Genomic DNA, 72,089 nt, shown 5'->3' on the forward strand with positions numbered 1-72,089 from the left:
ACACTGTAAATGCACCATAGATATACTAAAAACGGCAGAAATACACCAAAAAACATAGATATTCTGAAAAACACCAGAAAAACACTATAAATACACCAAAAATACACTAAAATGTAAATATATTATAAAATTACTACAAATGCACCACAAATCAATTTGTTTTTTACAAAATCAATAGCAATAAATAAATCTATGAATAAGAGAAAGACAAAATAAATAATTATCTAAATAATAGAACAATTTTATAAATAAAAAATTATAGATTTACGATAATTTATTAACAAAATGTTTAAATCATTAAAAAAACTTAAAAAAATTACACAAATCTAAAAACGAGTCGAGAAATCCATAGCGCGAACGGAAGAGACGAACGGAAAAGACGAACGGAAAAATGACCGGAAACAACGAGAAATCCATCGGAAGTAGACAAACGGAAGCGCGAACGGAAAGGTGAACGTAAAAGTAACCGGAGGAGATAAACTGAAAATCAAACGAAAAAAGAAAAAGAAAAGAAGAGAAAACTTTGAAAGAGAAGAGAGAGAAAAAAAAAGAGTGGATGTGTAAAAGTTTCACCTAAAATGAGATAAGGCTTATATATATAGTGGGTACTTTTGTAAATAAGTTAGAAAAATAGGTAGCATAGGAAATAAAGAAAAGATGGCCAAAATGTTGTAAATAAGTTTCAAAAACAGGTATTTGGTGAGAATATTCCTTTAAAATATGGATTTTGAATTGTAAGATTTAAATTATTACAGCTTTTTGTGTTTGATTTTCCAAATTTTAAGTATAAAATTAATGTTAAATATAATGAAATAAATTGAATATTGTATTTCGAGTGTAAATGCAAATTTAAATTGTAAAAATTTATTTGAGCCAAACACATATCTTGTAGAAATTCAATTGAATTTCATAAAAATTGTAAAACTCGTTTCGTTTAAGTACCAAATATGGATGACATATCTAATTTTTTTTCGAGTGATAAAAGATCAATTTTAAAAAAATAAGCACAACTAAAACCAAAAATTTAAAATTATGATAAAATTAATGATATTAAAATTTTAAAATATAATAAATAAAAATTGAAAAAATAAAATGTTTTTGGATAATCAAATCTTAAATGAATGAACACTTAATAGATTATGAGATTTTTATAATCGAAATTCAATGAAGATTCATTTCTTTCCGGCAAAAAAAAATAGACCATTCATAATAGTGTCAATGATGAGTATGAAGATTCTGCGATTCTTGTTCACACATGAGAAATGTACTCTTGTTCCGCCATTGTAGATGGCCCTAGGGTAAAACTTATCTTTTGATATCCTTTACAATATAAAGTTGTTGTCTCTGTTAGGTTTTGTAGATTCACAATCACTTTATAATTTTAACGTTTCCAAAAAAATATCAATATCACCTTGAATTTTATAGTCTGTTCATCTTAAAATTTATATTTTATTAATTTTTCTTTTGTTATAATCATTCAATGCAATTTTACGCATCTTATAAAGACATCATGAGTCCGCTGCTGCAGACAATCACATGAAAACAATAGATTTCATATAAAATGCTTCATGATCAAGTAAAATATATATCTCACGAAAAAAAAATTAACACGCTGTTAGAATTCAACGTTAAAAAGAGTTAAAAAGGATTGGATTGGATTGAAAATTTTGAACTCCCATTTGAAAGAAAGATTCTGTTTCAGAGAATAGAACTTGGATGGTTGCAATCCACTGGTTTGGTAGATTAAAAAGCCTGACTTATTTTTCTAAAATAACTAAAATGGCCTAAGCCTTTCTATACAATTTCTTATTTATCCTATCTATACTATATATAAAAGCACGGATGGGGAGGGGACAAGCAAATTTACTGAATAATCATTTTCAGTTTACTACTAAATAAAAGTTTTATAGTCATTAACTAATTAGTTATTTAATTAATCGCTATTGTAATTAAAGTCCTAATTAGAATAGGTAGCTAAATTATCTCTAATTAAAAAATAACTAAATTGTCTCCAAATTAGTAGGAATACATATCTTTTAGTTTGATTGAATTACAAAATTAAAATACTATATTTGGTCAATAGTTAATTATCTAATTATGGTTATTACAAAACTAAAAAAAAATTAAGTATGGAAAAAAATTTAATAACTGAATATATTATATTTACTTTTACAAAAATTCTTAATTAATTTAATATTAATTATAAATAAAAAATTGATATAATTATAATAAATTTACTAATATGTTCATTGACGAGTTATATTACGAGCCACGTGCATAGCACGTAATGCGAAACTAGTATATATAAAAGCGCTAATATTTAATCTATACATATTTTTCATTTTATTTAGTGAGATTTCGGTTTCGAGTCTCAGTAGGATAATTTAGTTTGAGGCTAATTTAAACAATGACGAAGCTAACAATGGCAACTAGCCATATTTCCGACAAAAAGAAACAAAAAGAATAAATAATTTTTTTCAAATAAATTTTTATCATTTTTTAAATTTAAATCTTATGAAATAAATAATTTATTATTTTTATATTATTTAATATTTAAATTAATTTAATTTATTTATTTTATTGGGTGTTTTCCAATTCCACTAAGAAATCGTAACAGTGTGTGTTGAATTAAGGGCGTTCCAGGAAGCGGATTCCAATTTTTATGTGATCTTAACTTCGTAACGAGCGATTGTGGACTTAGTTAACCTTATAACAAGTACTTCAAATTATGCTAAGTAAACAAGAATAAAAATAATGAAAATAGATTGAATTCAACCGGTAAATGTGTTTACAAGATTGAAGAATAAGAAAAATACAAGTGTTTGGGAGTGTATTACCGTTGGGCAATGTTTTTTGTGAATTTGTTTGGACTGGCAAATGACAAAGTGTTCTTCTATTTATAAGAATATACTTTCAATCGAAACCTCTTTTAACTCGTTGCAATTGACTCATAACCTCTTGATGAAGTTTCCAATCACTTGAAACTTCCATAAACCATGTTCTACAACAAACTTTCATGTTGTAACTGTTTTCCACGTGTATGACTTCATGTATGACATCCAAAACTTCCAATAGCAGTTTTTCCAAGATCTAAATATGGTTATGAAACATTCTTGATCATTAATAAAGAGCTCATTTTTCTCTCAAAAAATAATATCAATCTAGAACAAAATAATTATTTTATGTTTGAAAAAAAGCTTGCTTATATACGTTTAGACTCTTGAACTTCATGAATATTTATAATTGATATTCGAGTTTGAATACAGATGACATTTGCGTAGCTTCAATTTGAACTTAACTTTAGTTTAGTTATTAAACTTTGAGTTTTTTCGAGTCAATTTTTAGAATTCAAATCCCCCTTTAGTCCCAACAATGATCCGTCATTGATGATAATATTGTAATAAACTACAAGAAGAGTTAAAACCATGTCTTATATTACGGAAGCGAAGCTATAACTTAATAAAGAGGCGAAGCTGCAGCTTAGTAAAAATTGTCGACCTTTATATTTTTTTTTTTGAATTAATACGTTATACAGATTAGTACATAATTATATATTTAACCATTTAGAGATTGCGCACTTTATTTTTACAAGTATATCTAACGCCATTTAGATTTATAATATATGAACAAATCGAGCCCTTTTATAATAAATTTTGGCTTTGCCCATGCTTCTTGCATAGGCATAGGAAAAGTTATTAGCACTTATAGGAGAAATTGGTTCCATGATCTTAGTAAAATGATTTTCAGTGTATTTATTTATGAATATTTTCATTGTATATACAATTTGATTTATAACTTATATCGGTTGTTCGTATTTTTTTAAAAGTTATAGTTAGTGAATGGTTTTTATTAATTTTATTATGTGCAAGAAATAAAATGTTTAAAAAGTTGAGAAAATGGATCACTATATCTAATTTGATAATGTATTTCACAATTGTGTTTAACATGAAGAGCATAATCGCAAGTACCGTTATTCACGTCTTCCCCAGAATAGTTAACGTTGGCCATTGGTGCTTTCATTTCCAATTCTTATTGTGATTTCTACACAAGTATTGCTATTGCTATCACAACTTATGCTGTTATGCATGCTGACAGTTATCTACAACAGTTACAGTAGTTATTAGTTTGTAATAAAAAGAAAATACGAGGAATCTGCTACAGCTGTTTACAGCTCATTTGACAGCTCACTCATACTCTCAAGCATGATCAAACATGCTTTCCTCATGTTCATAGTTTCAGCAAGACTAGCAGCAAGATTGCTAACACCAGAAGCTTTCTCTACCAGATTTGCTACCTCAGCAATCTTTGTGAGTTATTAGGAACCCCTCATCGAGCTTCTAGATAGAAATACACAAGTTGTATGTGTTTCTTAGTTAGCAATTTAGATTAGTATAAATAGGTCAATGTTTGAGCTCATGCTCTTGTAATCACAATTTGTAAAATTCTGAAATCAATAAACTTCTCTTCTCTTCTTCTTTAAGATATCTCTAGTTTTCTAATATGGTATCTAAGCGATTATGCTCTTAAATCTTCTTCTTCTTCCTCTGAATTTGTTCTTATATGTCTTCTTCCTTCTCTGAATCTGTATTTTATCAAATCTTTCTTCTTCTTTTGAAACTGTTCTTTATCATATCATATCCTTCTTCGATCTCTTTTCTTCTCAAAACTCATTTTCTCTCAAAAATGGGAACCACAACAACTTTTAAACCGGAAGAGGCAATGTCAAGTCCTTTTTTCTTATATCTAATGAGAATCCATCTTTGATCTTAGTTCAAATCTTTTGAATGGCAGCAACTAACACTTTTGGTGCAAATCAATGCCTATGGCTTTGATTTCAAAAAACAAATTTAAGTTTGTTATTGGAACTATTTTAATGCCTGATGAAAATAATAATCTGTATCTAGCTTGGGAGAGATGCAACACTATGATGATGTCATGGCTATACAGATCTTTGAATCCTACAATTGCAGATAGTGTTTCTTATTTAAATACAGCTCTAGACATATGGAATGATTTGAAGGATAGATTCTCACAAGGAGATTCATACAGGCTTGGTGACATTCAAGAGATCTATGTTTTTCAGCAGAATTCTCTTGGAGTTGCATAATACTACACACATCTTAAAACTATATGGGATGAACTTTTATGTATGAGACCCTTTCCTGTTTGCAATTGTATACCTAAATGCAATTGCAATGCTCTGGAAATGATTCGAAAGAATTATTTAAATTATTAAGTTATTATGTTTTTGAAATGGCTTAATGATCAATTTGCTGGAGTCAAGCAGCAAATACTAATGATGGAACCACTTCCTCCTATGAATAAAGTTTTCTCTATAGTGATACAGAATGAAAGACAATATTTATGTTATTTTAATCAAAGGAATGTTGTTGATTCAAATGTTATGCTTGCTAAAGGAAATATGCATCTTTCTTATGAGACAAATTTCTTTAATCTAGTTAGTTTTGAATGTGAGCATAATGTTTGTTATGCAAGAGGAAGGGGAGGAAATAACTACAGAGGTCTCTACAGAAGGCCTGGTAAAACTTTTGTGCAAGGCTTTAAGCCTAACTATACTCATATTATGGAAATACAGGGTACACTATTGAGATATGCTACAAAAAGCATGGTTATCCACCAGGTTTCAACTCAAGACCTAAAGTAGAATTAGCATATGCTAATCAAGTGGAATTTACAAACTTTAAATGAAATGATGAGATTCAAGGAGCTGGAGATCCTGGAAATCATGGATTTAAGAGTGATCAGTCCTTCACTGATCCATTTAAGAACACAGATTATTCTATTTATGCAGGATTAACTTTTCCTTTTACTTCAGATGAATGCAAGAAGATCATGGCATTTATTTAAAGTGATAGTAATGGAAGATCTCATGGGAACACATCACATGTAAACTCTCTTGCTTCCAGTTTCAAACCCATGCCTGATGATCAAGGTATCATTCATACTTGTCTTTTTACTGCTACATCTTATAAAGACATTTGGATATTAGATTCAGGAGCCACTGATCACAGAGTCTGCAATTTGAATTTTTTTCAAGACTTATAACAGTATTGATAAAGTACATGTGAAACTACCTAATGGTCATTTAGTTTCAGTGATACATGCAGGTAATATACAGTTAAGTGAGAAACTGATCCTATACAATGTGCTCCATGTGCCTGACTTCACTTTCAACCTAATCTCAGCTAGCAAGTTAACAGATAATAGAACTATGTGCTTAATATTCTACCATGATTCTTGTTCATTCAGGAGGTGACTACTTGGGAAATGATTGGCACAACTAGAAAACAGGGAGGATTATACATCATGAAGTAGGATTCACTTACTTATTCATATTGTAAAACTGCAAGTTAAAAACTCAATCACCTAATGTTTGACACTATAGAATGGGACATCTATCCAGTTATAGACTCAAATTTCTTAATAAGCTTGATTCATCTATTCAAGTTAGCAACTTAGAAGTTTGTGATGTTTGTCATTTTGCTAAACGAAGGAGATTACCTTTTCCTATAAGCAATACTTCAAGCAAAGCAATATTTGATCTTTTACATATTGACATTTGAGGTCTTGTATCTACAAATTCTTTGCAAGGATATAGATATTTTCTAACTGTAGTTGATGATTGTTCAATATTTATTTGGATATTTCTTATGAAGCATAAATCAGAAATAATGAATCATTTGCAGAATTATATCATTCATGTGCAGAATCAGTTTTCAAAAACTGTCAAGATATTGAGATCAAATAATGGACTTGAATTTGCATATCCAGAACTTTATTATAAGTTTGGAATTATACATCAAACTAGTTGGTTCGCACACCTCAACAGAATAGTATTGTTGAACGCAAGCATCAACATATCATGAATGTGGCAAGAGCATTAAAATTTGGGTTAATGTCAAAAAAAATCACGAACTTTACACGTTTTCTCATTTTAATCACGTAGTTCAAATTTTCTCATTTTCATGCACGAACTACCACTTTTTCTCAAATTCATGCACGGTGCTGAGGTGGCACTCATTCATTGGTGTAAAATGACATCCACTTCAGCTAATTATACCAATGGAATCGTGACACCTCAGCACCGTGCATGAATTTGAGAAAAATGGTAGTTCGTGTATGAAAATGAGAAAATTTAAACTGTGTGATTAAAATGAGAAAACGTGTAAAGTTGGTGAATTTTTATGACATTAACTCTTAAAATTTCAATCTGGCTTATCTATGAAATTTTGGGGACATTGTGTTCTGCATGTAGTTCATCTTATCAACAGAACACCATCGCCTATTGATAAAAAAAAAAATTCACTTTCCAGCTCCTATATGGGATAAAGCCAACTTATGATCACTTAAAGGTTTTTGGTTGCCTCAGTTTTGCTGTAGTATCTGATCAACATAAGAACAAATTTGATTCAAGGGCCACAAAATGCATTTTTATAGGGCATCCACCAAATACCAAAGGTTTTCTGCTATATAATCTTGCTACACATCTGGTCAGTATCTCAAGGGATGTGGTTTTTTATGAACGTATTTTCCCTATACTGCTAAAATTGATAAACTTCCTGCATTCAATGATTCCTCTGATCTTGATTTTGACTTTCTTCCTCCTCCAATAACCACTCGTCACACTTTTTCAGATAGCCATTCATCTTCTCCACCTACTTCTCCTTGGTCCACTTTATCTTCTAACAGGTTGTCTGTTCCTTCTTCTTTTCAAGAACAATACTTTCCTGCTTTAAGAAGATCTCAAAGAATTCCTCATCTCCCTGGACATTTCAAATATTTTAATCTTTCTTTACCAAGTTATAAAAACACTACCACTCCTCATACTTTATTTTCTTTTCTTAGTTATGACCACCTCTCACTTTCTCACAAATGTTTTCAACAAACATTTCTGCTGTTTCTAAACCTAAGAACTACAATGAGGCTATAAAACTACCTTGCTGGACAGAAGTTATGCAGCAAGAAATCAGTGCTCTTGAAGCTAATCAAACATAGATTCTCACTGATTTACCATAAAATAAATAGGCCATTGGATGCAAATAGGTTTATAAGGTTAAATATAAATCAAATGGAGAGGTGGAAAGATGTAAAGCCAGATTAGTGGCCAAAGGTTGCACTCAACAAGAAGGTCTTGACTACTTTGAAACTTTCTCACCAGTAGCCAAGATGACCACCATTTGTACCCTTCTCTCTTTAGAATCTATACATAAATGGGAACTTCATCATCTAGATATCAACAATGCTTTCTTGCATGGTGATTTGCATGAAAAGGTTTACATTCAACTTCCTCCTAGATTCAATGCTGATTCTGCAAAAGTCTGCAAATTGTAGAAATCCCTCTATTGCTTGAAACAAGCTACCAGACAATGGCATTCAAAGTTGACAAATGCTCTTGCTGCACAAGGATTCATAGTTGGTAACACAAATCCTTCTCTTTTTGTTAAAACTTCTCCTGATACTTTCATTGCATTGTTGATATATGTAGATGAAGTGATAATTGCTAGAAATTCTCCTGCTGCAATATCAGTATCAAAAGTTTTTTACATCAAACTTTTAGTATCAAGGACTTGGGCACCTTGAAATATTTCTTAGGCCTGGAAGTAGCTAAATCTACAGATGGAATCAATCTTTCCCAAATGAAGTATGCTTTAAATTATTTAGCAAAAACTGGTTTATACATAGTAAACCTGTGCCTACTCCAATTATTACATCAAAGAAGTTATTTAATGATGGTACTAATCTGCTACCTGATAAAACCAGATAAGAAAGCTTGTCGGTAAGCTTTTGTATCTTTGCATTACTAGACCAGATATCTCCTATGTAGCTTAGCAACTCTCTCAATTTCTGGATTGTCTTATAAATTCACATCTTCAAGCTATACATAGAGGTTTAAGATACATCAAAGGTGCTCCTGGTAAAGGTTTTTTTTATTCACATTCAGATGTCTCGACTGGGCTGCTTGCCCTAATAGAAGAAGATCCATTTCAGGCAATTGTGTCTTTTTGGGCAATTCACTTATTTCTTGGCGTTCTAAAAAGCAAACTACTGTATCCAAATCTAGTTCAGAAGCTGAATGCAGATCCCTTGCTGGTTTGACTTGTGAGCTTCAATGGCTTGTCTATCTTTTCCATGATCTTCATCAGCATATTCCTTTACCTTTCCAGGTTTATTGTGATAATAACTCCGCTATACAATTAGCACATAATCCAGTATATCAAGAAAGGAGTAAGCACATTGAAATAGACTACCACATTATTCGAGAGAAAATTTCTACCGGATTACTGCATCTACTTTCAATCAAGTCTGCTTTACAACTTGCTAATTGTTTCACTAAACCTCTACCACCAACAACTTTTGAAGTTGCTATTAACAAGCTTTGTCATCATAATGTATATCGTCCAACTTGAGGGGGGGGGATCACAACTTATGCTATTATGCATACTAACTGTTATCTACAACAATTACAGCAGTTATTAGTTTGTTACAAAAAGCAGTTACAAAGGAATCTACTACAGCTGTTTACATATCATTTGACAGCTCACTCATACTCTCAAGCATGATCAAGCATGCTTTCGTCATGTTCATAGTTACAACAAGAATAACGGCAAGATTGCTTACACCAGAAGCTTCCTCTACTAGATTTGCTACCTCAGCAATATGTGTGAGTTCTTAGGAACCAATCATAGAGCTTCTAGATAGAAATACGCAAGTTGGGTGTGTTTCTTAGTTAGCAATTTAGGTTAGTATAAATAGCTCAATGTTTGAGCTCATGCTCTTGTAATCACAGTTTGTAAAATTCTGAAATCAATAAACTTCTCTTCTCTTCTTCTCTAAGATATCTCTTGTTTTCTAATAATTGCTTCCACATGTTCTCTTATGCTATACGCTTAGTTTAATTTCATCATCTTCCTAGTTAATGGGGTAGTCAACCAGAGTCTTAAAACACGAGCAAAAGATGAAAGCAAATTATTCTGAGGTTCCACGCATATATTATAATTAACAGTTTGATATCCCGTATTTGAAAATTTTATTTAATGGTCAATCATTTTTTTATCTATTAATTATTAGGTCCTTTTGTTAATTTGGAGTATCAAATGGTTAACAAAATTGAAAGTGAGATAACAAATCGTTTGAAAGTGAGGTACTAAATCGTTAATAAAATAAAAAGTGAGAGACCAAATCGTTAAAAGATTGAAAGTGAGGTACTAAATCATTTGAAAGTAAGTGTCGAAATTAAAGGAGTGGCCTAATAGTTAATGGAAATTAAAATGAGAGACCATTAAATAGAATTTTAAAATAAAAGATATCAAACTGTTAATTATTATAACTAGAGGAGGGGTTTAGAGTAATTTGTTCAAAAAAAATGATATAGCCATATTTGTTCAAACGGTTTATCGTTTTGAGATGGTAGGAGTAAGTTAGTATACAAAATACTATTTAATTAAATAAGAGTATAATTTATTTATTTTAATATAGAAATTCACTCATTTTATCTAAATCAATTAAATTTTTTTAATGTTTATGCATATTCTAAATTGTCTATTAATTTGAAATGGAAAAAGTATTTAACTAAGTAATTAATAAACATACCAACATTAATTAGTGTATATCTTAGAAAAAAATAAAGGACATATAATAAACAAGAACAACTATAATTTAATTTAGAATAAGTGTGATAATTTTTATTAATTAAAATAATTTATTTAAAAAAAATTATTTAAATCTATCTTTAATTTAGAACGTATCCGCTAACAATTAGAGTAGGCTATCTTTGGGGAAAAAAAGTATAATTTTTATATAAATGTTTGATATTTTCTAACCTCTATATTAAACATGAAGCCAAAGTAATTGTTAAATATTTTCAATCCACAAGCTTTCAATATATTTGTGTGTAAATTTATTATGTTTTATTTTCATTTTTTTTGTTGAATAGGAGGTAATTATAGACTTTTTAGTTTGGTGGAACTTGGGCATCTCAGTTTGTGGTTGGGTTTTGATAAGCGGGTCCAGTTTTGGTATAAACCATTGCCGTTCATGAATGAATAGTGCTATTGATGGTTGTTTATTCGGACATCTTACTTTATCTTTTCACATAGCTATAAATAATTGCTTTGGCCTTTCTGTAAGGTACTCCATAACCTTTACATGCTAAAACAAATAAAGGGAAATTGAAGTATTTACCTAAAAAAATTACATTTTTCATCTCAACACAAAAAGTTACAAAAAAACATTTCACGTTTTTTTTTTCAAATTTATATATTTATTTTCGGTGTAAAAATAATTATGATTTTATTCCATTATTATATAGATATTTGTGATATTATTATTTCGGTATCATATAATTTTTTTGTAAGAATAATTTTCATATTTTATTATATTATTATCATAAATTACATAACATTATCGTAATGTAATTTATCATAACATTATCATAATATACTTTATTAAAAATATATCATACTATTATTTATCATAAACCTTATCTATACCATTATCATACTATTATTATAACCTTATCTACCTATAATCATAATAGTATCATTAATAGTATCATGATATACTTTATAATAACTGTTATGATAATTTTTTGGTTTAATATATCATTTGACTTCTAAACTATACACTTTCTATTCTCTGAGACTCTTTAATTAATTTTCTATTTTATTAGACCTCTTAACTTTATATTTTGTTCTATTTAACCTCTTAACTGTAATTTTTTTATCGATCTGACTTTTTTTGTCCAGCGTGATAAAAGTGCGTGTTTTCAAATGCTTTAAATCGCGTGAACGATAATTCAAATGCATAAATTATTGGGTTAATTGCTAATTCATACACGAACTTTACCCTAATTTGCAATTACAACATAAACTTTAAAACTTGGCAATGTTAGTAACCAACTTTACACTTTTGGCAAATCGATACACCAAACACGAAAAACACTAACGTGGACATTATAATATACCGCCATGTGTCGTTGCGTGATTGGTCGGTGTACCAATTTGCCAAAAAATTAAAGTTGGTTACTGACATTGCCAAGTTTCAAAGTTTATGTCGTAATTGCAAATTAGGATAAAGTTCGTGTATGTATTTGCAATTAACCCTAAATTATTCTATTTAACCCCTAACTACACTATTTTATTCTATTTAATCCCTGCATTTATTTTATTTTCCTACTGTACCTTCTAACTTTTAATTTTTACTCATTTAACCTTCTCGAAAAAACAATTATTTAATTTTTAACCATTTTATGTCTAGCATGAATGATTAGAAGCATATAAATTAATTTAAGTTTAATACATCATTTAACCTTTAAACTATACACTTTTATTATATAAGACTCTTTAATTAGTTTTGTATTTCATTAGACCTCTTAACTTTATATTTTGTTCTATTTAACCTCTCAACTGTAACTTTTTAGTTGATCTGACCTTTTTCATCCATCGTGATAAAAGCGCGTGTTTTCAAACTCTTTAAATCGCGTGAAGAATAATTAAAATGCATAAATTGTTCTATTTAACCCCTGAACTACACTATTTTATTCTATTTGATCCCTAAACTTATTTTATTTTCCTACTGCACCTTCTAATTTTTAATTTTTACTCAGTTAACCTTCTCGAAAATACAATTATTTATTTTTTAACCATTTTATGTCTAGCATGAATGATTAGAAGCATATAAATTAATTTATGTACGATCACATATAATATTTTTAAAATAAATTTAGTTTAAATTTTAATAATATTTTTATAAATTGTTAACGACAATAGAAATAAAAAAATTGAAAAATAAAATATATTGAAATTTAGTCAAATAATTACATAATATTTCTTATACATGTAAATATTTGTTTACATTTCAATAATGATAAATGAAATTTGTATATTTTTAACGATATTATAAAATAGATAAATTTACTATAATGTGATAATATTAAATAAAGACTTAATTATGTAAAAAATTATAATTTTTATGGTGTTTTACAAATTTCCAATTTTAAAATTTTTAATATATCAACTTTTAAGTTTTTGAAATTTAGAATTATTCAAATCTATTCTGAATTTTTGAAATTTGTGTTAAAATTGGAAACCATGCTAAATTTCATGATTTTTAAAGTATTTAAGCCTTAAATGATTTTTTCAAATAATATGTAAAGTACATCACTTTTTATTTTAAACCAAAAAATATATTAAGGTTTAATATATTTTTTGACCCCTAAACTTTATCATTTTATTCCCTATAACCTCTAAACTATTTTAGAGTTCCACTGGACCTCTTAATTATGGCTTTGTTTTATTTAACCCCATGTCAGCAATGCCATGTCAGCAATTTTATCCATGTCATCGCGCGTGGTGTCCACGTTTCGAATGAGGGGTTAAATAGAACAAAAAAAGAGAGTTAAGAGGTCCAATAGAACATGAAGTTAGTTTAGAGGTTGCACTTGCAGAGAATAAAATGTTATAGTTTAGAGATCAAATAATGTATTAAGCCAAAAAAATCATTGCGTAAGAAAAATGGCTATTATATAACCTAAATGAGTAAACCGCATTAACAAACGAGGAAATTACGTCTCATACCTTTTTATTGAAATTTTTGCCATAATATATTCAAATTTTTTGTTGTTATAAAAATATTTTTTATTTTATTTTTTGTAAAAATATGGCATCTACCAATAATATACCAGTGATCTACCAATAACCTATCCAAAGAGCGTACTTAAAAAAAAATTAATGTCACCATATATCACAACCTTTAGTGTTTTTCTTGATTTAGGCATAAACTATAAAACGTCTCAACTAATATCACCACCTTTCATGCGGTATATATAGTATAAATGTCTAAAATAATATTTTGGTCAGTTGTACGACCATAACCGATCATTTTAACAAAATATAAAGGCCTAATGGTAAAAAAAAACAAAATATTTACAACTTGTTGCAATTTTATCCAAATCTTTCAATTTTTGCGATAGTATCCAAATAGCATTTTTTTGGCAATAATAGACCAAATTGGTGGCTAAACCTGTTGTTTTCAATTAAGATATTATGCTATTATTAATTTTTGATGTATAATAATATAGTAAAAGTCCCAATAAATGGCAAAAAACTCAAAAAAATTCAAATAAAAAGTGCAATTTGGCTATTATTGCAACAAAATAATATAATTTGGATATTATTATAAAAATTAAAAGGTTTTGATAAAATTGTAACAAGTCGTAAAGTTTTGAGTTTTTTTTGCCATTAAACCAAATATAAAGAATTGACTAGAACTGGAGTGCTCCTTGATAGCTAATAACCTTGTCCATTCTGCTTCGCATAGGAAGGAGAAATTGCTTGTTCTAAAGCTTGATTTCCACAAAGGTTTTGACAGTATCAATTGGGATTATTTGATTTCTTTGTTGCGGTGTATGAATTTTCCTGAGAAATGGATAGAGTGGATGGTTAGTTGTTTTTCCTCGGCTAATACTTCAGTTCTAGTCAATGGCAGTCTGATTGATCCTTTTCCTCTCAAAAGAGGAGTTCGTCAGGGAGATATGATCTCCCCTTATCTGTTTGTTCTTGCAGTTGAAGGATTAAAACAGATTCTTGCCCGTTCTTGTAGTTTGGGACTCACTCAGGGTTATTGTTATTCGGCGGATCATGACCCTATCTCTCTTCTCCAGTTTGCGGATGACATAATTCTTTTCATTCATTTTGATATTGAAAAGCTTATGAATTTGACTCGTATCCTTCGTTGTTTTGAATTGATCTATGGTTTGACGATAAATTTTCACAGAAGCTCCATTTCGGGAGTTTACGTGAATGAGATTGATTTATCATTGGCAGCTCAGACGGTTGGATGTAAGGTTGATTCTTTCCCTTTGAAGTACCTTGGTCTTCCTCTTACAAATAGAAAGCTTTATGTCAGTTCTTGGGACAGTGTGGTTGAGCGATATAAGTCAAGATTGGCTCTTTGGAAGTGTTCTCTGCTTTCTCCTGCAGGAAGCTTAGTACTTATTAAGTCAGTTTTATTCAGCGTTCCAGTATATTACATGTTCATTTTTATCATGCCCATTCATATTCAGAAACAGTTAGAGTCTTATATGATGCGTTTTCTCGGAAAGCGAGATGGATTTGCTAGATCTCTATGTAAAGTTGCTTGTAAGGTTATTTGTCAGAACTTTGCTAATGGGGGTATGGGTATTTCTAATCTTTACCTTAGAAATCAAAGCCTTCTTTTAAAATGGATTTGGAATTTGAGAATTAATAATGGTAGCTCCTTATGGTTTAAGGTGGTGTCTAATTGTTCTTCGGTTGTTGATTGAATTTTTTAGTTCATGGGGATGTGAAAAAATTGTCATTTATTTGGAAGGGCATAACAAAATTTGCTGCAATGATATCAAGGTTTGGGGTATTTTTATCAATAATTTAAAATATTCCATTGATGATGGAGCAAGTATTTCGTTGTGGAATGACAATTGGCTTGGTAATGGTTCGTCATTACAGTTGTTTCACATCTTTATAAGCTATCAAACCAAAAAAATGCTACTATCCGTGATGTGTGGGATACGGGTTGGCGTTGGAGACGTCGTTTAAGAGGAGCAGAAAATTTGATTTTGGGTGAGCTTCAATCTCGTTTTAATGCTGTAAATACCACTTTCAGAATGAAAGACAGGGTTTATTGGAATTCTAATTCCAAATTATTTAGCTCAGCTTCTTTTATTCAATTATTTCATCAATCATTTGGCCCGGTTTCAGTTGTTGCGTCACTTACCGTTAGGAGACCTGCTGCTTCTTTTGTAAATCACCAACCTGAGGGTACTGCTTCTCATCGCTATTCTACTGCTGCACTTTGGTGATCAACGTCAGGGTTCAGATATTTCTAATCTCCAACCTGCTGCTGCTTCCTCTGAGCGACATCCTTCTACTTCTAGACCTGCTGCTGTTCCCTTAGCTCATCCCCGATCTGATATTGAGCTTCACCGGCCAGCCGCTGCTTCTCGTGCTTTTCTTCGTCTTGGTGCTGCGTCCACTGCTGGTTCTGGAGATCGCCAACCTGCTGATAATGGTGAACGGCGATCTGCTTCTTTGAGTCATCCCTCAGCTGTGCATCTCCCTTCTAATGCAATTCATGATATACGGCATGGTTCACGTAGCTGTTCTTAATGGTAGGGATATGAATGGGATTTATCCTTTGTTTGATTCAGCGTGGAAATCTTGTGCGCCTCCTAAAGTCAAATTCTTTATTTGGCTTGCGTTGCATGGTAGGTTACCTTCTCTGGATTTTTTAGCATTCCGTTCTATAGTCTCGGTTGCTAATTCTTTATGTTCGCTTTGTGGTGTGGTTGAGACTTAATATCATATCCTCATTCATTGTCTTTTTGCTCGGAGTATTTGATGTGGCGTACTCCAAAAACTTGATATTCTTTGGTCTTTTCCAATCTCTTTTGGTGATTTTGTGGTACAATGGTTGAATATTATTCCAAAAGGGCCGTATTGGAAGCTTTGGCAAGTTTTTTCGTTCTTAGTTTTATGGGAGATATGGAAATGCAGGAACATCAGAATCTTTCAGCATAAAGATTCAAGCAAAGAGACGGTGATTTTTAACTGTTTTGAAAAGGCATCTTTTATTTATAAATGTTGTAATAGGGATTTCAGTTACTCGGGGTTGGATTTTTTTAAAAATCCATTTTGTATTCTGTTTTCGGAAAGATGACTTTATTTTCTTTGGCGTTTCTCTGAGTCGTAGCCTTTAGTGTGCCACCTTGAGTGTGTCACTTCTTGTGCGAAAACTTATGAGTTAAGGTCTTTTGCCACTTCTCGTGGCCTTTAATATATATACTATTCATTAAAAAAAGATGTATACCGGTCTATAAAATGAAAAGTTAAGAAAGATTGTGCTAAAGGATGAACGCTTTTTTAATTTGTGTTTAAATAAAAAAATTATAAAAAGTTATGCTATATGATGATATTAATCCAACAAAATTAGAGCATGTTTATGTAAATATTTAACTGAAAATAAATAATTTTATACAAAAACCCTTAACAAAATTATAAAAAACAATATCTGCCACACTTATATTCTTCTGGTCGAATAATACGTCATTCTGACTTTTTTAAATAGCACAACCAATACAAATTCAATTTACAATGGAACCAGAAGGACTAAAGGAGAGATCGCTATCCATTGAAGAAAGAAATCTTAAAAACCACATGATTCAAATTGAATTTGCAAATTTTGGCAAAAATAATTATTGCAAGAAAATTTGATCTTGAGCCTCCGCACTTAATCACATAATGAGCTAGAAAATTTCAAGAAAGAAAAAGTTAATTCTCGATTAAGCCATAGAGGTCCAAGCTAGAGTTTGAGGTTTAAGATTTAGGGTCAAATATATTGGATGTTGCTGAATTTTAAAATTATTTTTTAAAAAATATTGAATGTTTTTAAGGTCAACAATTTTAATTTTATTTCAAAAGTTATTTCTGATCTAATTTTAATAATATAATTTCATCCAAAATACAATATTTAAAAAATATTGGGATAAAGTACAAAAATTACCCTAATATTTACCTAGGATCTCACTTTGCTCCTTTATGTTTTTCCGATCTCAATTTGGACCCTCATGTTTCATCCCTTAAAAAAAATACGAGCTAACGGAACATCCATTCCCGTTAAAATGTCTGATGTGGTATGTTTTTCCCGCCGCAAGACTCCGACGTGAAAATGTATGTCAATAAAAAGATACAGAAATGACCATAATATAAAATCGGAGTCTCACATAGGTATTTAATGTTTACGAATCTCAATTATGACTTTAATATTTTTCGAATCTCACTTATGACCTTAATATTAATTTTTCGAATTGAATGTCTTCATTAATTAATATTATGTGACATCAATTTAAGGATATATGAAAAATACAAATCTTGATTCAGTAAAAATTAATCATATAAAAAAGATCAAATGACATATTTTTTATACTGTTAATTTTTTACTAAGACAAAATTTTATTTACTTTACACAAATAAACAAGTAAAAATCATCTCGGAAAAAAATCGCTTACTGATATAAAATTATAATTTACTCATTAAAATAAAATAATTAAATTATGGTAATTAAAATAAAAATATACCACCACTAATTTAACTAAATTAGAATTTTGCTCATGCTTGTAAGTCTTTAAATTATTAATTCTTTGGTCATTTAATTTTTTCTTTATTAGTAATATTTTTTTTAAATACCGTACTTGTTTATTATAGCAAGTAAATTATAATTTTATTAATAAAAAAATTTGGTCAAGTTGATTTTCAGTTATATATTTGTATATATAAAAGAAAATTTTATTTAATAAAAACTACCAGTATGAAAAATTTAGCATCTAATTTTTTTAATATTACTATTTTTTTATTAAATTAATATTTTGCATATTCATAAGTTTTCAAATTGATGCCACGTTATAGATATTTATCATGTTAATGTTTTAGTTATACGCCACGTAGCTAGTATCTCTTTAGATAAAATATTTAAGATATAATATTTGCTAAAATGTTTAATATTTTTAAATTAGATACACATAAAAAATATAAGATCGAGACTGTCTTTTGAAATAAAAATTGAAATTTAATAATTTTTCAAAGTACATTAATATTTGATAATTTTTAAAAATGTTTTAAAAATTTAATTATTCAGAAAATATTTATTTTTAAAATATATCAATTTGTTTTTTCACAAATATTATTGTCTTTCCATATGTCAATTTTTTTTTTGAATTGGGACGTTAATAATGGTAAAATAATTGCAGGTAGGAGTGTGCATCGGTCGGTTCAGTGACCAAATCAAACCAAACTAAAACAACCGAAACTAAATTAGTAGAATTTTTCATAACCGAACCGTAACAAGATTATTTTGAAGCCAAACCATGACCAAACTGAAATAATATTTTCGGTTTAGTTTGTTATTTTGGTAAACCGAATAACCAAATTTTATTAAAATTAATTATTAAAAAATTTAAAATTGAATAAATTAGATTAACTTTAGTGCTAATTTCTAATTTAATATACAATTTTAGAGGCAATTAAATCTAAACTCTAAAAAATACCAAAATACCCCTATATTTTAAAAAATTTACGAAAGTAACATAATTTATTTATATTGTTCGGTCAATTTAGTTGGTTCGGTTAATTTAAAAATTTTATATCAAAAACCGAGCCGAACTCAAATAACCAATTTTTTAAAAATTTATAATTACAACCGAACCGAATTAATCAAAAACTGAATCAAAATAAAATTTCGGTTTAATTTAGTCGGTTAATTTAGTTTTATCCAAATACCGCACACCCCTAATTGCTGGAGTGGAGTGAATGTGAAGCCATACTATGTATGGTCATTTTTGATTGACAATGAGTGGGATAGTGGTTATCAATTCTGATTTGGCATCATTATCAGAAGACTCCAACGCTACTTTATGTCTTCTGCTTACCGGTTGAAGTGATTCTTTCAAAACCTTTTGGGAATTCCCTCATTCTCCTAAAAAATATTGTAATACAATTGTGTTAAAATAAGAAATTAATATTAATTTGAGTAATATGAATGTCAAAATTGGAGTAATTGACTTTTTTGTGGGTATCTTTTTTATTTTTTTAGATTTGTTTTATAAGAAGTGGGTATCTTCAGCTATATAGCCAGATGTACGCCTAATATTATTGTTAATTGAAATTTAAAATTATATTACTATAAGAATTGGCATGACGCTATGGAATCGTTCATCCGGAACTGAATGAAAGCGGCAAGCAGTCCAAATTCGTTTGCTCGCTCACGCTTATAGTAACATGGTAATCAATCTCGGAATAAAGTCGTCTCCTAATCATTCGAAAACCGCTTTTTATACAGACTGACATACCTCACTCTTTGTTTTGGATGTACATGACAGCTTATAAAATCTCAAATACTACAATCTTAAAGAAAGGAGAGGGAGAGGTTAATAGATTATTTGACGAATAGTAAAAATTGACTATATAACAGACAAAAAGTAGGTAAAGGTTTGAAAAATCGACCAAGCAAAATTATAGTTGTTCGGTTTAAAATTAAACCTACGTCATTACTTAATTAAATATCGAGATTTGTAATTCATTAAATTTTAACAAATTACAAAGATGATGTCCTAAAAACTCAACACCTAACTTTAAGATTCTTATAAAAGCTAAACCCTTAGTTTTTTTTTCCAAAGCTATGAACTAAATTGATAGGAACAAGTTTACAAATTGATGAAAGTCATATTAATAAAATTTAACCATATGAACTTTCGAAATGCAAACCAAAGGAAAAATCAAAACAAGCAAAAAATTAATCGAAAGAGCATAGTTTAAGCCGGAATCCGCTAAATCTAGCACTTGAATTTTTCAAGGAGCGGGGTTAGATCCATGAACTCGTCTGATTTCGCCTTTGAACTTGCTTGCTCCTTACCTTCATCCGCATCTTCAACAAGTCCCAACAAAGATATAACAAACAAACACCATACCTACATCAAAACTTCTTGGATCATCAAAGTTTGAAAATAAAGCTCCAACAAACACTAAAGACCTCTGAAATGATTCAAAAAATCCGACATGTAACAAGAAAAACCATCCTAAAAAATTAATTCAACCAAAAAAACGCTCCAAAAGGAGAGATTTATTGAATAAAGGGGTAAAAATATAAAAAAAGTAGAAAGATAAAAGTGGACGTTTTCCGGCCAAGAGGCCGGAAACTACCTCCTCAAGCACAAGGTATTGATAGGAATTTAGAAATGTGAAATCAATTGTTCACTTAACAAAAACAAGTAATTAATAAAAAAAAATTGATACACAATAAATGTAGAGAGTTTGCAGGAAAAAATATGTAATTAATTTGCTCAAAGTTATTCTAATTTGTCCTTTGGTATTTAAACATGTATTTATTGAGTTTTTAGTGATTTGACATCAGTCCGTTGGTTCAATCCAAAAATAATCTAATTGAAATTCTTCTTTATTTCAATTAATTGTTTTTCAGGATGCAGTTGATGATTGTTAATTTTTAAGTGACGATCGTCAACTTCGAATAGTCGTGAGAACAATTTGAAAATTGGTTAGTTGACAATTGTCAAAATAAAATAATTGTTTACCATTTGAGGCATGAGAGTACTGAATCAATAAAGACTCCCAAAGATTGGACAGATATCTCTGTAATGATGCTTTGATGAATCTTTTTCCTATGCATTATGTGCTACATCTACCCAGAATTAACTCAGACCATAATCCGATCTTCATTCAATTCGGCCCTCATCATACGGTGCAGAATTCTAATAAACCTTTTAGGTTCTTAGCAGCGTGGATTGGTAATAAGGGATTTGAGCAAATTATTCGAGATAACTGGAACTCCTCTAGTCCTATGTCAGTTACGATAGCTGATATCACTAATAAATTGAAGACGTGGAATTACTCAGACTTTGGTAATATTTTTCGCAGGAAAAAGATTCTTTTGGCTCGGATTAGAGGTATTCAAAGGGCTAGAGATACTTATAACAGTCAACGGCTTATTGATCTTGAGATTGAGCTGTAAAAGGAATAAGATGAGACTCTCTATCAAGAAGAAACCCTTTGGTTGCAGAAGTCTAGAAGTGATTGGGTGTTAGACGGTGACCGAAATACTGCTCTCTTTCACAAAAGGGTTGAGTCTCGCAGAAGGCGTAATAAAATTTAGGCGCTTAAAAACGATAATGGGAACATGATCGATGACCATGAAGAGTTGAAATCTATGGCCGTTCAGTATTTTGCTAACTTATTTACTGGTAGCACAGATCAGTATATCCCTTTTCCTTTCAAGGGTATGTTCCCTCAATTAGATATTGCTACCTCAACTCTTCTGGCCAAAGAAATTACGAACGATGAAGTGAGAATGGCTCTCTTTGATTTGCAACCCTTGAAATCTCCGGGAGTGGATGGCCTTCATGCGCTTTTTCTCCAGAATCAATGGTCTACTGTTGGGCCAAAGATTTGTGATTTTATTAAAGGTATCTTCAGTGGGCAGGAGTTTCCGAGAGAGATAAACAGGACTCTCATTACGCTGATTCCTAAGTGCGAGAATCCAGAGTCGATTAAGAGCTTCCGGCCGATTAGCTTGTGCAACGTTATCTATAAGATTATTACTAAGATTATAGCTAACCGTCTCAAGAAAGTTATGCCCCACATTATTGGTCCTATGCAAACTAGCTTTGTCGAAGGGAGACACATCACGGACAAAATTATTCTTGCCCAAGAAGCCTTACATTCGATGCGAAAGAAAAAAGGCAAAAAAAGTTTTATGGTCATTAAGATTGACCTTGAGAAAGCGTATGATCGCATCTCTTGGGATTTTCTTAGTGAAACTTTGGAAGATATTGGCTTTCCTACGTTCATGTCGAAGGTCATTATGAGCTGTGTTTCTACGGTCTCGATGAATATTTTGTGGAATAGCAGCCTCCTTGATGAATTTTATCCGACTTGTGGCATCCGTCAAGGCGACCCGATCTCTCCCTATCTCTTCGTGCTTTGTGTTGAACGGCTCTCCCATTTGATTAATAAAGCGTGTTCTAACAAGCAGTGGAAGCCTTTAAGTATGGGACGGCATTGTCCTGGGTTATCACATTTGTTTTTCGCCGATGATCTCCTCTTGTTCAGTGAAGCTTCTTATGAGCAGGTAGAGATTATTAACTCTATTCTCGATACGTTTCGTTCTTCGGCTGGGCAAAGGGTTAACAAGGACAAAACTAAGGTTCATTTCTCTACGAATGTCCCTAATGCCACGAAAAACGCTCTAGATCATAACTTGGGATTTCAAGCGACAGAAGATTTGGGAACTTATTTGGGGGTTCCGCTTATTCATGGTAGATATTCCAAGCGTCATTGTACTGGTGTGATGGAGAGTATAATGACCCGTTTGTCTAGCTGGAATGCTAGATCTTTATCCCTTGCGGGAAGGTCAACTCTTATCAAGTCGGTGATATCTTCTATTCCGATTTACACGATGCAAACAGCTTCCCTCCCAAGAGGTTCCTGTAACCTTATTGACAAAAGTTGTCGAAGATTTCTGTGGGGCTCTACCAGTGATAACAGGAAGATTAATCTTGTCAAATGGGATGTTGTGAATAGACCTAAGATGGAAGGTGGTTTAGGTCACAAGAATATCTTGGCGATGAATGAAGCTCTTCTTATGAAAATTGGATGGAACCTAGTTGCCAACCGAGATGTTTTTTTGGTGAATCTGCTGAGATGTAAATACAAATTGAGCGATAATATGGCTCCTGAGCTTTCTAATACCGGCGGTGCTTCTCATCTTTGGCGAAGTGTTGGAAAAGTTTGGAAGAAAATTCAAGAAGGGGTGAGATGGGCGCTTTGTGATGGCTCCATAATTCGGTTCTGGCTCGACCCTTGGTTAGGAGATAATAACATTCTTATTGATATTGCTGCATCTCAAGTCCCTATTGATATGCTAAATTACACTGTTAACTACTTTGTTAACAGTAATGGAGGTTGGGATTGGGAGAAATTTGCTCCGTTCATTCCGGCGAGGTGGGTAATGAAAATCGCTAATGTTATTCCTCCTCATCATAGTAACGGCGTGGATTTCTTATACTGGGGTTTATCTAGCTCAGGCCATTTTACGACAAAGTCTGCTTATTCTTTCTCTACTCAGGACAACATGGCTATTAATGGTGTTAACTGGACGGCAGTTTGGAAGTGGACGGGTCCGGAGAAGATTAGATATTTCTTGTGGTTTGCTAAGCTCAGCAAGATCCTTACCAATGAAGAGCGTGCAAAAAGACATATTTCTGCAGATAGTGGGTGTCCGAGATGCTTCAAAGATGTTGAAACGTGCTCCCATGCTTTAAGGGACTGCGAATTTTCCTCTTTAATTTGGAATAGGTTCTTAAATCCAGATAAAAAGGTAAGCTTCTTCTCAATGAATTATGATGTTTGGCTTGATAACAATCTGCAAGGGCATTTTAATGGGAATGGTAAAGAGAACTGGACGATAACGTTCGGTGTAATCCTTTGGAGCTGTTGGAAGTGGAGAAATAATTTTATTTTCGCTGATAACAGGGAGTCTTTTCATTCAGTAGTGAAGGGTGTTGATAGCATGGAGCAGTATATATCTCTTGCCAAGAATAGCAGAATTATGCAGATGAGAGGTGTGAATTGTTATAAAAAGTTGCCCATTCATTGGTATTGCCCGAATCCAGGATGGACAAAAATTAACACAGATGGCTCTTTTAATGCACAATCCCATATTGCTAAAGCAGGTGGTCTGGCCCGTAATGAATCCGGTGGTTGGATAGGAAGCTTCTCCATGTGTATTGGCAAAGATTCAGTGTTAGGGGCTGAATTTAGAGGGGTGTATTTTGGGTTGCTCCTTGGTTGGAACTTGGGTGTGAGGAAGGTAATTATGGAAGTGGATAATAAGCAGGTGGTGGATAAAATTAACTCTGCTTCTAGTGCAGCAGAATTCTCTAACATTCTTGCTGCGATTCGAGGTCTCTTGGCTCGTGATTGGACTGTTATCATTACTCATGTGTATAGAGAGGCAAACTTTGCTGCTGATCATCTAGCTTCTCTGGTGCCGGATAGTGTGGTTTGAGTATCGTGGCATTCTAAGCCCCCGGAAAGCCTTTATCACTGGCTTCTTCATGATGTTCAGGGAGTTTCGAATGATCGTAACGTCCTTTGTTAGCTTGCTCTAGGCTTTTGCCTCTTTCTTTGTACCAAAAAAAAAAATAAAGACTCCCAAACAATAATAAATTATAAACTTTTTGGAATTTACTTCATTGTTATCAAATAATATATATCGCTATTTCATACTAGTATAAGTTAATTAACAATTTCATTAGCAAACTAGAGTGTAACTATTGATATACTATTAAAGACGAGCAAATTTTTATGGAAAGAATAAGAATCAAGTTGAGCAAAGCAAAAAAATCATGTATATGTTCTCTAATCCTGATTAACTACTAACACTTACATAAAAACAAAAAATTATCTATATATATGTTCTTAACCTTAACTATGTAAAGTTTTTTTAATTATAATCAACAACTTGAATTGTTTTTCTAATCTTATAATCAAATACACCATATTGTAATCTATAAATAACATATAAATTAAAAAATCACGTTAAGAATAATATATAAGTATAAAAATTAAATAATTATATTCGACAATTTCAAATATAAATAATAAATTAGCAGATCATATCACACCTAAAATAAAATCAGATATATTAAGAGAATAATTTTAAATAAATAATATCAAATAGGTTCACGAACATGCCTATGTAAATTTTGGAAGTTACAAAAAATGAATTTAAAAATCATATGCAATTAAGAAATTCTATGTTTTGTCGTCTTTGTATGAGCATATATATTAGATTATTAATATTACTGATTTAATTTTTAATTTTTATATGTAAATAATATTAAATATAAATGACAATAAATGTTAAAAAAACACCCGTAACTAGTTAAAACAAAAAAAATGGAGATGCGGGGTATCGATCCCCGTACCTCTCGCATGCTAAGCGAGCGCTCTACCATCTGAGCTACATCCCCAATATGACTTTTGTCTTTCACAACTACTATAATACTAATCCTACATTTAAATTTTAGAAATTACCTCTGAAAATGGAGGCAACAGAATTAAATCTAAACCGAAACTAAACAAAAAAAATGATTAGATTGAGAAGAGTATGGTCACTGAAACAGTCTGGTAAATTTCAATTTTTTATATTCTACGCAATTTCCATTTCTGACATTACTTTCGTGGAACTGCTGTACGACAATAACAGCAAAACTGAAAAACCCTGCACGGCCACTATCTCCATCAACCGCTCCGATCGCTCACTTGTTCGTTTTTTTTTTTTCCGAAATTGTTTTTTGATAATTGAAGAGGCGGAGCGCTTGTGGGAGGAATTGAACCCACGACCTAGACAATTTATCTGTCAAATGCTTATACCATTTGACCTACAACTCGTTGGTCTTTTTATTTCAAATTTGTATGTTTATTTGTTATCATTGGCAAATATCAGAATTGTTGATAGAGTTTTTTTCCCTTTTTTTGAATGTTTTACAGAACATTCTCACAAATCCACTTCAGAGATGTGTTATGTCGCATGATACTGTGTCCTCTGAAGATCAACTTTATAATATTTGCATCATTCTTGGCAAGTTTTGATTGACTACTTAGTCATCTAAGAATAATCATTTGGAGATCCAAGATAATAATTCTATTGTTGATATTTCATAATTTAATCAGTTCATGCCAATTATGCATTCGGTAATTATTTAAAAGACTAGGACTGTATTAATGGTAGCTGAAAAGATAATTGTTGTTTGCCCTTTGATTGTTTCAGTTCTATACTTTTCTTAAACTGAGAACATTTGTCATATTAGTGTTTCATCATCGTTTTAATAGCGAATCGTATTTTGAACTGTTTGTTCTCTTTGTATGAATCTTTCCTCTTGCATTTGGAGCAGCTGTGGTGGGCTGCAGCTGAAGAAATAGAGAAGCTTAATCACATTGAGGTTTGCCCAAAAAAATGGATCTAACTCGTATAATCTCCGTAACAAGGACCTATTATGCATTTCATTCTTTCCGGAAGGGAAAAAAAGTACCAGTTTGCAGGTTTGTTGTTATTTCCAGGTAATATTTGTGCAAGTGAATTCTTTATTTTCAGCTAGCAATGTTTATACTCCATGTATTTAGTAATGTTATTCATCTGAAATAAAACATGCCTCAATGCTTAAGTATGTAAGTATCTACTATGTTGTACCGAAACGGGAAACAATCTCTTTTTTATATGATTATGATATAAATATAAAGTCTCGGAGTTCTAGAAGTGTTTCCGAAATCGTAAACAAAATGTCAAAACAACATAGAGTGTCTATTTATCTTTGTACTGATTGCCGTAGAGACTAAGGCAAGTATTTTGTTCCAGCCATGTTTCAATGGATACTTGTGAACTCTCCTTGTGTTGCATTTTTGCAGGCAATAAGTTTGTAGACATACTAGACAATCCTGGATCCGCTGATCTCAGTACCTATCTTGATTTTGCTTCTGTCAGGCACTCTGCTGAAGACGCTTCAGGTTTGTGTCCCCGTAATTCCTTTGGTTCTGGCCTCAAATAGTAATGCAAATGGAGAAATGATAAAGTAAGCCGATTGATGAATTTTACAATGTTTTCAGAAGATAATTCTGTGCATGGCCAGATGACCCTGTCCCAGTTTCTTGGTTCTCTCGGCATAAATTTTCGAGTGGAAGCATTGCTACAGAACTGTAAGGATGAACAAGCAGAGTCTCTAAGAACTGGATACTGGCGTCTCGTGGGTGATTGTAAAGCCCCATTTTAGGAGGGACCCGATGAACAGGCCCGGATCGGAATGGGTGCCCGGTATTTGGCAATGGCTATTATGAACAAGAAGCAAGGTGTTCCTTTGCCATCTTAGTAAGGTTGGAAATGTTTGATGTTGAGATAGTTTATTGTACCATCTCCGACATAGCGTTTGCGTTTCTTGCAAAACAAGATACATTCTTGGTTAAGGTGGTCCAAGGTTGTTTTTATTTTGCATATAAGTCATCTTCTATTTGTTTCTCATTAATCAAATAATGAGAGATGACTTCGAGATCCTCTCATATTTGAATGTAATATTATTTTTGATGATTTAAAAATTGGCAAACTGTCTCAATAACCATCAATTTTGAATTTTTATTAATTGCATCTCGACCTAGTAAAAATATCAATTTTAATCTATTTTGTAATTTCTACTTTCAATTGTACCCTATATTTTCAATTTTGGACGATTATGTTATTCTAGGGATGAAAACATTCAAAACACCTAAATACAAGGGTAATATTATATTCTTTTTACCTTGAAAAAATTTTAAAAAGTTTTTTTAAAATCAAATAAGTTCTAATGAGAAATGTATTAGATATATAATTGACTTTTAAATTTTTATTTAAAAAATTAAAGACCGTCATACTCATCCAGATATTAAAACTGCCTCGGATCCCGCTGATCCGCCTCTAACTCCGTCGCCGCCCTCCTCTAACCTGGCCGTTGTCTAGTTTGTCTTCTCCATGGAGAAGACGAAGCTGGTTCATCTTCACCATGGAGAAGACGAAACCACGTTTCGTCTTCTAAATATTTTTCATTTGCCACTGGTTTATCACCTTGACTTGCATTTGAACTCAAAACCCCTATGTTGATTCTGAATTGCATTTGAGGTCAAAGTTCCTTTCATTATCCTCTATTTGCAACCGCTGGATGTGTTATTTTAAATCCGCCGAGGAGGCGATATATTCTGCAACCATTGAGATGTGATGTGATGTCCTGCAACTACTGAAGATGTGGTGTACATGTAACCATAAAGGTAGTTTTTCAAACTCCTTTTGGTACGTCAATGGATTGAAATGCTATAGCAATTCGACCCTTACTAAATTGCTATCGCGAAGCCGTAACTCTTATTGTTGTTGATGAAATATTATACTAAAGTATTTGACCCTTACTAAATTTACTAACATGAAGTTGTAACCTTCCAGCGGTCGGCGTCGGGTGGTTGGTAGCAGCGGGTCTCAGTGGTTGCCGAAGGTGGGTGCCGGTAACAGTAGTAGTGGGTGGAGGCGCCCAAAAAACAATGGTGGTAGTGGGAGTCGGAGGACTAAAATTAAAAAATTAATTTGACGGCTTCAATTTTTTAATTAAATTAATCATATTTTAATAAATTTATTTAGGCTTGTTTGTGTTATTTTTTTAATTCAATTTAAAAATTAGGTTGAAACGATTTAAATCTTGAGAGTGTAAACATTTTCAGAGAAAAATTTAAGAACTTATTTTGAATTTTAACCTAGTGTCTGCCATGGTGGCATATGTGTGACACTATGGGTGTAAACGAACCGCGAGCAGCTTTGTGTTTGGCTCGATAAAAGCTCGGCTCGTATTCGTTTGTATTCTAAGCAAACCAAGTTCGAACTTGAAACTATGTTCATTAATTTGAATGAGCCGAATATGAAGATAATGGTATTCTACTCGTTTACGTTCACGAACATCTCGATTAGGTGTTTATAAACAGGCTCGTGAACGGCTCGAGTAAAAGTTCGTGAAAAACTCGAATAAGATTTTTTGAACAAGCTCGTTAAGAAAGTCGATTAGGTGTTTGCGAACTAACTTATATTTAAATTAATTTATATAAACATTTTTTATAATTTTAAAATTACATGGTTTAACAAAACTACGTAGTTTTGATATAGTGTATCAAAATTACGTAGTTTTAACACGAGAAAATATATAACCTAATATCTTTGGGCAATTGGATCTTTAGAATTTTCTGTTGCTTATATTTTTGTTAGGGAAAAAAACAAAAATATTTTAAAATAGAGAAAATTTTCTCAAATGGCCAAAACCGGAAATTTTTACATTCGTAGCCAAAAACACCTAAGACTTTACATTTACTAACCATCCAATTAAAAAGAAACACCTCAACAAACTGAAAAACACCACCTTGGGAGGGACAAAAGCTGACGCGCGTGTCAGTCCCTGTTGCGTGTCATCCCTTTTATCCCCCCACTGTTACCTTTTTTTTTTATATATGTTTTCATCTATTTATTTTTATCTATCATTACAATAACTATTAAAAACAATTAAAATTTATATTAATTGACCAATTAAATACAAATAATTATTAATAAATAAAATAATTATTATTTTCATTAAATTTAATTTCTATTAAATTAATAACTTTTTTATTTTTTAAATAAATAAATAAATAAAATTTTTATATTACGTATATGTGTGTGTATCTTATGTGTATATATAACAATTTTAATTATAGATTATGTATAAATAAAATATTAATGCATATCATATATTAAAAAATATTTTTATCATGTATAAATTATATATCACTGATTTATCAATCAAATACATTTTAAAAATGTCTCGTTCACGTCTCATAAACTGATATATATTTAAAAAATAATATGTATGAATTATTTTTAATATATATTCATATATAACTCTAACGTAGTAAGAAGTATATTATGTGTATACACAATGTATTTGCAGCGTATCTTATATCAAAAACAATATGCGTAACATGCTCTAAAAATGTATAAATTATATATTATTAATGTACATATCATATAATATATATTAAAAGATATTTATCACAAATTACATATAAAAATGTGTTTTTTTCAAAAAATATTTTAAAAACATCTCAGACACGTATTGAAGACGTGTTTATCATATATTATGTATTGAAAAGGATGTATCTATCATATATAAATTATGTATCAATGATGTATATATCAAATACGTTTAAAAAATAAATCAATCATGTCTCATAAATTAATGTATATTTTTAAGATAATGTATATGAATTGAATTCTCTAAAAATGTATAAGGAATGTATCACTAATGTATATATCATGTAATATACATTAATTAAATATTTACCACAAATTACATATAAAAATGTAAATATTCAAAAATATTTTAAAAACATCTCAGACATGTATCGAAGATGTATATATCATATACTATGTATTGAAAAAGATGTATCCATTATGTATAAATTATATATCAATGATATATTTATCAAACATGTTTAGAATATATATATATATATATATATATATATATATATATATATATATATATATATATATATATATATATATATATATATATATATCAATCGCGTCTCGTAATTAATATATATTTATAAAATAATGTATATGAATTGAAATTCTTTGAAAATGTATAAATTATATATAACCAATGTACATATCATGTTATATATATATATATATATATATATATATATATATATATATATATATATAAAAAAAAATATTTATCGCGAATTACATATAAAATGTATATACTCAAAAATATTTTTAAAACATATCAGACATGTATCAAAAAATATATCTATCATATATTATGTATTGAAAAAGATGTATTTATCATATATAAATTATGTATCAATGTTGTATTAATCAAATACGTTCCGACAAATATATCAATCACATCTCATAAATTAATATATTATTAATTATGTATTTATAATGTATCTCATATCAAATATAATATGCATAACATGATCTAAAATGTATAAGCTATGTATCTCTAATGTATATGTTATGTATCAATGTTGCATTAAGAAAATACGTTTAGAAAATATATCAACCGCGTCTCATAAATTAATGTAAATTTACAAGATAATGTATATGAATTGAAATTCTCTAAAAATGTATAAATTATGTATCACTAATGTACATATCATGTTATATATATTAAAAGAGTATTTAGTACAATTAAAATATAAAAAATGTATATATTTGAAAATATTTTTTAATAACGTCTTAGATACGTATTAAAGACGTATCTACCATATATTATATATTGAAACATATTGTATCATTCATATATAAATTAAATATCAATGATGTATTAATCAAATACATCTATAAAAATATATCAATCACGTCTCATAAATTAATATATATTTATAAAATAATGTATATGAATTGTTTTTAATATATATTTGAAATATATTTCTAACTCGTTAAACTATAAAATCATATGTATATTTAAAATGTATTTATAGTATGTAATATATTTTGTAGCTATATTTTGTATAAAGTAAAGATTATGTATTATTATTGTTTGACTTGAAAAATAAGGTATAATTAGTGTTTTGAAATAAAAAAAAAAAAGATAGCAATATATGTATTGTTAATAAATAAATAAATAAAATGGGCACATTGAGAATCGAACTCGGATGCTCTTCCAACATAAGAAGGATTCATGACACTACGTCAACTGCTCTCTCATGTTTATATTTGCACGTTAAATATTTATAAAATATCAGCCGGGTTATTTTTAACAACCGTCAAACCTGACGCGTCTGACTCACTGACGCATCTGACGCGTCAGGTTTATCATAAGATTAACACGCCAACTGTCTCCTTTTTATTGGATAGGTTATTAAATGTAAACAGGAATGGCCATGAAATGTAAAGATTTGAGGAAATGGCTATTTGAGAAATTAGTCCACGTGTTTGTAATAATTCCGTAATTTTCTCTTTTTGTTATTTATGTTTGGATAATCTTTTTTGGATTTAACGGTTGCATTTTAGTATGTGTTTGGAAAAAAATCATTATTAGGTATTGTTTCCTATAATTTGTTCAGCTCATATATTTGTGTTCGTTCGTTTAACAGATAAACTAGCTGAGATCGTGTCCGTTCATTTAGTCGCTAAATGAACAGGCTCGTGAATGAGCTTGTTTAGTACTTATCGAGTTTGTTCGTGAGTTCATTTGCGAGCTTGTTTGTTTAGCGGCTAAACGAACGAACAACAGCTGGCCATGAGCTGAACATGAACACTATAAAATCGGCCAATAATCACCGACGATCCTCGATTTTTACCCTTAACTTCCCTAAACCCTCAATACTTTCAAAAGCTTCCCTAAACCCCCAGAATTTATTGCGGCGCTCATTCACGGTCCTTATGGACGAAAATACCCCTGAGCACCGTCTTTTTTTGGCGGCTGTAATTCTAAAAAAAAGACGGTGCCACGTGTCATTTGACATGTGGCAAAATATCTAAAAAAAATTGGAATACCCAAAACACCCCCATAACTATTAAAATTTAATTAAAAATAAAAATCAAACCAAATTCAAACCACTCAATCATCGCACCCGAACTGCCACAACCAACCCCCCCCCCCCTCCGGTCATCTTCTCAGGTGAGAAAACGACCAAACTCGTCGTCTTCTCAGATCTGAGAAGACGAGCACATCTGTTCTCCAAGAACAGATGTGTATCTGTTCTCCAAGAACAGATTCAGATCTGTTTTTGGAGAACAAATCTGAATCTGTCCAAGAACAAATTTTAGATCTGTTCTTGGAGAACAAATCTGAATCTGTCCAAGAACAGAATCAGATGGGTCGGCGGCGGGAGGTGGTTGGTGGAGGATGGTGGTCAGTGGTTCGGGTTCGCGGGCGACAGTCAGTTGTCAATAGGTTGACCGTGGATTTGGTTTGATTAAGTAAATTTGATTTGGTTTAATTTTTTGGGGGTATTTTGGATGTTTCAATTTTTTTTGACATTGAATGACGTGTCAATTGACATGTGGCGCCACTATTTGTTTTTCAAAAAAAAAAAAGGATAGCCGCCAAAAACTAAAGGGTAGTTTCGTCCATAAGGGCCGTGGGTGGCGCCGCCATAAATTTTGGAGGGTTTAAGGAAGCTTTTGAAAGTATAGGGGGTTTTGAGAAGTTTAAGGTAAAAGTCGAGTACCGTCGGTGATTATTAGCTATAAAATCTAAACGAATCGAATACGAACAACACCTTATTCTTTAAACGAATCAAACATGAACACTTCAAAACTCGGCTTGATTCATTTACACCTCTAGTGGCATGCTATGTAGATGCAAATAAGAAAAAATGTGTGCCTTTTTATGGTTAGACATTTTTGAAACGATAACCTACGTTTTAGGACGGTACAGATATTTTTGAAATGTTTGAATTTTTGTGAAATTTTCTTCAAAAGTTTGTCTTTTTTTTGTTATTTGGCCATAAAAATAACATTATTTTAGGTGTTTTTAAATCAGTTTTAAGTTATAAAAATAAAAACAACGATGAACCGAAACAATAATAAATAAACAAATAATAAAAAGATAGAGATGGATTGATTTCTTGCTTTTTACTTTGAATAGAGATGAAAATTTAATAAAAATAGGCAGAAGGTACAAAAAAATTATCGATTTTTTCTCAAAAGTATAGATCAGCCCTTTTACTTTTTTTTGGATACAATTAAGCCTTCGTATTTTTAAAATTGAACAATTAAACCCTTAATGTTTTAAAATCGAACAAATAAACCCTTTTAGTTTATTTTTGGGACACTTACCCCCTCAAATTTCTCGTAAATATTTTAAACATTAAAATTCTTTTTGAACTTTTTTGCTATATGATTATGTGAGACATGTCAGCCATTAACGAGTGTTTCTAATGATGCTGGATGAAAGGGGTTATTTGTTCTATTTGAAAACAAAAAGGGCTAAATTATACCCCAAAAAAATAAAAGAGCTGATTTATATTTTTATGAAAACTATGAGGGTCTTTTTTTTACTTTTTGCCATAAAAATATGAAGATGTTGTGTTTTGTTTGTGTATGTAGAGAATTTTATTTTTCTCTCTGTATTTTTTTCTAAAAAAACATCGCTCCTTTGTTAATGTATGTACTATATTTTTTCAAAATCATAAAATAAAAGTACAAGTTATAGCCAATCTTATCAAAAATCCTTTCCATTTAATTTTATTTTAATTCAAATTAAATAAAAAATAAATTGAATCATTAAATACAAATTAATTAATTTAAATTCAATGATTAGATTTTTATTTTATATTAAAATCAATTAATAAAAATAATTAATTAGTAAAATAATAATTAATAGATAATTTAAAATGGACTCATGAATGTTTTTAAATTTCCAATTTAGTCTATAAGTTACAATTTAACTTTGATTTAAATAAAGTTTACATTTAGGTACACAAAATTGTAATTTGATCCCTAAACTTTCTAAAAAGACCAAAATCATTTTGTAAGATCATAAATTGATTACAAAACTTTGAAAACATTCAATTAAGTCCAAATTTAAATATTTGTAGAAAATCATTCATTTTAAATCGGATAATTTGTCTCTAACTATCATCATTGGACATCGGTGCATTCTTATAAAATCTGTATCAAAATTGCAATACTTACAATAAGTACACGCCGTTTATAGTCAAATTTAATAAACATATAAATACCTTATGTAGACTTTGAAATAAACTAATTACAAATTCAATATATTTAATTTGGAGGATTTTAATTTAAATTACTTTTAGTTATGTGATATGATTCATTTAAAATCAAATAAAATTTCTAATAAATTTAAATAGAAATTCTAAATTGAAATAGATCCAATTATAATAAAATTTAATTGATTAATATCTATAATTTCTATATATTTAAATTTTAAATTTAATAATTTTATTAATATCATAATATGATGTGATGTTGAACGAGAATAAATGATAAAAATATATAAATTCGTGATTAAATTGAAAAAAGACACAAAATTCATAATTAAATTGTAAAAACATATAAAATTAGCATTAGTTAGTATTTATCGCTTATTGGAAGGGAAGAAGTTGAAGAATAAGATATAAATATTATTTTAGTTGTATTTTTAGAATAATTGTTTTAATATGAATAATTAAATTTTTTGATAAATATAAATTAATTTTTACAAGATTAATTTAAAATATTTAAGTATTTAAAATCTAACATTAATCATAAATAAGTTAAATCTATAAACTTATTAAAATATGATAGTGTTAATTCTATAGTCTAAATATTTATTATAAATATATAATCGAATAAAATAAATGGGATATTTTAATTTTTTAATCAATAGTATATAACTGGTTAAAAACAAACTACAAAAATGTCATTAATAAAAAATACTGTAAGAACCAAACTGGATATTTTTCAATACTAATCTATATATTATATAATTGAGAGGACCAACGGAGCCCTCTCATTCATTCTCACCAAATAGAGCATTCTCATAGTTTCCAACCTTTTTAAACTACTTCAATTATATTTAATTTTTAAATTAGAAATTGAAACTAATAGATAAGTCACATTAGTTTTTACGTTTTTTAAAATACTTATAATTAAATTTGCTATGATTTTTAACATCCTAATCAACATAAACCACATAATTTATCAATATAAATACAATATATATTCATTTTTTTCATTCATTCTCACCACATAGAGCATTCTCATAGTTTCCAACCTTTTTAAACTACTTCAATTATATTTAATTTTTAAATTAGAATTTGAAACTAATAGATAAGACATTTAGTTTCCACGTTTTTTAAAATACTTATTTTAATTAAATTTGCTATGACTTTTAACATCCTAATCAACATAAACCACCTAATTTATCAATATAAATACAATATATATTCATTTTCTTTTCCTGGCTGTGATTTGGACTATGATTATGTAAGTTCTTTGAGTGTCATTTGTTGAAGAAGATAGTGATAAAGAGAGTAAAGAAATGAAGAAGACAAGAAACGTAGCTATTGATGAAGAGAAAAAGAAAATCTGTGAGCTTTAAATTGAAACAGAGATAGAAATATGTGGCTGAGTTTATTGTTGTTTTGCTGGTTATTTGAACGGGTGATCTGTAGTCTATAGTAGTATATAGTACTGTTTCTTCGTGAAAGATTATTGAAAATTGTACAGATTATTTTGTATATGAACTGAATAATTTAAATGAGGAGTTAATTAGGTTAAGTTTTTATATAATCTTATTATGTTCAGTTTTTTTTGTTACTTTTCACTCATTCAGGTAGATTTTTTTTTTTAATTAGGCCATTTTGATTATCTTAAGAACAAACATTAAGGAAATATATAATTATTGAATAGGTTCCTTACTGAAACAAATTAACGGTGATCCTTAATTGAGTGGATGTGTATAATCCTTACTGAAACAAATTAACGATAATCCTTATATTTCTCATGAATTTACTAATTAAATTAACTATCTATAAAATTTGTATCTTTTTTAACTTTTTTATTCTTATATTATTATTACTAGAGAATTTTCATGAAGTTTTTTTTCATAGATTATTATTTAACATTTGCATGAGTTCTAAATTTATTTAAATTATTATAAAATTTATTATTAAAAATATTTTTTATGATTTTTGGTGAAAAAACCGAAAACCGAAAACCAAAATTTGGTGAAAATCCAAAACCGAAAACCGAAATTTGGTGAAAATCCAAAACCGAAAAAAGGTATTTGTGAAATTAAAAAAAAAATTATTTTTCGTAAATAAAAAAAGTCAAAAAAAAAGTAAAAAACTGACATGTAAAAGTATAAATAAATTATCGAAACATGTATTCTAGAAAATTACCACTTTTTCAATTCATATATACTATTTCTTTAAATTTTTTATAAAAACTGTTACATACAAATTATTCTCATAATTTTTTTTATTTGTTATAATTTTTTATTTTTATATTTTATTGTAAAATTAATTATTTCTAAAAATTGATTATAATTTTTTCAAATTCATGAATATCCTCAAATTCTGAATTCTTATTATTTACTTTTATTATAAAATTATTATTTTTTAAATTAATTTAATTTGAAACTATTACTAATTATCTGATCAATTGATATTTTTTCTAATTTGATTATATTGAAATTAGATTATGTATAAAAATGAAAATAAAATATATTATCAGGATCCTGCGCTACAGCGCGGGTATACGACTAGTTTAACATAGTTTCTACTCGCTGACGTAAGAACCTCAAGAAGTGAAATTTCCTACTCCATAGACTTCGATTACCACATTTATTTATATAGGAACTGCAAGTAAAAATATCGCTAAATATAGGAACCTGATAATAAGTTTGGCATGACTTAGTAATTTGTAACTTATACATCATGGGTGTTGTGACTCGCCATGGTTGACCAAAACATGCATAATCAGTGTCAAAAAGAAATTCAATAATATATTCGAAATATTTCAATAATAATATATGAAAATAATTATTTTTAATAATATTTTTAGTATATCTAATTTCATAAAAAATTTCATCTAATTAAAATTATGATATATTAAAAAAAATTTACTTTAAATTATATATAAAAAGTAAAAATGTTGTAAAGATAAATGTTCTGATAGTCCAGCACTGGAATATAGACTGAACTATTTAGTGTTTTGTAAAAAACAATTAAAAGTTACTTTTTTTTTGGTTCAATGCACCAAGAGAATAGATTAAAAGCCCAAACAAAGCTACTTTTAATATTAGTTAAAATATGAAATTATTAAAAAACAATGACATTTATACCATATGTTTAAGGCTTAATTACTTAAAAAAACCACACCTTACATTTCTTTTTCGTTTATATCCTGACCTTGTAAAAACACCATTTGTACCCAATTTTGAGTTTTTATGTTTCATCTCTACCCAAAAGCATTAAATTGTACTTTTTTCATTTGAAAAATAGTTTAAAACAATATTTCATTTTTAACTTATATACTAATTAGATATTAATGTTATTAATAGTACAAAAATACCATCTTCTTCAAAAAATTAAAAATAATAATAATTTTTTTTAATTTTTTTAGAAAATATTTCCGAATTTTTTATATTTTTTTTAATTTTATAAAAAAATATTTCCGACAAAAAAATTAAAAAAATATTTTTTTAATTTTTTTATTATTTTATAAAATTAAAAAAATTAATTAATTATTTGGATGTATTTGATTATTTTTTAAGTTTAAGGATTTATTTGTATATTTTAAAATAGAAAAAAGTATGTTTTAAACTCTTTTCCAAATGAAAAGAGTACAATTTAATGCTTTTGGGTAGGGATGAAACATAAAAACCTAAAATTGGGTACAAATGGTGTTTTTACAAGGTCAGGGTATAAACGAAGAAAAAATGCAAGGTGAGTTTTTTTTTAAGGAATTAAGCCTATGTTTAAATATAATGGCTTTGTTTTTGTTAAACACTTAGTAATATGTACTCTTTCAGTCACATTTTATCTGTCTATAACTGGTGTTAGATTCCATCTTAAAACCAATTGGTATCAAGTGGAGGTGCCCAACTAATATTTAAATACATGTCCATTCACACACACAACCAATATGGGATTCCCACTTCAACAAGTGGAACATTGCATCCATTACTAAGCACATTTGGTGTATTGTCTCATTGCTGCTAGATTTCCTAATCATGAAGTTGCTAATTCTAGCAGTATGTGGAGGAATAATGGTTGGGAGTTCCCTAATCCGATTGATGAGTATACCTAATTGGCTATCTGGGAGTATGTTACGAATAATTTCCCCCCTTTCTATTATGACAGCTTACAAAAGAATGTATGTTAACTATATCTGTTAATCTATACATTAAACTCATTAATGTTAAGTGTAAAAAAAGAATGTATGTTAATTATATGATATTCTTTGGAAACATTAAAAATACAAAATATATAAAAGAAATGGAACGGATGAATTATAATCCTAAAGCATAATTAATAAAGAAAAAGTAAAAAATATTTCTCCCGTTTTAAATTTAGGCCAAATGCCTTGAAAAAACTCCGAACTTTTAACCACTTTTCAATCATACCATGACGTTGAAAACTGGTCAATTTTACCCTATTTTGTATTTACTTTTCAATTATACACTAATTTTTTAATTTTTGACAATTTGTTTACTTAAAAGTGAAATCATTCAATTAACTAAATCTAAAGATAAAATTAGATTTATTTTTATTAAAAAAAGTACAAATAAATCCTTCATTTTTAAAAACTAACTAAAAACCATAAACACATTAATACTGATTTAGATTCTTAATTAATTTAATTAAATCTTGATAAATTTTGAACCTATACAATTAATATATGTTAGACATAAAGAATGTTTTTGAATTTTTTTTCAAATGAAAACGACGTAAATTTAATATTTTGGGTACAATTAAAACACAAAAATGTGAAATAATTAGTGATTTTTCAACATCAGGGTAGAATCAAAAATGGACTAAAAAGTTATATTTTTTTTAAGACATTAGACTTAAAATAATTATTTATTTTGGCTATTTTTACACATTCCAAAAAAATAAAGTTTTACAAATCTATAATTTTCTTTTTTACTATGCCTTTCAAATCTATAATTTTCTTTTATATATTTTCTTTTTTACAAATCTATCTTTTTGGAATAAAAAATAAATGGTGGATTTTAAATAAGTGCATCAATAAAAAAAAATTAAAAAATTTAAAATAAAAAACTAAAAAACATTGGCTAGCAAACTGTTAGATCGTGAGTTCACGTTCTTCCACAAACGCTCCCTCCTTTTCAATTATAATAATTAATAAAAAAATTATAAAAAAAATAAAAAACTTTGGCCAGCAAAACTTTTAGATTGCAAGTTCACGTTCTTCCACAAGCATTTTCTCCTTCTCAATTATAATAATCAACAAAAGAGATATAAAAAAATTTAAAAAAAAATATAAAAAATTATAATTTCTTTGTGAAGTAAGAAGTATGTTATCAAATATGTCAAAAAATAAATGGAAAATATGAAATATATATATTTTTTTAATTTTTTTATAAAATTCTTGTATTTTTTGTTTTTCAGGGGACTAACGGAATTATTGAAACTGGATTTGACTTTTTTTTTTCATTATTTATTTATATATTTAACTGACTTTGACTTTAGTTGTAATAAATGAACTTTAAAATCACTCATATAATAGACTTTAAAAATATTTAAAATTCTACTATTGTGAGGTTGACCTAATACACCATACCCATAACTCTACAGTTTGATGTTGTAAGTTGTAACATACACATCATGGGTGTTGTGGCTCGCCACGGTTGACGAAAGGCTTAATACATAGTTTGACCTCTGAACTTGTACCCTTTTACCCATCTAACCCCTGAACTTAACGTCTCACCTATCGAACCTATGAACTTGTTAAATAATCCGATTTGACCCCTGAACTTGATAAATATGCAAATATTGAACCCTTCGTGTCCACCTGTCACTTGAAACGTTCTAGAAGAAATTGTGTACGGAGGGGTTCAATGTTTACGTATTTATCAAGTTCGGGGGTCAAATCGGGTTATTTAACAAGTTCAGGGGTTCGATAGGTGAGACGTTAAGTTTGGAGGTTAGATGGGTAAAAGGGTACAAGTTCAGGGGTCAAACTATGTATTAAGCCGTTGACGAAACCTTGCATAATTGGTGTTAGAAGAACGGTTAATAAATTCAATAAGTTACTCGAAATATTCCAATAATGATATTTTTTTTTTTGATAATTGGAGGGGGGAGCGCTTGTGGGAGGATTTGAACCCACGACCTTGGCATTTGCTGCCCAGCGCTTATACCATTTGAGTTACAGCTCGTTGGTCAATAATGATATTTGAAAAACATCATTCTAATAATTTATTTTTATGTGTACATTTTTTAAAATGTTCATCTAATTAAAATTGTACATATAAAAAACATTTTTTTAATCTTGAATTATAAATATAAAAAATATTATAACCCTTTAATTAAATTATTAATTGATAAAATATTTTTAAATTGAATCATTGCAAGTCACCTATTAGAAAGAGAAAATTTCAAAAAAAATAAATTTAAATAATTTAATCTTTTTAAAAAAACAAACATTCGAATACAATTAAAAAAAAGGAAGAAGTATTAAATAAACATTAGCATTTATATTTAGTTATTAATAATTAAAAAGATAAAAATAAATTCTGTATTTTTATAATATAGATAAAAGTAATAATTAGAGAAAAATATATTTATATATATAAAATTTAAATAGTAAGTTATAGCGAGAATTTTGAAATTTATTTTTTTATTGATTAATTGGCTGATAATAGAAATGTTAGAATCACTCATGTAATAGAATTTTAAATTTTTTAACATAAAATTAAAAAATGAAATAAATAAACATTTTCTCTTACTGGCAGTCATTCATAGAAGATAAGAGAGACCATTGACACATATAATTGGGTAACAAAAGATCACTTCACCTTCCGAAATTGCGTCAAAATATTAAAAAAGTCCATAATTAAAAAATATAATCGTTTATATCCTGAATTTGCATAAACTATGTCAAAAATCCCACTGCCTACATGTATGCGTTGAAAATAGAGAGTTGATTGGTATTCATGCATTCATTACTGCCAGGTGAGGAGCCACGTTGTCCCCTCCCAAAATATTACTTAACTTAAAAAAATCTTTAATTTTTTTTAATTTATGAAAAAATATAGTAATTATACTTAGATTTTATATAACTAAATCCTTCAATTTTCTTTTTTCTTCAAAACATCTCCTTAATTTTTTTCTTCTAAAATATAGTTATTAATTTAAATTTTTATAAAATTTTCCCCTTTAAATTTATTTGTGGCTCCGCCCCTGGTTACTGCTAAAAGGTTAGACATGGGGATTGAAAGGTGGAAAATTGAATTGCCACTGTTAAAAAAATAACACCTTTTCGCTTTCTTCCTTTTTCGTTCCCAAAATTTCTCGTTCTTTCTGCTAGGTCAAAATTTTGGATTTTAAATTGCTGCAAAATTAACCAAAAATCTTATGAAATTGTAGGGTCTCAAGTGTCGTAGCAACGATTAGGTGCTTGTTTAATAAGAGTCGACGAGAGTTAGGTCAGTTTGAAGTTTCTGAAGCCTGTTCCAACTCCACACAATGACTCGGTCAGATTATTTCGACATGTATGTTATCTCTACCCTCTTTTATTTTCGTTGCTGGGTTTGTTAGTTTTTTTAGAGTTTACTTAGTTAGAAATTTATTATTATTATTTATAGTTTTTTAGAGTATGTTTGTTGCTTGTCTGTAGTTGTTGCGGATTAGTTCAGTTTTATTTTTTAATTTTTTATTTCTCTTTAAATGTTGCATTTGTTGTGATGGTAGGGCTAATTTTTTATTTTTTTATTAATTCGTGTTATGGCAAATTGACTTTGAATGACTAGGGTATATTTATTTTTTGAAAATTAAGCGTGAAGTATTTAAGTTTGATCCATAATTGAGATACCATGAGGGGAAGTATTATAGGCAGACTGTTGCGGATATTGAAGATTTAAATTATGGCATGTTGTTAAAATAGTTAAGGTGTTAGTCTATGGACATATGCCTAAGTTGTTTTAGGTACCAACTGGAATGTAATCAATTAGGGCTAAGCAAGAACCGAACCATACCGGAAATTGAACAGAACCCAATTTCGTTTTTTAGTTCGGTTTTTTGGTAAAAACGGGTTGGTTCAGTTCCTACTTTAGGTAAATTTTGGTGTTCGGTTTGGTTCGGGTGTTTTGAAAACCAAAAAACCAAAAAAAAAACTGAATTAACCAAACTTTAATATATAATATATAATTTTTTAAAAAATAATATACATATTAATTTATTTTTATATATTTTTATCTTAATTATTGTTGATGTATGAATTGATAATTATTATTTAAACATATATGGAAATTTATTAGACTCTAATTATTTAATATTTGAATTAATTTTAATATAAAAAATAAAAAAGTAATCAAATTTGGTTTTAACCATACCGAACCTTTGCCTCCAAACTTAAATTTCGGTTAAAACCAAAATAACTACAAGATTTCCAACCGAACTGATGCTCAACCCTATAATCAGTGAGTACATTAAGGTAGTTATAGATGAAAAGTTCTATAAAAAATATATTGAAATTTTGCAATCGCAGGGTGAGGAGAAGAGGTGTGCCACATTGGCTATATTTTTATATTTGTAGATCACATTATAAACCAACCCAATTATTTATGTGCAACTGAGACTGAATTTTTGTTATTAGAATGGAGAAAAGATGAGGATAATGCAAAGACAATAGAACAGTTAGATGTAACGGTTGAGGGGCTAACTGATAATGAGAGGCTGGAGAGGGTAATGATACTGAAAGGGTGCAGGGGGGTAATTGAGGGTGGAAGGTTATATATGGATGCTGATAGAGTAAATATAGAGGCTGATGGGTTAGAGCAAAGGGTAAGTGGTAATCAAAAGGGTGGAGGGTGTAAATGATATTGATGATGAGTTTTTTGGTAATGATAGGGTTGATGTTGTAGAGGAGTGGGTAAGTGACAATGTGGTTATTGATGGTGTTGAGGAAGGGGTGAATGATAATGTTGGGGGGGAGGGGGGGAGGTTAACTTCATTTTATGGTGTAGTTGAGGATTGGAACGGGTTGAAAGAAAATGTGGATGAGAGGGTAAATGCAGAGGATGCACAAATATTGAGAAAAATTGACAAATACCCTACATGTATAAAAATATTGTAAATTTTACTAGAGCAAAAATTAAAGTTGAATAATGCAATTACCAAATTTCAGATTGCATAAATATCAATATTAATATAGGAAATACGGTTTGCATGAAAATAGGAAACCAATTGTTATGGTATTTAATATCTCCTACAAATGGGCAAACTAACATATTGAGAAAATCTTTTCAAGAATCTTCAAGATTCATTGATAGAAATAACGACAAATATTAAACAACCTCACATATATAGCAGTAACTAAAATCTTTACAAACATATACTCATTTGAAAAAAGCAAATCAGAAACTTATTGAGAAACCAAAAAAATTCAGCAAGGAAGACAACCAACAACTCATCAATTCTAAAAGGTTAGTATTTTCTGAAAATAAAAAGAAGCTAATTATGAACAGTTAATTGATATTATGTGTTATAATTGGTGAATTATATGTGAGCCAATGATTTGAAAGAACGAATGATTTTAAATAGTTGTGATTCAAAAGAAAAAAAATAAACAATGAATAGCTGAAATTTTATTTCGTAATTGGATAATTACATGCTTGTATCATAACAATAAAAAAAATTGTTAAAGAAATTTCATGGTTTTTTTTTATGCATTATAAAATAGATTAAAACATGATTTTGTAAATTTTTATTCCAAAAAAAAAATTTAATTTGTTTTATAAATAATTGAAGTTAACAAAAGGTTAGCTAATGTGATTTTTAACAAATATATATATAACGGAGTATGACAAGTAAATGATTTGATTTCCTATTTCAATTATTCTGTTTTTATAAAAAAAAAATCTAGTTAACCTATAATTAACTATTAGTTTGCTCATAGTTAACCAACCTCAGTGTTTTAATTGTACTAATCACTTGTGTTGAATCAGGTACTCCATAATGATATCAAATATTGCTAAGTCTATTAATGCAGCAATCAAATCAGCAAGTTACCTATTGCAACACTTTTAGAGTATTTGAGGATTTGAGTTCAAAAATGGAGCTACAGAAATAGAAACATAGCTTCTTATACTTAAGTAAAGCAGAAGAAGAAATTAGGGATAATTATGCCATAATCTTCAAATGAAGATAATTATATTTTTTTAATGGTTGTATTTGAATTATATACTGTTAGATTGAGATTATTATTTGTATTAAAATACGTATTCCATTCAAATGTTATTTATAAATTTAGTAATTGAAAGCTATCTTTATGTGGACATTTGGTTAACTGCTAGTTAACTAATATTATACTACTTTTCATTTAAAAAAATTAGCATACTACTTATAATTTAACTAATAGTATATTACTTATCATTTAAAAAGATAATAGTATAGTACTTATAATTTAACTAATAGTATACTACTGCTAGTTAACTAATACTTTTTATTTGGTTAACTGTAAATTAACTAATAGCTAATTATTAGTTCATTAATAGTATACTATTGTCAAAATAATAATAATAATAATAATAATAATAATAATAATAGTAATATATTATAATCAAATAAAATTATAACATGGGTAATATGACTAAATAGTAAACAAAATATAATATACGTTTGATAATAACAAAATGTTCTGAAAACAAAATAAAGGCAAAACAAACTTACCCACAAATCAGTTACAAAATACTAACTGTTTTCAAATTATAACTAAAAACAAAACCTAAAACTTCCAAAACTATAAAGACATCTAATTCTTCTGCCTCCCGCTCAACTTTGGTTTCGGTTCCACCTCCTCATCGTTATTAATGTTGCTCGTTTGCTTCATTTTACCATATTGATAAAACATGAAAGAAATACATTCACGATGACTCTCAATGGGCAAGGCTGTTGGAATTGGAAGATTCTGGATCAAATGTTCAACAAAAGCCAATACAAAACGCTCCGCAATCACTAAATAAAAATGCAGAATTATAAGTAATAATACATTAAAAAATAACATAAAATTATGTGTTAAAAAACTTACCTATTCTGTTCAGTTGATAGATCAAAAAACTTACAAATTTATTTTTCTGTTTAAAAAACAAACTAGTTAACTATTAGTTAACACATAAAGTCAATTCAAATAAATAACAACCAATTAAACATTAAATAACCATCAGTTAACAATTAACAACATGAATACACAATATAAAAGTTCACAAAAAGAAACTAACACATAAAAACATTCGACTCTTAGTTCAGCTATAATTAATCATCAGACAACTATATATTAACTCTTACACATGTAACAAACAATAAAATACTTAAAAAAAGTTAAAACTAACATAACAAACACATAACCAATCCTACATATTACAAAATTAGCAACGAGAACACACAAATACAGAGTTCATAAAAAGGGTTTAACACATAAATACATTCTACTCTTGATTCACCTATAGTTAACCATCAGACAACTACATATTAACCCTAAAAGAGATTATAAACATCTAGCATGCATTAAAAAAATTGAAAACTAACATAACAAATGCATAATTTTAACACAGCTAAACAAAATAACCAAATAGACAACATTTAATTATACAAACCTAAATACATTATTGAATCACATGAAACAATTAACAAAAATCCATTAAAGGTAAAAAAATAAAGAACTTTAAAAAAATTCTTAACAATAATATGAGAAGGAGGAATAATTTTATTTTCTTCTTTTGCTTATCAGTGACTGTGAATGCCTCAAAATCACTATAACTTTATTCTTGATTAATAAGAACTCGGTTCTTACTCGAAGTTGGAGCTTCACTAAAATCAACCTTCCGTTTGCTAGATACCCTCTTCGATTTTCTCATTGCAGGTGTATTTGTTGGGGATAATTTCATATCAGAAATATTTATTGAAGACGACCTAGTTTTCGGCATTTCAGATTTTGTGTCAACCTAAAATCAAACAAATGGGAAAGATTTGAAAAGTGGGATTGTGGAGTTATTTGTGGAGATATTTCCGGCGAGATTTTTGAAGAATCTATTTGAAATGGGAACATGCAATCTGAATTTGGAAGGAGGAGGTTACCATTTCAGTTAAAGGTTTTTTTCTAATTTGAAAAGTCTATAATTGCTAACCAAAATTATTAAAATCAAATAAAAAAAAGGCAACCGTAAATCTCAAGAATGATTTTTGGGGCCGTACGTTTCTAATTAAAAAGGCCAAAGCCCGTATGTGGGCTAATTTTCTCACATATGTTTGATGTTAGGTGGCTTGAGGGCTTTGCTGTAGAGATAGTGAATGATGATGCTTCTACTGGGTCTAGGTCTAGGTCTAGGTATGCCAGTGTAGCCCCTAATGAGGGTATCCAGAGACCTACAGCAGCAACAAAAAATGCTAAAAGAAAGAAGAAATAAAAGACTGCATAAAGGAACAAAGTCTCAATTATTGACAAGGGAAAGGGGAAGGTGTCAAAGTGGGAACACTTGTTTCGTAAGAGGGACATCACAGAAAATATGGATGATGAACATAGCAGTAGTGGTGAGGAAAAGTTTGACTGTACAAATGAGATGCACTACTGCTCGGATGTGAATGATAAGTAATTGATTCAAGCAAGAATAAAATAAGGGAAAACTATACAGCCAAATGAGAGAGAACTTAAAGGGCCCAAAATGCTTCAGTGATTTGTGATAAAGGAGATGCACCAATCCAAGTATTTGCATAGATGCAGCAAAGAAGGCAAAATGTTGAGTTATCTCTTGACCCACTCTTTAGTAGCTTCTCTATTCCTACAACATCTACCTTCTGTAGTGTGGATCCACAAGCTTTCTTAAGAACAGTATATGGCGAGCCATTTTCCCAAACTAATTCAACTCAGTAAATGCACCAAATTCTTTTTGCAATTTGTTGCAATCCATTTCCATGAACCATCACAAGCTGGCCAATCAAGGATACAATGTAACGTCTGGAAAATTAATGCATAAATAAATAATAATAATAATAATTAATAATAATAATAATGGTGGTAATAATAATAATAATAATGGTAGGAGTAATATAATAACTGCTTAAAGGGGTAAAACTGGAATATCGTACAATTTTCTTTTTATATATATAAATATAAACCCTAGACTACTAATTTAGGGAGACACTTTTTTTCTCTCGGTATTATCAGTCCAGCCGTCTTTCATCTTATTCACCACTCTGCTTTATTTGAAGGTATTACTTTTAACTATGTTTAAATTGATCTTAAATTTTCTTTTACCTTCACAAAATGTTTTTTTTTTCTTAATGATGTAAAATAACCCATGTACATCACTTGTCTTCATGTTTGGGCACAAAGTTCAATTTGTTCCTTTTTCTTATGCCTTTTTTCCATTTGTTCAGGTTTGATAAAAAAAACAGAAACTATTTTCTTTGCCTTTTAAAAAAAAAACCTGACATCCAATTCAATTCATGTTCACGTTTTCTAAGGCTAGCCATCCTTTTCAACATTAATAAATCTAACTAGGTATAGAATTTGGTTATTGTTACTTTTCAGTCTCAAAATAAATGTGCTAAGAATATTTTAATTTTAAAGTCTAATTTCTATCATTTAAGTATATAAAGTATACTTATAATAATCTACTTATGCCGTGTGAGACTCTTGATAGATAAATATATATTTAATAAATATTTTCATACAAAACAGAAGAATAATAATAATTTTATCATTTTATATAATAGTTTAAATATTAAATTAACAAGTATGTGAATTATAAATAATTTTAGGAGACGCGGATAAAGTAGATAGCCGGGTAGCACCATCTGATAGTTAGATTTACGCGATCGAAGTAAGTATAGTTAATTATATTTATGTATATTAATTAATTGCGAATCGTGAGTTATTTTATTAAGTGTTGTCATTTATTGTGGTACATGATTATTATATGCTAGAGGTCTGAATGTGTATAGGATTGTCTATTTGTTTTGGTTGCAATAATTATGTTATATGATTGTAAAATTTGAGCAGTATGATTATGCTGGATACATGTTTGTCAGTAACGGGTTATGTTTGATGAGACAGTTTGTAAATAATTTTAATAATTAAGAAAGTTGACAGTTTGCTTACCTAGGACTAATTATATCCAATGGTTTAGAGATGCGACGATTAAATTGTCAAATGATGAGATAAAGGATGTGATAAATGTTTTGCTAGGCACTTCGATGTCGGGATATTCTCGGAAGCATAGAATATCCTGTGCGTTTTTCTAGACACTGGGGTGGTGTCGGGATACTAATGTGTTTGGTATCTTGTGCGATATATATTGTTAATGTGATAGTGATGGCCGGCAAACCATTGGATATGATTCAGATAGGTGAAGCAGGGCCCTAATTAAAGAAATAAAATAAAATTATGATTTAATTTGTCTGATTGTATATGTAGGTTAGTGTATAAGGGTTAATAGGTGTATGGTTTGATTAAATGATATTTTGTTGTTTGTTTTGTTTGTTGTTGTCAGATATATATATATATATATATATATATATATATATATGTATAAATATATATATGTATAAATATAATTAGCTATATTCTATTGAGTAGGCAGTTTACCCCTTGCCACCTATTTTTCAGGAGATAGACCACAGTGATCCATTTATTTAGCTTCGTGCAGTCAGCTGATTGGATTTGCTTAGGTGGGTCAACGATGCCATCCGAGTTAGATTTCTTTTTCTTTACAAACAATTATTTTGGGGAGTGTTTAGAACAGCTATTTATTACTTTGAATTAATCTACATGTCTTTTGATTTGAGACTATATTTTTAGCTGTGGATTTATTGAGATATTATATTTTTGAGAAATTTAATATACGTTTGAATATGAGATTTTATGATAATAAATTCCAATTATGTCTTTGAATAAAATTTAATATATTTGAGAGAAGGGGGTTACATACAAGGTGTCTCACATTTTCCTGGAATGCATCGGATGACCAACATGGGACCTCAAGAACAAGCACATAAACAAAAGACAAAGAAGAGGGTGAATACCCCTTTTAAGCAGCCAACACCTAAATCAAATTGGAAGCCATGAAGACTTTCTGATTATATATTTTTTTTGTTTATTAAAACTATTTTGGTGTCTTTATAAAGTCTAACGGGTATGCACATTCTGCCAGTATAGGCATCATGTGGTATGAATGGAGGACATATTTTGTAACCTAAGTAGTTAGGTTTTCTATTGATGTAAACACAACGTGGATTTATGCATTCTGTTATGTGATTTTCTGTGCATATTTAGGTTTTTTGATCATGTAAAAACAATGTGCATTTATGCTATTATCTTTTCATCATCTCTTTATGTGTCAATTAAAGTTGTTTACATATATTACCTGTGTTTTTCAGCATCAGTAAATTCTTCATAGGGGGGATTTAATACGTTTATCATTAGATTGAGGTGTTTTTGATCCTCTATTTCATAGTTCAGGGGTAAATTAATATTAAAATAATAGTATTACGGGGGGTAGTTGATCCTACAATAATCTTGTTCCAGTATGATTTTAGCATTCAGATTGGTATTGTCACGACCTAATTTCAAGGATCGCGACCGACGCTAGGGTATGGGTATTGTACTACCAAACCCCGTAACTAGTCAAACGAATAACATACAAACATATAAACCTACAAGAAACCACTGCTCGGGGGCAACCGACATTCCAATCTAATTGTAGCAGTTCATAATTATAATAGTTAAATAATAAATGCTCAGCCAATTCCGAGACTCCAACATGGCATAAATAATAAATTACTAGAGTTAACATACTAATGCCAAAGTAACAATAAAACCAGTCAAACTAATCCGACAACAAATTAGAAAATTAAAGACTTCTAATTACTACTGCGGTCTAAGAATAAAATTAGTTTGACAACTTTATTAAAATAAAATAGAATCTCATAGGAAAATAAAGAATTAGAGAACAGGTGACTCGCTCAAAATTATGAACTTGGAAAAATGGGGAAAACAACTGGGTCAGATATAGTGAAATGAGCCCATACCACTATTTATATTTATTAAGTGTAAAATCTTTAAAATAGTTAAAACATTTTATATAGTCATTACGGTTAGTAGTTGGAACCCTAAACACCAAATATTCTAATTTGTATATCTTTATCCAAAAGGCCTGGTCCCGAGAGCTGAGCTATACCGAGTTATCACTGACCACACTTAATCCATAACCAGATTTCTTAGAGTTGAAGTACACCGAGTTACTCTACTGGGTCCCGAGAGTTAGGCTACCACCGAATTACCCCAATTATAATATACTTTACGCAGATCAATACTGTTGCGCACGCAGTTCTAATGATGCCCATTCGATAGCATGTTCCAACTAGGAGCCATAATGAGAAAACAGTTCGAAATATGCGTATACAGTACATATATAGAAAAATATCAATCTACTTAATAAATCGGTAAATAGTAAATATAAACTCACCGCTTGATATTCCGTGATAAGTGGCAAGCAACCTAATCCTGATTCGCCTTCGAAGCACGAACAGTCGACGAGTCAAAATAAACGTAAATAATTATTAAAACGGATCCTAACTCTAAAAAGTATTAGACACCACATAGAATTAGCTCAAACAATAAATCAAGGTACAATAAATCAAAGTAACACAATGCTCAAATAATTATCAGACTAATAACAAGTTAAGTCTATTGAGTTTCCGCTTTAAAATCCATTCTGGAAAATATTATTTACATAATAAAACGAAATAGTGGGTTAGCTGAGTTACCGATATCTACCAAGCTACCTTACATGTCGGGCAACCCAAGTCTAACCTGACCCAAACATTTATCAAAAATCAAAAACCACAGTTTATAACTCAAAATAATATTCGAAAAGATAACAATTTATAATTTAAAATGGAACTCAATAACTTCAAATACAACTAACAAAAATCAAGATCAATTACTTAACTAAAATAAGTTAAGAAAAAAATAATTAAAAGTTAAAATGTAAATTAGTCAAATTGGCATGTCAAGTTAAAGTTTAAATTAAACAATAATTACCCAAGTAATTATATGAATTTAAGCTATAAAATAATTACTGTTTTTAGAGTATAATTATTAATACTAAGCCAAATATAATAAAATAACATTATTTTCCAGATTAATATTAATGTAATCAATTAGCAATTTAGCGATTAAAACGATAATTGAAGGTTCGGTTTCAAATTGGAATTTAACCAAAATATAATCTTAATTTAACATGGTTATATCACAAAGTAAAATTCAAGTATAAACAATAATTTAATACTGTTAATGATAATTCTTATTTAAGAAGAGAACATAATAATTAAAGAAACCCAAACAATTCATGTAACCATTTCAAGTTTCAGAGACTTCAATATGCATGCCGCCATCAATAATTTCACACTCAAAACATAAGAAAAATTGACACAGTAACATTATGAATAAGATAATTAATCACAACAGAATAACCAACCAATCAAAGATAAGTTTATGAATCAATTACACAACCTAATACATCAGTTTAACATCTCAAAATCATAATGAACTATACCAGCAAATAAGAACAATTCGGCATAACCTTTTATGAAGAACCAAAACAGTAATACTGAAACAAAGGAGTCAAAACGCACGAGAAGAATGACGGATCTCAATCACAACCTCTAACCTCAAATACATCTCAAAACAATCTAAACAACATTAATATTAAAAATCAAATCATCGGCAGAAACTTATCAAAGGAAAACAGTTAATACTCGACCAAAAACGGTGAAACGACGGCGTTTAGTACGGAGAGAATAACGTACCGAATAACGAATTTCAACTGTAAAATCGAAAAGACTTGAGTTAACTATGGCAGCAAACAAACGGAACTCGATTCGGTGCTAAAACGAATGAGAACAGATTAATAAACAAAACGTTACGCCAAAGAACTAAAACTGAAAACATGAATAAGAACATACCTATTAGCCAACAACGATGGATTTTGACGATGAATTTCAAAAAATTCAATGCTAAGTGACGGATAGGGTTTTGTTGAAAATAAGAAGAGAAAATTACACAAATGGGCTAAATAAGGGCCTTTCTTACAAAAATGCTAAGCCTTCTTAAATCTTACATCTATGCTAACTTTTTCTTTACTCTTTTAAGCTAATAACGGAAAAAAATTACATCTCATACCTAATTAATCACAGCCTTCCATTTGTCTTTTTTGATTCATTTTTCTATAGATCTAACACATATTGCTTTTTATCCTTATCCTCTCAATTCAAGATTATATATTTTTTATTTTTTATTTCTCTGCAAATTTTCAGTGGAAGTCATATTTCAGTCTCACCCATCAACGTTCAATCTCAAAGCACTGCTCTTTGTGCCGCTTGCTTACCGAACGGTGGAGGTTTTCTCCGACGAGTGATGGTCTCTTGTTCACTAATTCCCTTGGTTTCGTGACTACCGGCTTCAAGAACGCTATTAAGACCCGCAATCTGATGCGTTTTTGAACGATGATGTTTTTTTTCCTTCTTTGTCTTGTTTCTTATCTAGTTTATAAGCATTACTGAACAACACTTTTTGTACCTTTATCTCTCTTTTACAATAATTTGGATTGGATTGCCAATAAATTTGTTTTGATGGGAATTCAATAGAAAGATTCTTCCTTGTTTCGCTTATGATTTGTTTTTCTCCCGAGAATTGCAGAAAAGTAGACCTTATTTATGTAGATGAGGCACTTGCAGCAGCAATGCTTGGCTTCATCTGTTAAATAACTTGAGCATTAATATACATTGGCCCTGTTCTCTGAGATCTTTTGTACAAATTAACATGAGACACATGTTGATATATCCTTCTATGATTGGAGTGTCATGTACACATGGAGATTAAGATTGGAGAGAGGAGACAAAATAATTTATATTAGAAAAAAATAATATACATTGGCCCTGTTCTCTCTTCCATTCACAAGTTGGATTAAAATAATTTATATTAGAAAAAAATTAAAAGAATTATAATATGGTGAATTTAATTTATATTAAAAAATTAAAAATAATCAAACATACAAAAAGTCACTTGAAAAATAAATTTAAATAAAATATTATCAAATTTTATATAACGAATACATCTCCGATACATTTTTAATACATCTCTAATACATTTTCGACACAACTCAAATATATTAGATAATAATAAATTTATTTATTTAAAAAAAATAGTTAATCGACGCATAGATGAGTTAATCTTTTTTTTAATCTTGGATCGAAAAGTGAACTAGATGAAGTAAATCGAAGTTTAATTAATTGAATCAATTAAACTTTTAATTTGTTATTTTTTACTTTTTTATCGATTTAATTGAATCAACCGATGAATATTTGATACATACAAAAGATATTTGAAAAAAGGATTTGATACATCTACGATACATATACGATACACCTCAAATACATATCAAATACATTTGCAATACATATTTGATACATATTCGTTGTTCGGAACCTTCTACTTATTGTCCTTTTTTAAGTTTTATTACTGATATTTTTATACATCTCAAAACTTATCGAAAATTTTATTACATGTATTGCATATTTGATATATCTCTGATAAATAATTTATATATATGATAGATATATTTTTAAAATGTATTAAACAGATACATCGTTGATATATAATTTATACATGATATACACATCCTTAATATATGTCTTTTAGATGTATTCGTTAGATACATCTTTCATATACAATTAAAACATGATAAATATATTATTAATACGTATCATTGATAAATATTTTATACAATTTACAGAGCATGTGGCATATTTTTATTTAATATATGTTATAAATATATTTTAACTATCCGTAAATTATATATTCAATGCGTTAAATATACAACTCACATACAAATACTATACATATACAATACATCTCTTATACATATCAGAAATAGTTGAGACGCATAATGAGAAATTGTTGCAAATAAAGAGAAAAATATATTTTAATGCTAATGAAGTGGATAATATTGTTATGAGTTCTTTTTTTGTGTATATATCATGTATATTAAAGATGTTTATATCGAGTAACATATAAAGATGTTATTGATGCGTGAATTTCAATTAAAGTATGTGACAGGTGTATCTTTAATTTAAAATATATTATATATACACCTCAAAAACAATAAAATATCAAATAATATCAATAACATTTTGCTATTATATATACACCTCATAACTTATTATTTTTATGCTTCAATTTATAGTGAATAGTAACATATTAAAATGTTATTAATATTATTTGATGCGTGAATTTTAATTAAAGCACGTGATACATATATATTTTAATTTAAAATATATTATAAATACACCTTAGAGACGCATAAATAATACATATTAATAATATATTTATTTATTTATAAATTTATGTTTGTTTTAAAAATATGAAAAAGTAATAATCAGGTATGTCCTTGATTCATATATGATACATATCAGATACATAAATGATACATGTTTGAATAGTTTGACGAACTGACGCGTGACTGACGCACAGTTATGATGCGCGTGTCAGACGCATGTCAGACGCGTTTCTGACGCGTTTTTGACCTATTCTGACGCGTTTTTGACTTTTTTTCTACCCTTCTCTCCTTGCAACGTGTCAGCTTCTTGTGGAGTATGTATTTGATGTAATTTTTCAGATTTTGTATGTGTTGATGTAAATATTTGGCTGATTAAGTAATGTTGTTATTTGCTTTCAGTTTTTTGTACAGTTTTGTCATTTTCTCAAATAAGAATGGATTAGGGTTAAAAGAAACCTATGTATATAAGGAAGTAAGGAAACAGATGCAACACGTCCAAGTTTATTGGCAAAATTATTAGCAAAATTGTTTCCAATTTGCATGGGCCAATTTAAACAATGCATGGGCCAATTTAAGCAGTGCATGGGCCAAAACTAAGCTTAAATGCATCAGCCAATACTAAGTTTAAATGCATGGGCCAAAATCAAAGAAAATATGGGCCAAACCAAATGAGGCCCAACCGAACCACGAATCCGCAAACGACTCAACACATGACCGGAAACTCATCGGAATATGCCGGAAAAATATGGAATATTACAGGTATTCAGGTTGCATTCTCATACACACATAACAACACGCATTCTCATTCAAATGCAAATTCACTACAACAATTGCAAGGAAAATTTTTTCATTCATAAACCAAAGAAAGATACATTGGATGCAAGTTACAGCCATTAGTCTTCATCTAACAGCTACAATCACAAAAACAATTACAAGCATTAACACCATCAAGACTACACCAAAACCGGCAGCAACAAACCATAATCTTTTATTGTATTTCTGCCACTCTTCTCTAGCCAATTTGACCATGATTTCATATGAATTTCTCATATTAGCAGCATACCTCTGGTCTTCTCTATCTTCAAGGTTGCTGAAATTCCATGAACATTTACCATTTCATCAATTTCATCTAACAAGTCAATAATTACATCATTCGATCGACTCGTAAAAGGTTCATCATCAAACAACTCAAATATCCACAACTAATTGCACCTTTTTTATTCCCATAATTTTTTTTTCTTGGGTTTTCTCTCGTCTATGAAACCCAAATTGGAGCTTTAACATAAAATCAATATTTACATTAATGGGCTCTTCCCTCGTTATTATAATCAGGTCTACTAGAACGCCGCTATCGAGGGCGAGATTGTTTGATGGATCGACTTGAAGACCCATGTGAATTAGAACCGCTAGACATCTTAGGGTTTATGTTTTTGTGAGATGAAATTGTAGAAGAGTAGATATTAGGATTTATGTTTTTGCAAAATTAATTTGTAGTAGATGTGAGATGAAAGTTTATATTTTTTTCGAATTGAAATTATAGATGATGAGAGATTAGGATTTCCATTCAATTTGGGGATTTATTAGGTATGAAATACAACGGTTTTGATTAGGTGGTTTGTCAAAACTATGTGAGTGTCTCACACGCCAAACTGAGATTGGAAAAAGGGAGGTTTTAACCGGATTTATGTAAGTTCAGATTATAAATGATCCTATTTTTCAGTTTTGAATTTTTTAATATTTTGACATAAGTTCAGGGATAAAGTGATCCCCTTTAACCTTTATTTATCACTAGTATAATTGGGTTATACTTTCGCAAGTTACATCTCTGACTGCAATATATATGAAAGAAAAGAGCATTCAAATGTCCCCTTTAACCTTTATTTATATCATTGATATTCAAACCTATGAGATCATTTAAAATTGAACTTGAACCATTGATTATCATTACAGGCGGAATCATAAATTCTACTCTAGTGGTATAAATTTTTTTCATCGAACGATAATCTATTTTTTAAATCGAACAGTATATCAAAGAACTTTTTTTTATTGTTATTTTTACAGTAAACAATATATTTTTAGAGCGAACGGCATGTTATTTAATTTTTGATTTTTAGTTTTAGTTTTAGTTATTTTAGACTAAATGAAATTGTCGTTTGACACGCTATTTTCAAAAAATATTAATTATTCTATTCTTTTTAAAACAATTATTTGGAATTCGTCAATTTCTAACATTTTCCGGCCTCTAATAATGACTGATTACTTGATAAACCAGTTATAAAATATAATTTTGGTAACACAGCCAATTCTATCTAAATCACTCAAAGTTAATATATACAAGAAAATCATTGTCACCGTATCCATTGTCTCCCATCATCATATCTATGAAAATAATTTTGTAATACCTATATTCTCCGATACGTAGAGCTATTGTCTATATTAATTCTGATTGGACTCTATATAATATAAAAAATTACATTTTTTTAAGTTAATTATTAAAATAAATGAATAAAAAAATAAATAATACCCTATTACAGTCCAACTTCTTTTTGAAGTAATTATTCATGACTATGCAATTGAGTAAAACAAAAAATATCCGATAAAAAATCAAGTGAATATCAATAGCCAATGTTAAACAAGTTATTAAGAGTTAAATTATAAAAGATAAAACAATTGTTAAATTAGTTATATTATTTAAAAAATAATAAAATATTATAATTGAATTACATTCTTTTAAAAATATCAATTTGTTTTTTTATTCAAATTTAATTCTTTTATAATTTTTAGATATATAAGTAGTATATTAATAATCAATTTATTTATTGGTGAGTCTTATATTTGACTATATCATAAAAATTAATTAAATTATATCAAGTCATAAAAATTCTTTTTATCATTAAATTAAAAAAAAACTACTCCCCATAAGACAAAAGTCAGCATCACTTGTTAAATAAAATAATTTCGGAAAGAAAAAACAAAAGGACATGGATGCAACTAAACCAAATAAAAGTCAACAATGTTTATAGACGAGCTGATCTGAATCCAAACGCCACTTATCCTCATAATCAGAACTCCATTTCCACAAAGAAAACCAAATCAAATGTACTCGTGTTGAATAATGTTACAGATAAACATAGAAATATAATATAATTACGTATTATTTTGACGTTTAATTTTAAATAGGATTTATCATCCGAATGTGTTGGATTTTGGTGAATTTGTATTTTCTACGGTGAATAAATTAAAATCGTACATTTATATACTTCAAATAATAAAAAAATAAATAAAAATTAATATTCAAATCGTTTGAAATTTAATTTTATAAGGAAAATTGTCGAAATCCCTACACGTGAAATGCTGCAAGCCTCATGGGGCATGTGATGGGGCGCATACGATTTATATATATATATATATATATATATATATAAAATTATTTGTAGGTTTGATTGAGTTCTCTGTTAAAAAAAAAAGCTAAGGCGGGTTAATCACATTTCATTTGGCTTTATTTATTTTTTGACAATCGAATAATCTTCCATTAATAATAAGCAGTTACAAGTGTAAAAATTTAAAAAGGATATAACTCTTTCTAATGATCTGACATGGAACAAGATGTAAATCTTAATTCGCAAATTGTCTTATAAAATAAAATCAAAATTACATAACTGCTCTATCATAATAAGATTCGATAAAAGGATTCGAACCTTTGCATGCCGGTACCAAAAACCGATGCCTTACCACTTGGCTATACTCCATAGGCCCTTCTCTGCTCAATAGACTATCCACAAACTCTTCATAAAAAGACAAACATATCTGTCATAGAGAAAGAACAACAAAACTTTCATAAAGAAAGACAATCGCTGTAATAAAGTTGTCAAAAAAAATTAATATAACCAATAATGATTTCATCTTCAATCTTAAAAGGTCTTGATCTATATCTGATTCTTGATTTGTATATATATTTAAATTGATGCTCCTCGTCGATAGATTTACCAACATAATAAAAAAGATGAAAAGGAGTCGGCTATTTATTTTAATCTAAAGTAATAAAAAAGAAATCGCTACCGTCAACGGCAAAAATAAACCATTGACGGCAGCCGAAGCGACAAACAAAAAGAGAACTTTTGACGATTAGGGTTTTCTATTTCATTTGGCTTCATAAAGCCATGATTTACGACAAAACTAACACGCACACAATTCTAAATATTTTTCTTTTAAAATGATTTTCTTAATAGAATTCTAATGATAATTCTAGGTTAAAAAAATCCTCATAGTTTCTTAAAAAATACAAAATAGTTCTTTAAATTTTTTTAGATACAAACTGGTCTTTCATTTTATTTTTTTAACAAAAAAGCGCTTTCGTCCAAAAAACTTTGTTAACTGGTGACGTGACAATTAAAAAAATTTCAAAAACATTCTTAATATTTAAGAAACTTATCAATTTTATACTTATAAATTCTTTAGCACATTTTACCCTCTTCTTCATTTAAATATCAATAATTAAATAATATTTAAAATTAAAATATTTATTAAAACAAATCAAAACTCAATTAAGTCAATCGAAACCTAATTAAACACTTCAAAACCCAATTAAATCAATCAACACCTAATTAAACACATCAAATTTCGATTGGTTTAATTGAGTTCTAATTTATAATTTTATTTAATTATATATGTTTAAATGAAGAAAAGGGTGAAAATTGTTAAAAAAAATTATAAATATAAAATTGATAAGTATTTTAAATATTAAGATTGTTTTGAACTTTTTCCTAATATTCCACGTCATCAGTTAACTGAGATTTTGGACGAAAGAGTTTTTTTTGTTCAATTTTAAAAGTTCGAAGGTTGACTTGTACCAAAAATAAATTAAAAGGTTGTCTTATACTTATTGGGAAAGTTTAGGGGTATTTTATACCTTCGGTCATTATTTTAATTTGTTAAGAGAAATGCTAAGTTGTCGATGTTGCAATTAATTTTATTTTAAAAAATAAATGTACTTTTTATAATTAATTTTATTTTTAAAAAATAAATGTACTTTATAAATTAGTGAGAACAAATCCGCTTTGAGAAATTGCGTGAAATGTTTCAATCAATATATATTTTGTTATTTCAATTTAATTACTGTATTTATTTTCTTTTACTGTTATCATTAAATAATGACCTAATTATTTAAAAACCACTCACGTTAATTTTTTTTTTCATTTATACCCTCACGTAGGAAAATAACTAATCATACCTTTTTTGGGTTTTTAGGTTTCACCTCTACCCCGAAATATTAAAATGATCATTCTTCATTTAAAAAGTTCAAAATAATCCTTCATGTTTAACTCATATTCTAATTAAACACTAGTATTATTAATTATACAAAAACACCTTCTTCTTAAAAAAAATTAACAAATAATAATAATTTTAAAATTAAATTTATATTAATTGTCAATTATTTTTTAAAATAAAATCTGTAAATAATATTTTTCCGGAAACCCATTAGAGCAGCTTCTTCTCCGATGGAGAAGGAGCTGCTCGGAGAAGGAGCAGCTGCTCGAGAAGGAGCTGATGCTCCTTCTCTAATAGGAGAAGGAGCAGCCCGCTTCTTCTCTAATAGCTCCTTCTTTGATCTGAGAAGGAGCAACTCCTTCGATGTGGCGAAGTGGGTCGGTCAAGAAATCTTTTAAATGTTTTTTAAAAAAGTAAAAATTTATTTATTAGGTGTATTTGAATTTTTTTTAAGTTTAAAAATTTGTTTATATTTTTTTAAATAGAAAAAATATAATATAACCCTTATATTTAGTTGTTTCTAATATTTACATTCCTAAATTAATTAAATCGTCAATTTTATCCTTATCTGGGGTAGAGATGAAACTTAAAAACCCAAAAAAGGGTACAAAAGGTTATTTTCCTACGTGAGGGTATAAATGAAAAAATGTTTCAACATGGGTGGTTTTAAGTAATTAGACTTTAAATTATTTTGGCTAACAACTAGTTTTTTTTTTAACGGAAAGCTAACAACTAGTTTTTCTTTTTGACGGAAAGCTAACAACTAGTTCATAAGCCAAATCTTAGCATCAGAGGCGGAACCATCCTATAGTTAGGGTAGGCTCCAGTTCCGGTTAGGTTTGCATATTTTTAAAAAATATAAGTGATATTTTTAAAAGGCTAAATAATAAAAAAAGGTAAATGTATTGTGAAAGTTTCACAAAAGTTCAAACCTTTCAATTTTATCCAAATTTATCCTAAAATGCATGATTCTTTTTTAATTATGTCCAATTATATATTGCTCAAGTAGCGCCTACGAGGCGCTGATGTGGCAATGCCACATATTAACGCCACATAAGTAAAATTGTGTAGTTGGATATAATTGAAATGAAATCATGCGTTTCAGGATAAATTGGATAAAATTGAAAAGTTTGGATTTTTGTAAAACTTTCATGAAAGATTTAGTTCTTTTTAGTCATTTGACCTTTTTAAAATGAAGGTAAATTGCTAAAAAAATTGATTAAATGGAGATTAAGAGCATGTCGAAAAATAATATGTGAATTGAAAATTAAATCCGGACGGCAGCTTATAAATTATGATTCTACCACTACTTAGTATACACAACTAATCATTAAATTCGGAACAAGAAATAGAACTCCAATTCACATTACAACTAATCAATCAATTCCCACAAACAATTCATCAAAAAAAAAAAAGATTTCCCACTAACCAATTCTTTGCTAACATTCTCAAAAGTTAAAAACATCATATACACATGGACCAATTTTGACTAAAACCCATTATCTATTATCGAACGTTTAAAACCTTCATTTCCACAAAAGAATCCACTAAGCAATTCATTTCTCAAAAGTTAAAAATCTCACATGAACCAGTTTTGACCAAAACCACTACGTATTATCAAACGTTTAAAACCTTCATTTCCACAAAAGAAACACAAAATTATCTCTCTCTAAACTCAAAATTTAATTTTTGATAATTTATAACAATTAAATTTTCAATGCACTTGCACTTATGCTTAATGCCTAGTCCTTTAAGTACCATGCGTAGAACAAACATTCATAGATCGAACAGAGAACAAAAGTATAATCACTCAATCTGTTAACAAAATTATCATAAATGAATACTTTTCGGAATAAGACATAGAAAACACATTGGCTAAGAATAGTGAAAGGGAGGTGTTTGCTATTTTCAGCGTGTAGGGCTCGACTTTTGTTGCTTAGAAGTTCAACTGATCCTATTGAGTACGTCTTTTGCAACGATCTAATTGATAGTTCCACACAAATAACTGGCAAAAATCTATCTTAGGACCTGTTTGATTCAGCTGTTTCTTATAACTGGTGGCTGTTAGCTGTTAGCTGGTAGCTTATAAACTATAAATGTTTAGTGATATTTAATTAAATGTAACTGTTTATATATAAAATGACCGTAAAAGGCAAAATTTTGTTTTTATTTATTAAATTTTTTTTTTTTTGATGAATAGATATGTATATTAAACCACAAGAAGTGGCAAAAACCGACACATATAGCTTTCGCACAAGAAGTAGCACATACAAAGTGGCATACTAGAGGCTTAGGCTATAGTAGACGGCTCAAAAGAAACATCAGTTCGGATACAAAATACAATAAGGATTTCTATAGAAATCCAAACCCGAGTAGTAAAAACTCCTATTACAACACTTAAAAAGAAAAGCTGCTTTAGTAAAGCAGTTAAAAATCACCTTCTCTGTGACCATTGTTTCATTCTGAAAGACTCGTCTATTTCGACTTTTCCAAATTTCCCATACCATTAAACACCATAAAATTTCCCATAGTTTCCAATAAGGTCCCCTCGGAATTACATTCAGCCATTGTATCATGAAATCTTCAAAGCAATTAGGAAAAACCCAAGCTATCTCCAATCTCTTAAGCACATCAATCCATAAACCTCTAGCAAAAACACAATGAATAAACAAATGTTCCTGCGACTCCACCACATTGCAAAGAGAGCACCTCGAATTATCAAAAGAAACCATTAAACGTCGTGCCAAAAAATCCAAAGTGGGTACTCGATTATGCAAAGCAACCCAAATGAAAAATTTAACACGAGGAGGAGCCTGAGAATTCCAAATCTGAACAAAAGAAGATGTTTTCATACCTCTATAATCACCTGAAATTACCTGATTATTAACCTCCAGAGATCGTCCTTCCACAACATAACGAAGACGCTGACCAGGTCCCTCCACTCTTGCTGAATCACGCTGAACAGGTCTTACTATACCTGCTGGAACACGTTGAATAGAAGAAAGATTAACTTCATCTATTAAGGCTGTAATAAGAGACTCTTGAGGGCCATTATGTCCACGTGCATGGGAAAAATCAAGGCCATGCAAGGATGAGGAGGCAGCTGCTACAAATTTACAAAAAGATGAGGCTGAATAAATGGCACTCTTTGAATTCCACATAATACTATCAACCCTGCCATCAATAAAACGAAGCTCATTAAAATAGAATTGCAGGTCCCTAAGGATCAACTTCTCCGAACCTCTTAAACGTCTTCTCCATCTCCAACCTTCACGTCTAATATCGGCAATTAAAGCATGCTTTTGATTTGATAAACTAAAAAGTTTAGGAAATAAAATCATCGCCATACCATCTCCCATCCAATTATCATGCCAAACCGCAACAAGATTACCATTTCCCACCTTATATCGAACATTATCAATAAAAACACCCCACATAAAATCATCCCCACAACATCTCTTTTTAATTCCTTTCCAAACACTAGACATCTTCTTAGGATCTCCAAAAAACAAAGAATCCCAATTTGAGACATTGGAACAACTTGATATAACATTAAACCAAAGTGAATTTCTATTACTGAAACGCAACCTCCAAACCCATTTAAATAATAAACTCTGGTTTCTAACTCTGAGATTTACAATACCCAAACCACCAATGTCAAAATCTTGACAAATAACCTTCCAAGAAACTTTACATAGGGCTCTAGATGAAACATCACCTTTCCAGAGAAATCGTTTCATATAAGATTCCAGCTTACTCTGAACACCAGCAGGCATACTAAAAACTGACATAAAATAAACTGGCACGCTGAACAGAACAGATTTAATAAGAACTAACCTGCCTGCAGATGATAGCAAAGATCCTTTCCATAAAGCCAGTTTTGCTTTAAAACGCTCCACCACATGATCCCAAAACCCAAAAGCCAATTGACGTCTAACTAGAGGAAGACCCAGATACTTAATTGGGAGTGATTCAGACTTGCACCCTACAATCCGAGTAGCCGACTCTAACTCCACCTCATTAACATTAATTCCCATAATAGAGCTCTTATGGAAATTAATTTTCAATCCAGAAATAACTTCAAAGCACCGGAGCAATCGAGTCAGATTCGTGAGATACACAAGGTCAAAAGGAATAAAGATAAGGGTATCATCAGCAAACTGCAGAAGAGAGATGGGATCGAATTCATCAGCAAAAGAGTAACCTCGAGTCAAACCCATATGAGCAGATTTGTCAAGAACTCTTTTAAGTCCCTCAACAGCCAAAACAAACAAGTACGGAGAGATAGGATCACCCTGACGCACACCTCGCTCCAATTTAATTGGATCTACAGGGCTACCATTAACCAAAATCGACGTGGTAGCCGTAGATAAACAATGATACATCCACTGAATCCACATTTGCGGAAAATCCATGCATCTCATAACCGAAAATAAATACTCCCAATTAATACTATCAAAGGCCTTATGAAAATCAAGCTTCATAATCAGTAGTTTATCTTTTCGCCTATTTGCCAAATGAATTAATTCATTGGCAATCATAGAACAATCAAAAATACTCCTACCTTTAAGAAAAGCATGTTGGTTTTCACACACAACATGAGAAAGCACAGGGGCTAGCCTCAAAGAAATAGCTTTAGACAGTAACTTGTATAACCCATTCACCAAACTAATAGGACGGAAGTCTGTAATATTAAAAGAGCCAATTACCTTTGGAATAAGAACCATGAAAGAAGAATTGATACCTCTAGGTAAACGGCCAGTCATCTGAAAGGATCTAAACAAGTCAAGAATTTCCATCTTCATAGTAGGCCATGCCCTGCGATAGAAATAAAAATTAAAGCCATCTGGCCCTGGAGCCTTCCTTTCATTGCAAGACGACATGGCAGCGAAAATTTCACCTTCATTAAACTGAGCAACTAGCGATTCCGCTTGATCAACAGACAATTTCTTGAAAATCAGCCCTGAAAGATCAAACTGGACCCTGTGTTTCCGTCGGTATAGAGAAGCAAAGAACTCTCTAATTTGAAGACGGATGTCAGATGGCTCTGAAAAAATAATCTCCCCCACTTGTATTGAAGAAATAAGATTATTCCTATGATGCTGAGATGCTATACTGTGAAAGAACCTGGAGTTTCTATCACCAGACAAGTGCCATTTCAAACGAGATTTTTGTAACCATAAAGATTCAACTCTTTTCTCCGCCACCCACAGATCTTGTTTGAGAGACGCAAGAGCAGCTTCCTCCTCTACAGATGGCTGCCTAAAATCAGCCTCAATCTCTTTAGCAAGAATAACACTACTAAGCTCTTTAATCAACTTATTTTGATCACCAAAAATCTCAGCATTCCAACATTTAATTCGGCCTCTAAGATCCCTTAGTCTCTGAGTTAAATTATCAGAGGAAGAACAACACAATCTCCATGCTTCTGCAACAAAACTAGCAAAATCCATATGCTCCCACCAAGCATCAACTGAGCGAAAAGGTTTTGGTCCCCAATCAAATTTGCTAACAGAGCGAAAACAAATCGGAACATGGTCAGACTGACCCCTAGGCAATGCTGAAAGAGAGAGATACGGCCAACTCACTCCTGCCGAAGCCGAAACCAAACACCTGTCAATTTTGGATCTCGAGAATGAATTATGCCAAGTGAAACGCCTACCATGCAAAGGAACTTCTATCAATTCAGCCGAGTTAATAAAATCATTAAGAGCAGTCATGGAAGGTGAATAGCTAACACAGTTCAGCCGCTCCTCTGGATGTCGAACTTCATTAAAATCCCCACTCAACAAAACAATGCCTGAAAACGATAACAACACCTGCAGTTCCTGCCAAAAAAGTAATCTATCTGAAGCCAAATTGCTAGCATAAATAAGAATATGACGGTAGAAGCAATGCTGATAAGTGAAATCCATAGAAATCCATCTAGCACCTTTAGTGATAGAAATAGAATTAAGTAAAGCTGAATTCCAAATTAAGACTAAACCTCCCGAAGCACCAATGGAAGGAACCCAAGCATATTCAAAGTCTAAATTTGGCCACAAATTACGAACTAAAAAATCATCTATAATCTCCCTTTTCGACTCTACCAATCCCATAAACAACAAATTATTAGCCGAAACCATCGAACGAATGAACTTTTGTTTTCTAGGATTTAAAAGACCACCTCTGCAGTTCCATGATACAAAAATAATTGGTTCAGACATAGAAAAGAAAAAAAACCTCGAGAGGAAAAAAAACTTATCTTTGCTGAACCACTGCAGTATCCGCCAAGTTCAAAGCTAATTGCTTAACAGTGTCTGCTTCAGAATCCTTGTGAAAAAGGCCAATCTCAAGACCAATTTTCCACGATTCTACAGCTTCATCCTTTTTACCCAAACTACCGCATCCCAAATTATCTTCAGCTACACGATTCATATTTGCAATATCCGTGTCTGACAATTCCCTCTCTTCTTCTAACTGATCTCCTGAACAAGAACGTATGGCACCTGTGGCATCAATCTTTTTCAAAGGCCTTAATGCTGATTTTTGCCTTAAGGTAACATTATTCCTTATAATAACATCATTATCCAAAACTGAGTTTTCCACACCCACTGCTTCCTCCAAGAACCTCATCTTATCTAGCTCCATTGCCGAAGATGTAACCTCATTAACATGAACTGACTCTTTCATTAATTCCAGTTCCGGTAGAGAACAAGGAACTACCGTACCTGTAGCAGAAAATGAGCGTCTGCTAACTGAATCTTTGCTGTTGCTATTATCATCAACAGTCTCTGAATCAGAATCTGTACTCGCCTCCAAATCATCAAAAACAACAGGTCTATCAACTTCCACTGCATAAACCGAATAATGTTCACCTCCAAACTGAATATCCACTGAATGATTAATAAAACTGCACGTGCTCGAGATCAAAATCATTCCAGAATCAAAACGATCTTTAAGAATAACAAGTGGGTGAACCTTAACTGATTCTCCTAATAAATTCCCAACCTCCATAAAAGCTTCCGGAGACCACAGAGCCAATGGTAATCCTGAAATAGAAACCCACACCAATCGACAGTAAGATTGCTTGAATTCATTCGCCCATGTAAATGTTTGAAAGAACTCTAGCAAATGCCTCGATGAAACAGAAATGAAGTAATTGGCTTCTTCTTTGGAGAAGAAAGTGAGCAGGACAAGGTTACTCCCCATTAACGATAACTTGCTGTATTCAATATTATTCTCAGCTAAAAAGAGTTTAGCTTTCAAAATCAATTGAATATCATTCACCCTTGCGACGATGGAACGTTCCAACCATTCATTACTGAGATTCATAGCCACTTTGTCATCAAAAGACAGCTTAAAGTCTAATACTTTGACAGTATTAGTGTTTGCTAGACCTGTATTAGCAACTTCCATGAAGTTATCCTCCAACGCTTTCCCTGCCGAAGCCCCATTAGTCACAACCTGCATATACGATCTCCTATCCCTAATCGCAGGAGAAAAAGTCTTTTGAGTAGGTTGCTGTGTAACCACCTTCACAGGTTTTATCCGCAGATTATTCTTTAAGGGAAACCTTGAAATAAAAGCCCTCAATTTGAATCTCCCAATAGCTATTAGGTTTAGCTGTGAAATAATCCACGAGATAGGTTTGTCCATTCTAGGTCGCAGAAATCCAAAGCAGCAATTCCGTTTCGTGAGCTTGGTGGCTAAGGAAACGTTTCCCACAACACCGTAACGTTTGAAAGCTTTTTCCAAATCCTGATAACGCCATGTTTTCGGGAAATTCTCGAAATAAATAACCGGTTGCTGATTAACTATACCCAGCGTTGAGGAAGGAGTGTTGTTGACGTGTGAAATCTGGTTGAGATTACGATGGTCAGCTGGAAAAAAGGTGGTTGAGTTGTTAGGGTTAGGGTATTGGTGGGGAAGGGGAGTAGGGAACGCCATCTTTTTTTTACGTCACTTAATTTTTATTTTATTTATTTATTAAATTATGAATATATTATATCATATATTATATAATTAAAATTTTAATGATTAATTTTTATAAAAACCAATATTTAGTTTATACTTATTTAAATATAATTTTTGATAAATTTATAATAATTTTCTAAAAAAATTATTAAATTATAGTTATTTTAATATAAGTAAAGTAATTTTATATAATTTATAAATGATTAAAGTATTAAAAAATAATTTAAATAATTTTATATATTAAAAAAAGGATATATTCTAATAGAGATAATATTGTCTAAATAATTAAAAATATTGAAACAGCTATCAACTGTTAGCAAAAAGCTCTAAAATAGAGCTTATGAAACAGCTATGGAGCTTTTTAAACAGCATCTGTTAGAGGTTTAAAAAGCTCAAAAAAACTCTAAAACAATTCTCACCAAACACTTTGTTGGAGCTTTTTGTAAAGTAAAAGCTAAAAACTCTACCAAAAAGTTGAACCAAACACCTCCTTAATGATAAGAAATATGAACTGATGGTTTGTTATAAAGACAATGAAAAGATGTGGCAGCAGTAAAACCAAATACAGTAACATTACAAACTGTTGGAACTGTTCAAACAAATAATAAAAATATTAGATAATTTGTTCAAACAGTTTATGAAAAAATTGGAACGAATTACCCAATGAATAATCTGGCTGAGTCGCGGACTAGGTCGCTCTCTTTAAGACGTTTCGCGGCTCTATCGAGAGGTGCAAGACAGTCCATCAACCACGCCGTCCCCAGGATAAAACAGCCACTCGGATATTAATACGATGAACACTGCACTGTGTACCACCATTCGAGATACACCCTCAATATTGCTCAAGAAATCGTAAAAAAATAATCAGCGTAAGCTGTTCAATTTATCAGCCAAAGCTGTTCGTATTTTATTAACTCAGAGAGAGCTCTAATTTTTTGGTATGTTTTTCAAATGAAAACAAAGGCTATATTTATAGGAAGAGAATAGGGGACAAAGGTTTAATTAGCAATAAATATAAAATTCATTTGCTTAGAAAATATGGTCATAATCACATAAGTTACAAGAGTTACAAACTTAAAAAGTCACAAAATATAAAAGGTCCAAATAATCAAAAATTAAAATTAAAATAATAATAATAGAGTTCGAACCAAACCAAATTGAATCGAACCAATATGGAATTTCCATTCTAACACACACTAACAAGTGGTGTTTTCTGTACTCATACACAAGACACTTTCCAAATCTTTTTAAATTCTTTTTTAAATTCAACCAAATCTCAACAATCCCCCACTTTGAATTTTTAAAATATTTTCTCGAGCAATTCATATATCCTTAAGATTGCGCATAAATAAAGGTATCTTTCGATTTGAACCTTTGCATAGTGAGTAAGATTCTGATTCAATAAGAGTGACTCGTAGTTTTGAACTCTATCTCGGACATCAAACCACGCACAACCTTTTCAAGGGTGTATTCATAAGCCCGTGCATTAAAGGCCTTGCACGTCTATCCCAGTTTAGTGAACGCTCTAGAAATTTTGCCTCCAAATTTCATAGAAAGCGGCCCCCACTTCCACATTCACAAAGGTGAAGCTATCAAGAGTACACCTGTAGCTAGGTACTCCACTCCATATGGAGTATAGGCTTCATTAAGAGATTCTATTAACTCATCCTCAATCGCTTCAGGTATCATGCATTAATATTGCATGTTCTGGCTAATATCATTCACAACTTGTTATTACCCATTGAACCTATTTCTTGGGATCTCTAGTCAGTTAGGTCGGGTTGCCATCATGAATGACTCATTCTATAGGCAATAGTCTCATTTCTTTAGAAGTTTTATGGACGTTCTCTTTAGCTAATCCTTTCGTCAAAGGATCTGCTAAATTATCATCAGTATGTTCAGGATCCACTTCTAACAGTTCATACTGTTCTTACGACATATATGTCGTTTCTTACCGTTATATAAACAGTTCTCAGTTTTTGCAATATCCGCGGTACTATTGTTATGGATCAACACAACTTGTATCTTTCTTTTCCATAAAGGAATCTCATATAACAGGCTTCTTAGCCATCCTGCTCCTTCACTAGCCATAGCTAGTGCCATCATTTCTGACTTAATCACGGATTGAGTCAAAATAGTCTGTTTATTTGATATCCAAAAAACAGTTCCACAAGCTATACTAAAAGTATAGTCACTCGTAGTTTTAGAATCATCTAAGAATGTATTCCAATCTGCATCGTTGTATCTTTCAAGGACAGTAGGATGCTCCTGATAATGTAACCCAAGTTTCATGGTTGTTTAAGGTATCTTATTACCATTTCAATAGCATGACAATGCTCAATACTTGGTCTACTAGTAAACCTGCACAGTAATCCAACGACATATGTAATGTCGGGTCTAGTACAATCAGTGACATAATGAATATTGCCAATGATGCTCGCATACTTAGACTGTCGTACAATATCACTAGTGTTCTTAAAAGGTTTTACACTTGGATCATAAGGTGTACATGCAGGTTTATAGTCAAAGTAATTATATTTCCTTATAATCTTCTCATCATGGTGAGATTAATATAAGAAATTCCATGTGCATTCTTAGTAACCTTGACACTAAGAATTACACTCACTTCTCAGAGATCTTTCATATCAAAGTTGTTGCACAACATTGATTTCACAGCATTCACAATATAAACAAAAAAAAAATCGACAGGTCTTCAACATATAAACATATGAAAGTACAAAGCTCATTCTCATATTTATAATAAATACATTTGTCACTTTCATTCATTTTAAAACCATTTGAGATGATAAGATTATCAACTTTCTCATGCCATTGCTTAGGTGCCTGTTTTAGACCATACAAGGATATGTCTAACTTGCACACTTTCTGTTCTTGTCCATGTATCACAAAACCTTCAGGTTGATCCATGTAAATTTCTTCCTCCAATTCACCATCTAGAAACGTGGTCCTAACATCCATTAGGTTTACTACCAAATCATAAAGTGCAGTGATCGAAATCAGCACTCTAATAGATGTTATTCTAGTAACAGGTGAATAGGTTTCAAAGAAATCAACGTTTTCACGTTGTCTATAACCCTTGGCCACTAATCGAGCTTTGTATTTATTAACTATGTCATCAGGTTTCATCAATTTTTAGAATCCATTTACAACCTATGTTCTTGCAACCAGGGGGTAAATCATTCAAATGCCATGTCTTATTGGACTCTAGTGAATCCATCTCATCATTGATGGATTCTTGCCATAAATCAGAATCTAAAGAAGTTAGAGCTTCCTGGAGGTTCGTAGGATCCTCCTCTAAAGAATAGATATGGAAATCAGTTCCAAAATCTTTCGAAATTATAGCTCTTTTACTTCTTCTGATTTCTGGTTCTGTATCATCAGTAATTTCATTATTCCTGACCACAGGAACATTACTAGATGACTCGCCCCCACTATTTCCTAATTTAAAATGAAATTTATGTTCATAAAATTCAGCATCTACTGATTCAATAATAACTCGTGCAGTCAAGTCATAAAATCTATATGCTCTACTATTGACTACATACCCAATGAAAACACATTCATAGGCTCTGCTAGCTAATTTTATTCGTTTCGGATCAGGAATCCGAACATAGGCTAAGCAGCCCCAAAC

General features: G+C 30.0%; 1 protein-coding gene and 1 non-coding gene across 2 annotated transcripts; one reads left to right on the plus strand and one right to left on the minus strand.

The window, feature by feature from the left end:
* The first annotated feature begins 21,738 nt into the window (after positions 1 to 21,738).
* LOC126672148 (uncharacterized) lies at positions 21,739 to 47,281 on the plus strand. Its single transcript, XM_056105004.1, has 9 exons — positions 21,739 to 24,621; positions 26,519 to 26,566; positions 26,685 to 26,739; positions 27,030 to 27,128; positions 27,228 to 27,368; positions 43,474 to 43,648; positions 43,728 to 43,936; positions 46,738 to 46,813; positions 47,134 to 47,281. Exons 1-9 carry the CDS (start codon positions 21,739 to 21,741, stop codon positions 47,279 to 47,281), a joined length of 3,834 nt encoding a protein of 1,277 aa, XP_055960979.1.
* Positions 25,522 to 25,594, minus strand: TRNAA-AGC (transfer RNA alanine (anticodon AGC)). The gene has a single exon. It is a non-coding gene; the product is annotated as a tRNA-Ala (tRNA).
* Positions 47,282 to 72,089: the final 24,808 nt, after the last annotated feature.

The sequence above is a fragment of the Mercurialis annua genome, linkage group LG3 (assembly GCF_937616625.2).
Source record: "Mercurialis annua linkage group LG3, ddMerAnnu1.2, whole genome shotgun sequence".
Taxonomy (NCBI): domain Eukaryota; kingdom Viridiplantae; phylum Streptophyta; class Magnoliopsida; order Malpighiales; family Euphorbiaceae; genus Mercurialis; species Mercurialis annua.

Excerpts from the sequence above, each read along its gene's own strand:
- LOC126672148 (XM_056105004.1), top strand. The coding sequence starts at position 21,739 with ATGATCGATGACCATGAAGAGTTGAAATCTATGGCCGTTCAGTATTTT. Across the intron at positions 26,740-27,029 it reads TAGCAATGTTTATACTCCAT|GCAATAAGTTTGTAGACATA; the intron begins GTATTTAGTAAT and ends GCATTTTTGCAG. Across the intron at positions 43,649-43,727 it reads GTAAATATAGAGGCTGATGG|GGTTGATGTTGTAGAGGAGT; the intron begins GTTAGAGCAAAG and ends TGGTAATGATAG.